The sequence below is a fragment of the Salvia splendens genome, chromosome 16, assembly GCF_004379255.2.
Source record: "Salvia splendens isolate huo1 chromosome 16, SspV2, whole genome shotgun sequence".
Classification (NCBI taxonomy): Eukaryota; Viridiplantae; Streptophyta; class Magnoliopsida; order Lamiales; family Lamiaceae; genus Salvia; species Salvia splendens.
The window spans coordinates 23,167,114-23,239,202 of NC_056047.1; the positions used below are offsets into that span (position 1 = coordinate 23,167,114).

At 36.9% G+C, this 72,089-nt stretch overlaps 3 protein-coding genes and 1 pseudogene across 3 annotated transcripts; 3 read left to right on the plus strand and 1 right to left on the minus strand.

Annotated features, from left to right (window-relative positions):
* Nucleotides 1-16,826: 16,826 nt before the first annotated feature.
* Nucleotides 16,827-20,042, plus strand: LOC121770647 (annotated as a pseudogene).
* A 732-nt stretch (nt 20,043-20,774) lies between these two features.
* On the minus strand, nt 20,775-23,527 carry LOC121772663. The gene is made up of 5 exons (XM_042169852.1): nt 22,712-23,527; nt 22,230-22,288; nt 21,980-22,108; nt 21,582-21,717; nt 20,775-21,417 (listed from the first exon to the last, which is right to left on the minus strand). Exons 1-5 carry the CDS (start codon nt 23,408-23,410, stop codon nt 21,052-21,054), a joined length of 1,389 nt encoding a protein of 462 aa, XP_042025786.1. The 5' UTR covers nt 23,411-23,527; the 3' UTR covers nt 20,775-21,051.
* Nucleotides 23,528-24,227: 700 nt separating this feature from the next.
* Nucleotides 24,228-25,515, plus strand: LOC121771337 (GDSL esterase/lipase At5g37690-like). The gene is made up of 5 exons (XM_042168120.1): nt 24,228-24,419; nt 24,563-24,690; nt 24,763-25,002; nt 25,087-25,325; nt 25,397-25,515. Exons 1-5 carry the CDS (start codon nt 24,359-24,361, stop codon nt 25,488-25,490), a joined length of 762 nt encoding a protein of 253 aa, XP_042024054.1. The 5' UTR covers nt 24,228-24,358; the 3' UTR covers nt 25,491-25,515.
* An 11,804-nt stretch (nt 25,516-37,319) lies between these two features.
* On the plus strand, nt 37,320-57,843 carry LOC121770381. The gene is made up of 5 exons (XM_042167118.1): nt 37,320-37,434; nt 38,997-39,227; nt 55,902-56,628; nt 56,978-57,157; nt 57,291-57,843. Exons 1-5 carry the CDS (start codon nt 37,320-37,322, stop codon nt 57,841-57,843), a joined length of 1,806 nt encoding a protein of 601 aa, XP_042023052.1.
* Nucleotides 57,844-72,089: the final 14,246 nt, after the last annotated feature.

Here is a 72,089-nt window from a genome sequence, read left to right on the forward strand (position 1 = left end):
AGACTGTACATAATGGAAAGTGCTAATATGCTAAGGGCTTGTTTTGTAGACTAGATAACCATGGAAAAGGTTTATTATCTGAGTTAATCCTCTATTTTGTAGCTTGGATTAATGCAAACCCAAAGCCCGAAAAAAAGGCGGCGGCCTGCAAGGCCCGCATGAATAGTGCTAATTTTCACTGTTGGGCTTAGTTAATTAATCCCATAAAATTTGTAGGTTTATGCACTGTTTCCACAGGTTTCCCCTCTTACCCCTTTCTCTTTCCTCAATTAGGTCTCCGCCATAGCTGCAACTTCCCCTTTCTCTTACCTCCTTTCTCTCTCAATTATGTTTTTCCGTCCCACTCCTCTCTGTGATTTCCAGCCCCTCTCGCCATGGCAGTCGTCCCCTCTCTCTCTCTAACGCGATCTGTTGTTCGTAATCTCCACGACTCCCCCACTGTCAACCACGCCATGGACGCCGTTGTTTGCGACATGGCGGTATTGGCGGCGACCGGTGAATTCGTTAAACATAAGTGACGATTCTCGGAGTGAGATTCGATCCCGCTCCATGGCCGTCATCGTTTTCGTAATTTTTTGTGTGGTTATGGATTGAGAATCAATTCTTCAATTTGCACAAATTTGAGGTTGCAAATCAATTCTGGGTTCTTCAATTATGATTTTTGAACTGAATTTCCTCTCATTTATGAGTGAATCTAATGATTTTGAAATTTCTGGATGAAATTTGGCTTCTGTTTTTGGTTAACCAAGGCTACAGCAGTTTCTTCAAATTCAAAAGAGATCTAAATGAGTGGGGTAATTATGTCATTTACATCCTGCTTGAACAATAATCCTCAAAACTTATTTTTTCTACAAAACAATATGATAAAATTCTTATCCATACACTATCCTACTTTTGGCCCGAAAATTTTATGCTATGTTAATACTCTTGCTATATCCCGCCACACTAAAAAACGGGTAAAGGTGCGCTTGTTATTGGTGTTAAACATGGATATGGATTATTATCCATCATTATCATAGCATTTGGTAGCTCAGTCAATAAACTAAATGGCCCGCCCCTGTTCACTCAATTTCACTATGATAATAAACGCGATTTCAACCACCGATACTCCTAACATGCTTTAGGAGTTGTGCCAATTAATTGGTAGGCTTGATCCATACCCCTCTTTGAAACCATTTTGAAATTCATTTTACATCTGAGAGAGGGATTTATCGAGGGAGAGGGCTTCAGCTGTTAAGAAAAGAGAAGATTCATCACAATGAAATCCCCACAAATTGGGAGCCAATCACCCAAATCAATCACCGTGTGAATATTTCTCTTAAAATAGGATTATTGACTTACCATGTATATTGTATTCCTACACCCTATTTAAAGGGAACATTATACAGTAAATAAATCATCCCATTCAACACAATACATTGCTTTCTATTGCTTTCTCTCCTAAAATGGTTCCTATACCGTTGAACATGGCATCAGAGCCAGTTTGGACTCAGAAACGGTATCATCATCGTCTTTGATACTTTTCTCGACCTTTTCCCATTTTTTTTTACCTTTTTGTTCTTTTCTTTGTACCTGTACCAATAAACCAACCATGTCAGACACCGACGAGAAAATCATCGTCCCATCCCAATCGGATGAGATTGCCCGGCAGATTGCCGAAATCATGAGCAAAAGTTTTGCCATGATGAAACCACCATCCCAATCAGAAAATAACCCACTAGAAATACCTGTGTCATACAAGATCGATACTCAACCTCTCCACATCGGAGGACACAAACTGAATGGTGACAATTACTCCATCTGCTCCGTGCTTATCAAGACGGCGATAAGCAGTCGGGGAATGCTCTCTCACGTGACCGGAGTGCCTCCTCCCCCACCGCGAACCGATCCAGCCTTCACGCAGTGGCAACAGGCCGATCACTGCGTGTTTACATGGTTGACTAAGAACATCGAATCTCGGCTAGTCAGCCGAGTTTCACAGCAACCGACAGCCAAGCACATCTGGGATGCGTTGGCTGTCACGTATGGGAACGGAGGTGATAAAATCCAGGTCTACGACCTTAACTTCAAAGCAAGCACCGTGAGACAGGGGAGCAGTTCATTAGAAGAGACATGGAGTATCCTACAAGAAATATGGACCTCAATTGATCAGAAACAGAAAAATCCAATGATATATACTGAAGATATTGAAATCCATGCCAAATTCATACAAGATCAAAGAGTAAGTCAACTCCTATATGCAATTGATAATAAGTATGAATCAATCAAGAAGGAGATCCTGAAGATTGAACCACTTCCCTCGGTTGACTATGCTTACAACATGGTTATGCGAGAGGAGACAAGGAGCCAAGTATTACAACCCGGAAACAACACTAGCGGGGCGTCCTCGGAGGGAATCGGAGCAGGGCTTGTAGTCCGCGGGCAGCAGGGTTTCTCCAGCAACTCTCGGGGCAGTAACCGTGGCAGCGGGAGCGAGAATCGGCGAAATAACAGCCACAGCGACGACGAGGATAAATCAAAGCTTGTGTGTTCCTATTGCAAGCGAAAGAAACATACAAAGGACTCATGCTTCGAGCTCATAGGTTACCCCGACTGGTGGGAAGAGAAACATGGAAAGCCACCACCGCCTCGGACTCCCTGGAACCGTGGAGGACATGCTGCCGCGGTGGTCGGAGACAATTCCAACAGAGGAGATGTCCGAGAATTTGGTCCAGCCTGGGGCAGCGACAAGGATTCGGTGGCTGGAGCTGTTCCGCCGGTCAACAAATCGGGGTCGGCGAATTTTGTTGCCGGCGGGAGGAGGAGCGTAATCACCGACTGGAGTGAGGAATTAATGGTGGAGGCGCCGCCAGATGCTAGGGTTCTAGGTAAAATGAGTTTTGGGGGGTCTTTTATTATAGGCCCCCATAACTCTCGGTATTCTAAAATTATACCCCATAGGTACATCCCTTTACAAAATATACCCCACCAGCCTAAGGATTTACAGAAACCACCACATATCTCTGATATTTTGCAAAATATTCCCCACCAAATTGATAAATCTCAATTAGCCCCAAATTTTTTAGCTAATTCAGTAAATTCCCAGTTTTTTGCAAAAATCGGTTTCAACCTCTCGAAAATTTTGGGGTTGCGTGTAAGGTGTCCAATGTTTTTGAGAATAATGATAAGTGGATATTTGATTGTGGGGCAACCGATACAGTTACATATGATGCCTCAGATCTCATCACACTTCAAAAACCTCAAAAATCCCACATTCCGACTGCCAATGGGGAATTTACAATGGTTGAGGGGACCGGGACTGTTAACATATCACCTACCCTGCAATTATCGAACTGTCTCTATATTCCTTCGATGTCCTATAAATTATTGTCCATTAGTCATGTCACTAAGGAGTTAAATTGTACGTTACTAATGCAGCCACATTTTTATCTGTTGCAGGATATCCAAACCGGGGAGATAATTGGACGTGGCACTGAACGCGCTGGGCTTTACTACGTGGATGAGATAGCTCAAAAATGGACTGCCATGCTAACTCACGGGTCAGCTGACCGGAAAGCTTGGCTTTGGCATCATCGCTTGGGTCATCCTTCTATCGGTTACTTAAAATTAGTATTTCCTAGTATTATTCCTAAGCATGATATGTACTGCGAAACTTGTTTTTTATCCAAAAATCATCGAAACACTTATCCTTTGAATAAAACTCGTGTTGAATCCTTATTTTCCTTGGTACACTGATGTTTGGGGGCCCGCACCAGTTATTGGGGGGTGGGGTCTTCGATATTACTTAGTTTTTGTAGATGACTGCACTCGTATGACTTGGGTTTATTTCATGAAACATAAATCTGAAGTTTTTACACATTTTACCCATTTTTATAACCTTATCCAAACTCAGTTTCACAAAACAATTCAAGTTCTTCGGTCAGATAATGGGGGGGAATCGTTAATTCCAATATGAAACAATTCTTCCAAGATAAAGGCCTTATACACCAAACCACCTGTGCTAATACCCCTGAACAAAACGGTGTGGCCGAAAGGAAAAACCGATCTCTCCTCGAAATGACTCGTTCTATGCTCATAGAGTCAAAAGCCCCAAAACACTTCTGACCCGAAGCCATTGCCACCTCAGCCTATCTCTTAAACCGATTGCCCACAAGTATTCTTAAACACAAAACTCCCCTACAAGTCCTATCCACCCTCACAACGAAACCTCCGCCCTTGACCCTCGAACCTCGCATCTTCGGTTGTATAGTCTTTGTCCATATTCCCAAACATGAAAGAACTAAATTGTCTCCATGTGCTATTAAATGTGTATTTGTAGGATATGGGGTTAATCAAAAAGGGTATAGGTGTTTTGATCCAAAGTCAAACCGCATGTTTGTTACAATGAACTGCAACTTTCTTGAAACTGAGTATTTCTTTACCCACCTTAGCAGTCAGGGGGAGAGTAATATTCGGAATAATAATGATATGGACCCGCTAAGTTGGATCTCAATGTCAATGCCAATGCCAAGCAATCCTGAGGCAGACCTAACAGCGAAAGCAGTAAGCAATTCCGCTGAGCAAGTCTCTGATGTAGTAGAGTCTATTGTGAATACAGTTAATTGTTTGGCTAACACTGTGAGTACAGAGGAAATAGAAAATTCAGTTGAGACTGTAGAGGGGGAATTCGAGGAGATCGAGGTAGAAGGAGTTGACCCTGACACTAGGTGATACATATTTCCACCCAGGTCAAACAGATGAGTTCCACCAAAGAGGTACACACAAGAAAAGATGGACAGGAAAACACGCTACTCCATTGTGAACCTGGCAAAAGGCCATTTATCAGAAATGGCTCAGGATTTCGAGAATGCACTATATGAAGAAGAAGAAATCCCACAGACATGGGAGGAAGCTATGAAACACAAACATTGGAGGGAAGCAATGAAGAAGGAGATAGATGCATTGATCCGAAACCATACATGGGATAAGTGCACTCTGCTAGGAGGAAAACGACCGGTAGGTTGTCGGTGGGTCTTCACCATCAAAAGAAGACCTGATGGCTCGATAGAAAGATACAAGGCACGGCTTGTCGTGAAAGGCTACACTCAGACATATGGAGTGGACTATTCAGAGACCTTCTCTCCGGTAGCCAAGATGAATACTGTTCGAGTACTGCTATCTGTTGCTGCTAATCGGGACTGGCCGTTGCACCAGTTCGATGTGACAAATGCCTTCCTTCATGGTGAGTTGAAGAAGGAAGATGGAGTTTATATGGAGGCACCCCCAGGTTTTGCAGCAGATTTTGAGACAGGCGAAGGGTGTCGATTGAGGAAGGCCTTATACGGATTGAAACAATCCCCAAGAGTGTGGTTTGGGAAGTTTGTCGGGGCAATGATTAGCTATGGTTATACGCAGAGCAATTCAGACCATACTATATTCTTTAAGAAGCGAGGGGATAAGATCACGTGCCTAATCATATACGTTGATGATATGATTATTACAGGTGACGACCTAGAAGAGATTGAAGACTTGAAGAATAATCTATTTAAGGAATTTGAGATGAAGAATGATAAGGCTCATTTCATGCATCGGTTTTGGGGGTAAAACATATACTACTTGATCGGTTTATCGCGCAAACAAGTGTTAAAATGTGCAGAAATGCTACTTGTCCAAGGCAGCAAGGCCGAACTGATAAAGCACATACAAAAGGCGAAAAAGGCCAAAAATCGGGGGAGTTGATCAAGGGGCGAGGTCAAGCAGTTAAAGTGGGGACCGCTGGTTTCTAGAAGGAAAACGTGAGGAAATGAGTTGGATGTGGCGCACCATTCTGTTACTCAGGACGACGTTCTAGAAGGGGACACGTGCCAGCTTGTGAAGACGCCAGGACGAACCGATCAGAAATTTGTTATCCAAAAGCATCGTTATTCTAGAAGAAAGAGCACGTAGCAATCAATGAGTCGCTCATCCTCTGTATGAGTGAATATTCCCTGTCAAGATCGTTATCCAGCTGGAGGCCGAATCGAGCTTATAAATAGAGGTTGCGCCACCACAAGAAAGTATCCGAGACTTTACTTTCCGCCTAGTTTAGCTTAGTTCAGCTCTCTAGCTTAGTTTAGCTTAGTTCTGCTAGCTTAGTTTAGTTCAGATCTCTAGTTTAGCTTAGATAGCGTAGTTAAAAGGGCCACCGAAGGGAGCGCTGCAGAATAACCATTTCTGTCGGCGTAACTTAAGTTTCCCGCTGAGATTCTTCCCAGTTTACCGCTTTCTTTATTTTCGAAGTGTTAGCTTAGTTTATTTTCACGCTGTAATTGTATCTTAGTTTAATCAAAGTTATTCTCTCTTTTAAATCGCGCATTTACTTTTCTGTTATTACCTGCAATTTACTTGACCCAGTGTTTAAATTTCCGTTGATCAAGCTAGCTAGTTTGAATTCTGCCTAGATAAAAACTGTAGTTAAAACTCCCAAGTTAAAGCGTGGCAGCAGCCAACCCCCCTGTTCACTACTCACACACTCGACACACCAACTTCTTTGTGGGATCGACCCCGAACTTGCAGCTTTACTGTTAAAGTAGTGCGAAATTGGGAGTTATAAATATTATCTTTGGCGCGTTTCGGTTCGAGGATTGATTCGATCAAGTGGCAATGACAATTTGCTAACTGGTCCAACCGATTCAGTTATCCTCCATATAACTTCATCCAATCTTAATCCGCGCGTTTCCGAGTCCGCCAAAGAACTTAGGTAATCTCAAGTATTTTCTGGGGATTGGGGTGCTAAGATCAACAAAATGATTTTTTTGCGACAAAGGAAGTATATCTTGGACATTCTAGCAGAAACTGGCCTACTGGAGTGTAAACCAGCAGACACTCCTATGGTAGTTAATCATGGGTTGCAAATCAGAGAAGAAGCTGAGTTAACCGATCGTAGTCGATATCAGCGATTAGTCGGAAAACTCATATATCTTTCTCACACTAGGCCTGATATTGCCTATGCAGTGGGGGTCGTGAGTCAGTTCATGCATAAGCCGCAGACGGATCACATGGAGGCAGCACTTAGGATCTGTCGATATTTGAAGGGAACTTCTGGTCATGGAGTGTTGTTTTCCAAGAATAGACACCTTGAGATTCATGGATATACAGATGCTGATTGGGCAGGAAATCCAAATGATAGAAAATCCACAGCATGCTACTTTACCTTTGTTGGAGGTAACTTAGTAACGTGGAGGAGCAAGAAGCAGAAGGTGGTGGTCCTCTCAAGTGCTGAAGCAGAATTTCGTGGGATCAAAAGTGGATTGACCGAGATATTGTGGCTAAGGAGGTTGATGAAAGAGATTAATTTCTCTCCTAGCAAGTGTTAGTTGTATTGTGATAACAAGGCCGCTATAAGCATCTCATAAAACCCAGTCCAACATGATCGAACTAAGCATGTGGAGGTAGACAGACACTTGATCAAAGAAAACATTGAGCAAGGTATTGTTGAGCTAACTTTTGTTCGCTCAGAAAATCAGCTTGCCGACATCCTGACTAAGGCAGTCAACTCAATAATTGTTGAGCTAATCATCCCATTCAACACAATACATTGCTTTCTATTGCTTTCTCTCCTAAAATGGTTCCTATACCGTTGAACATCAGCTGCATCTGTGAAATCAACAAATCGCTGGACGTCTCCGGTTTCGAAATTGCTTGGTCGTCGTGCGTGGCTACTGATACTATCACAACGTTTTCATCTTCGATTCCAGTTCGTAGCTACAGAGGTTAGTGGTAAATTGGATTGGTATACATTTTCTTGAAATTTACATGTGTTGTGTTTAATTAGACAAAAAGCTCTATGAAATTCGTAGAAATTGGATTAGTATTCTTTTTACTTGAAATGCACATGTGTTGTGTTCAAATTAGACAAAAAGCTCTACGACATTTGTAGAAAATTGAATTGGTATTTTGTTTATACTGTGAATTAGAGCATCCACCGTGGTGCAGATGTTCCGACGGACATTCCAAAAAACACCTCTTGCCACGTCATAAGGACTTCTCACTGCACTGCCACATCATAAGGACATCCCACTGCACAGTGGCGGACATCCCCAAGGACATTCCGACGGACTTCCCACAATAATAAAAAAAATAAATAATTGGGACGTCCGTGTAGTCAACGCAATGGCGGACGTCCGCAAGGACGTCGCGACGGACGTCCCGAGAATGCTGCAGAACTTCGGTGTTTGCAGCGGACGTCCGTATCCGCGTCACCGCTGCACAATGGCGGACGTCCCGCACGGAACTCCGGCACGCCAGTCGGGCGTCCGCCGAGACGGGCGCCATTGTGGATGCTATTAGAGGCTACTGTTGTTTTCTTTGTAATACGAATTTGGCTTGAATTGTTTATGTTTATTTGAACTAAATGTGTTTGGTATGTGTCAATGTTTGTAGATCTGAACTATTGAAAGGTTTTTAATAATGAGAAAATTTTATTTACTTGCTTGAATTTTTTGTGTTTTCGGTTCCTGCGATGTAGGTCTCTTCTATGTGAAACTCGCAACTGTTCTTCGGTTCAAGATTTAGCCTATATTTTTGTAGTATAAGCTAAAAACAATTTGGTGTTTTTGTTCTAGTTTGATGGCGCGAAATGTTTGCACAGCCACTGAAATAATCCTTGAGCTTGAAGACATACTCTCTCTTCTTCGTATTCAAACTATAATAGTCATCCACCTACATTTAAAAATGCGCCAGCTTGGTCGTCCCCAGCGTGGCCGTTTCACACGACCTTACTCTCTAGTTGATAAAATACCTGCCAAAGTTAAACATTTGAGTCGACTAGTAGGTGTTTGTGATGTTGATTGCTTTGATAATCTGCGAATGGATAGAAACACATTTGGTAAGTTGTGTAGACTCTTGAAGGAGTTGGGGGATGAGGGATGGAAGATTAGTGACAGTGGAGGAACAAGTAGCCATTTTTCTGGGAATACTTGGTCACCTCTCTTGGCTGGATTGCATTTTCTTCTACAATTGTAAATCCGAGAAATTTTGACTTTGGTGCTGAGAGAGAAAGTTGGGGTTTTGTGACTTTTGTCCCCAATGAGGATATAGATGGAAATATCACCAAACCCTAAGGATAACTTAGTCATTTTAAAAAAAAGATCCTGACTCCATGTAACTAAACACCAGATAATAAAAAAAGTAAGACATACTAAACACCCGTCCAAAAAGTTGTCATATGCAATTTTTTAATCTATTAACCTATGTTTGCACTAATCCATGATAAACCCAACATGGATACCGAACGAACCCTAAGGGTGCGGATGGTAGTACTGAATAGGCTTGAAACACCACTGTGCACATACCATTTACAGAGTTTGGTAGCTCCTGCACAAATCTAGTGACCCGGTAACAAGGAGCATACAATAATGGTCAAAACTTTTACTTATCAATATATGCGGATTTTTTCGCAATCTAATACTATGTTATATCTTGGGTAGTTTTCATTAGCATACAAGGAGAACTTGTATTGTTATTTTATAGAATAATGTGTTGACTTTGTCAAAGTTGATATTATCTCCAAAAAATGTTGTTCAAAGTTTATTTTGTGCAGAAACCTACTGGTTGGAATATGTTCTAGTATAATCTATAAGGTCATTTTAGGGCATCCACAGTGGGGTGGACGATAGTTTACCCGATGCACCGGGCGAACGACTGTAGCCATGCGGACGATGACACATCCATCGTCCGCGCCCTATGCTTCGTTCGTGGATGATAGGGCTTCGACCAGGCATCGTCTGCGGTATCGTCCGCCCCACTGCGGGTGAGGCGAATGATACCGCGAAAGATGCAACGCGTTTTCCTTTTTTTTTTTTTTTTTATTCTTCAAAATTTATATATATACACCACAACTTCACTCTTCCATTCACTCCACTCTTCCATACACTATAAAATGAATCTCGGTGATTACCCAAGTCCGAATAGTCCGATGTTCAGTGGTGGTGCACGGTGGCCGGGTACATACCCTGATGAATACTGGCCCTTTGACTCCAACACCCAGTACGATCCCGATTTTAGTACGGATTCGTACGGGCTGTCAGACATGGAGCCGTCTCCCACCCGAGCCGCAGCCCCACCCCACACCGCCGCGCCGCCGCCTCCTCGGGCTCCGCCACCAAGAAGAAGCGGAACAGGCAAAGGGCCCAGAAGTTGCCATCTCCGGAGAAGAATGAAGAGTTCGCCCCAGGGAGGACGAACTACAACCCAGATGAAACCATCGTCTTGACCCGGTGTTGGATTGATATTTTAGAGGACCCGGTGTTTGCCAACAACCAAAAGCAAATAGCGTACTGGGAGCGCATCACTGATCGCTACAACGAGGCCAAGCCGTCGGCCCGCCTACAAGCACCATAGGGAGCAGCTCCGCAAGCACTAGGATCAGGTGAAGAAGCAGGTCAATTTGTTCTCGTCGGAGTATGAGAAGGGCAGCGGCGAGAGTTTGACGGATGTGCGCGATAAAGCGCTTGCGTCGTACATTTCATTGTACGGCGATTTCAAGCATTACAACTCCTGGCTCCTCTTGAAGGACAAGCAGAAGTTCCAAGGAGGGATTCTGCCCCTATCGGCTGCGGCGAAGAGGGCGAAGAACACCGCCGCCGGTGATTATACGAGCAGCGACAGCGGCACACCTCCGATGGACCTCAACCAGCCGATGTACGAGGATGAGAGTTCCGGCACACCGATGTCCTTCCGGCGTCCCATTGGCAGCAAGACTGCCAAGAACAAGGGCAAGGCGAAGGCGACATCCTCACAGGCCACGGCCGCGGCCTCGACCCCGACCCTGACTTCGGCTGCGGGACATGCCTACGCGGAGTTGGTGGCGGCCGCCAACCGGAGGACGTTGTTGGACACACACCACGCCCTCATGCAGTGCGAGGACCCGGGCAAAGCCGAATACCTCAAGTGGATGATCGATGATCTGCGCCGCAAGCTGGGAATGAACTAGTAATGTAGGATTTAGTGAACTTGTTTTTTATTTCTAACTCTTGTAACTTTTTTAATTAGTAATGTAGGATTTGTCTTTAATCATAGTGTTTTTTTGTTTATAAATTTGCATGACATATTTGAAAACATAAAAAATTAATTAACAAAATAGTAGTGAAAACTATAAGGCAGACTTTAGGGCATCCCACTGCAGGTGGAAGGGTAGAAGGATAGAATGATGATGTGGTCATTCTTGTAAAAAAGAAAATAATTAATTATGTTGAGACTTGAGACAGCAACACACTTAGACAGCAACAAGCTCAAATAATTAATAAATAAAATATCTTAAACAAGAAAAATTAAATTAAATTAAAAGGAAGTCTCGATTATATAATCTGGATTTAGATAGTAAATCAATATTAATCATATGCTAGTGACACTAATTAATGTGTACTCCGTATCTATACATATATAAAGGGGGAGTTTTGGGGGTATTTATGGAATTATCATTTAAGCTTAAATATATAATTTAAATACTATAATCTAGATATTTAAGAATAAAACTATTATATAATATTTATCTAGATATATTAATAAAGACTTTGACTAATTTTTAAGAACATTATAATGAGTAGCCGTGCTGTTACAATTCTTTTAATGAAATAATGAGCATTTAACAAATTCTCAAGACCATTATGTTTGGTGTTATACTAGACGTTATATTCCCATTGATTATATGAAAAACATCAAGGGGAGTTTTGGAGAAATTTAGAAGAGTGTCATTTAAATTAAAAAATATTTATTAAATAAAATTATTTCTTCTTAATAGACAATAATTTGAAAGGTCAAGACATTTATCATCAATTTAATTTATGAAATGATACAGAAGAAGGCCAACAAGCATAATTCCAAGGGCTTCTAATATTCTATAAATTTGGCTTTATGGTGATGGTTTTGCAGAAACTTGGATATCTCGTGCTCAAGAAATTGATGACTAATGATGGTCATGCAACTATTTTTAAACTATTTCTCCTGTGTACTTTTATGGATATAGTTTAATTGTTGGAAGTTTTAGCTTTCTAACTATTGTTCTATGTTGATATATGATCTCTTTTATTCAACTTATATATCTACTTTGTGATGGTATAATAGGTTCCAGGTAAATGTTGGTGGATGTTTGGTATATATGGGTTGCCAGTTATTATCCAATTCTTTCTCATTCTTTTTTTTTTTGCAGTCACTCCATGCTGGCTTTATATATATGAAGGTGACAATTGGGAGAGTTGCTATTGGAATGACATGATTGAAGCTCCACCTTCAACCTCACAAAAATTATAGAAATATATATAGGAGCACGTGATGAAGACGAAGGAAGGAGGGGAAATATTTGATTAGAAATTCGGAAGAAAAATTATAAAGATGGAAGAGTTAAGAATTGAAAAATGGATTTGGAGAAGAGGAGGCACCCCTCTTTTGTAAACTTTGGAGTTTTTGTATACATTTTTTGGTGATTTTATCTTGAATTTGTATTTTTATAATTAATTCATATATTTAGTATTTATTTATTAGTTTAATTATACCAGCTCAGTGCATATTTATTCAGTTAACTTTTTTATTATATATCTTCAAATAAAATATTTATATGGTAAATTAATTGAAAATCTATATATACATATAAGTTTGGAAGAAATAACAATGTTATTGAGTTATTATAAAATTGTTTCATAAATTTTGTTTTTTAATGCATAATTTGAATTTTTGGTTTTTATTCTTCCATATTAGTTATGACATTGTCACCTCCGAATATCAAATTAATCACTAAATAATTATTGCAAACAAGTAAAAATCGTGTCAAGTACATTACCATTTTGAAAAGTTTTTAATGCTATTTATTACTATATTGAATTCACATTTTTTATAATAATTTTTGCGTATCTTTTAGCATGTAAAAGGTGTGTTTAACGTGTTTCGTGTAATGAAAAGTTTTTAATAGCTAACATAAATTTGATGTGTTTTTTTATTCTTATGATAATTAGAGTAAGGGACTTTAAAAGTTTTAAACATTAAAAATACTACTAATAATGTGGTCTTCACAATCCACTACTGTTAATTTTCAAAATGGGAGTTTTGGAGATATTTACAAAACTGCAATTTAAGATTTAAAAGTATATAATTTTGATAAAACTAATTTAAGAATAAAAACTACTCCATAATCTAGACATTTATGAATAAAAATCTAGACGTTGCCTTCCCATTTCTTAAATCATTTCACACCTTCCATTGAATATCATAAATACTGAAAAATGAAAAGAGTACTTATTTGTAGTACAATTGGTGGAAAATTGTAAAATAAAATTTAGCAGTTACGATTTTTATTTTATTTAATGCGGCAGTTTCCAAAATAGAGAGTTTCTTCTTTAGGCGTTTTTTTTTAAACCATAAGCACTAATTTCACTAAATAATCATTAATGATTATTCAATTAAAATGGAAGTTTTAGGGTCTCTAATTAAACAATTATTTATTTTAATTTTCATTATTAGCTAGATAAATTAGACCTTTTTATTTTGTGATGTACGATGGGTTTAGGGTTTAGAATAGCTTTTTTATGTTTTTTCCCTATAAATATCCATCATTTTCTAGCTTAAGGTTCACTTCCTCTTTAACTTCTCTCATTTTATCACAAATCCTCTGGAGAAAGAAGAGTTTTCTAAACCATGGAATTCATATTCCTTCGTGATCTAACGCTTAGGAATACCAAATCAGTTATCCGAGTCCGGTGTGTGCGTATTTTTTAAATGACTAAAAATGGTGACAAATCAAATGCCATTAACTTGGAATGTATTTTTCATGAACGTATGTATGATGCTGTTTCTAATCTTATTACGTTTTTTAGTTAATTTGTCTAAAACCATTATATGTTATCAAATGTAGATTGAAAAGGTTGTTGGATAGGCACTTTATGGTAAATTTTTAATAATATTATTATTACTACTATTATAATTATTATTATTTCTATTATTACTATTGTTATTAATATTATTTGCTTATTAACATTGTCTCGGTGTCTATTTTTGTAGATATAATTGGCGTTGTCGTCGACCTCTACAAGGTTATCTCACAATCTAATTCTCGGTTCATCGATATTAAAATTGTTGATTCACAATAAGTATTGAATCATCATTTTGTTTATATTTTTTGTTTAATATATTTTTTAAGTTACTTTGGTTGCAGGCATAATATAGTTTTAGTTGTCCACTATGAGAAAGTGTTATAGATTCATATCTTGAGAAAATGGAAAATATCGTAGGACAAATTCTTGTTGTATTAAAATAGTTTATGTATATTATTTTGCAGAATTTTAGAATATTGGTAATGCTTTACGTATAAGTTATTTTGGATATTATTAAATCAATAGTTAGAAAATTTAAATATTTTATAAAGTTAATACTTATTACATTTTAAAATTCGATAACATTTATGTAACACTTAGTTTTTAATTTTTGGGAAATTAAAAGGTTTTAAAAAATTTAATAATAGGTGAAGAAAGTGAAAAGTTTTGAGGAGTTATCTTCTATTTTTTGGACTATAAATATATGACATTTGGTGATTTATCCACTCACATATTTTTTTTCATCACGTTTTTCACTCCCTCCATATTTTCCAATACTCTTCATATTGTTTAACATGAAGTTGTGATATTCTTTTTATTTTTTCTATTATTTAAATTTGGCTCATTTGTTGGTCATGATGATTATATTTTAACGTTAAGGGTTTAGGATTTAGGTTTCAAGGTTTGGGTTTTTAGCGTATTAGGGTCACTATATTGCAATGTAAAGAAGCTCGACTATGATAAAGTATAGTAGTACTAATTTAAATGGATACAAAATACAAAAAAGATTACACACAATTTTGTGACAATATTATTCTGCGTCGGCGTTTTTATACTTCAAAATACAATTTTAAAACCGTTTTGAGGTTTGAAAAGCTATCGTCCAATTTTAAAACTTGCAATACTACCAATTTGTTTTCGGAATCAAGACTTGATCTTGTGTTAATCAATTAACAATTTAAAATCGTATGATAAAAAAATATTTCGTCGTGCATCGCACGTGGGTTAAAACTAGTTTCTTAAAAACTTTAACTTAATTGAGCTAATCTATACATATATAAAAGGGGAGTTTTGGAAAAATTTAAAAGAATGCCATTTTATTTAAAAAATTGTATTAATGTTAAAAAAACAATAAAAACTATGTTAAGGTTACAAACGTGTGATTAAAAAGGGCCTTTAAATTTTGCAGTTACATAAAAAAACGTGTGTGATTAAAGGGTTCTTAATTTTGCAATTACATCAGCAACGTGATATGAAAAAAATAAATTAAATATATCTTCATATTAACATTACCATGATTTGTAGTACTAAATAGAAGTCATGAGTTTTTTATTTCTTGTACTAATAACTAGGGAAAGTGAAAAGATTTAATACTACTATTAGAGAGTGAAAAGTGAAGATGGTCATGAAACTTTGTTTGGACTATAAAAATTTATTGCATTTAAGTACTCTAAATCCACTCACTCACATAAAATGTTTCATTCGATTTACAGCGAAACTATGTCTCCATTTTATGTAATTTTCTGTCTCTTCAAAATAATTGTTTTAACTTGTGGTTAAGGATTTTGTTCACAATAATTTAATATAACATACACATTTTTAAGGAAAATACAATGTACCGTGCATCGCACGGGTGTGATACTAGTTCAAAGTAAAAGCTTGAGCTATTATCGAAATAAAGGAAAAATTATTTTAAGATCCAGTAAGAGAAAAATCAAAGTTTGTATATTGATACATGGAATAATAATGGAAGATTTGATTTGCTAATAAACTTGAATGGGCCGTGATTTTCTTAAATATTTTAATATGGAAAAAGGAGATATATGGCTTGAGTACTACCGTATATATAGAATGACATATATAACCTTTTTCATTTTACTTGCTACTTTTGGTATAATTAAAATAATCCACATGGCTTAATTTAATCCCGTTAGATTGCCAAATCTAATAGTCAATAAAAATATACTATGCCCGACTGTGAACAAGAGTCTCATTTCTTTACGACATGAGTTTTAAAAAATGTTAAAAAAAGTGGGTGGAAAAAATTAATAGTATATGAGTCTCACTTGTATTTATTAATTGTAAATGAAATGTGTATAGAATGAGTTAGTGGAATGTGATGACTATTACCATTTATAGTAAAATTGAACCAGGACTCCTATTCGCGGACGGAGGGAGTATTACCTAAATTTAGTTATTATTTGTTCACATCGATATTTAATCTTTTCTATTTTATTTATCTATTTTTCAGTATATATTTATGATTTTGAAAAATATATGTACTGATATTGTTTCTCACTTTAGTTGATTAATAGGAGTCCCTTTGAGTTCGACACGAGTTTTAAGAAATACAAAGGAATGTAGGTGGAATAAGATAGTGGAATGTAGACCTATTTTTATATATTAATATTATAATAAAATATGAGGAGAATGAGTTAGTGAAAAATGAGGTCAACCTACCATTTATGATAAAATTGAACCAGAACTCCTATTGGCGGATGGAGGAAGTATATTGGTCAACCGGGACTCCTAATAATAGACAAAAAAAAGTAATATTATATGAGATAAACCACAATATAATGTATCTATTATCTAATAATATAAAATTGAGCCAATATACATTATCACGGATCTATTTGTTTTTATAAATACAATCAAACAACAAATAAAATTAATTATGACTGTAAACACACTAATCAAGGCCTAACGGAGATAATAAGAAATGAAAAGCCCAACTGCCCAATAAAGCCCATATATTCTTATAAAATTATATGTTGACGAAAAATTTCTATTGCGTCGTCCTATTTTATTTTCACCTCTGAAACCCTAGCTCCTCTTCATAAACTCTCCTAGATTCGTAAATTCACGACTCGCCCTCAGATCTCTCTCTATTTTTGTTCAATTGCGTGAGTTTTTTTCCTGAGGATCTTCTAATACCGATAGATCGAAGGATTTCTTTGCGTTCCTGCCTTCTGCAAGCCGATTCTAGGTATTTTTTTTATTTCGCGATTTACTCTATCGATATGATTTTATATGTTGCTATCAACCACTTGTGCTGATTTGACGTTGAGGTGTTGAAATATCAAATATTGAATCCCTTTAACCCATATTGGAATCGATTTTTACTCTAAATTTGCGTTTTAATTTGTGCAGTGTGTATTCTTCTCGTTTATGTCGAATTAATTTAACCAAAAAATCATTTCTTATTTCGTTGCCAATCGACGATATATTTGGATTTTATGCGTAATTCTTCGTGTGTTGACTTTGACTTAGTTAATTACTACTCCCTTCTTCCCCTAAAAATATGATTTTTTGAAATGGAATGAGTTTTAATGTAAAATTGGAAAAGTAAGAGATAGAAAGATTGAGTTAGTGGAAAATGGGTCCCACCTTGGGAAATAAATTTCATTAAATAGAAAGTTTTTATTTTAGGGGACGGAGGGTCTACTTTGTAGCTTGTTCTAGCTGATTATTACTTATATCAATTTATAGTTTTACGCGAGTTACTTTTTGTGTCTGGAAATCCTGCTGATTAATTGTGCTTTTGCCGTCTCTTGTTTTGCAGTTTTCATTACTTGAAATCTTTGTTGTCTATGGCCTCTTTGGATATGTCCTTGGACGATATGATAAAGGGTAGAAAAAATACTGTTAAAGGTGGCAGAGGGCAAGGCAGGCCGCGGCGCGGTCGAGGAGGGCCTGGAGGGTCATCCCGAGGCGGAAGGCCTCCATTTGGCGCTCCTCGCAGAAATCCCCTTGGAGTGAATGCTCGACCTTCAGCCTACACTATTGCTAAGGCAAGCTCGATGTCTTATGCATTACATAGACCAATCTGCTATGCTGTATTACCTCAATGAAGGTTCTCTAGTTTTATAAATTCAAATTTGAGAGGTTTTGGACATATTTTGATCGTGGGGAGATGCCCACAACTCTTCAGAAGGAAACAACAATCATATTCTAGAGAATGCTCTAAGTTCGTGATGGTTCTGTTCTTATGGGATTTTGTCAAGCAATCTGCAAGGATGTTTGTGAAAAGTGAGAGATTTGATGGAAGTCTACTTGTCATCTTATGTAGAGGAGCATCTTAGGTGATAACTTAAGATCTTTCGCAAAATTAAAATCCTAACATTTTGAGGCTTCAACTTTCTGCTATAACTGTTAAATCAAGATCTCTAGAGTTTGTATTGCCAATCATAAGAGGGGAATTTGTGAAGGATATCTGCTGTTCTGTGATGGATGCCATCATCATACTGTGGAATACTCGCTGGGCGAGATTTCTGTTGTATCTCAGTTCATAGAATCTTTCAAATGTGGTTTTCCTTTACCGAACTTGAGAACTGGAGCTCTCACCTTTGTATGGCACTGACATGGTGTGGGTCAAATCTTCATCCCCATATCGACCAATTTACATATCTCAATTTTCAATGGACTTAGATAACCAATCTTCTTTAAGATCTTGATGATATCTACTTTATCTACAAGAGCGATAAAATATAATTTTCTTGTCATATGCTGACAATCGCTTTTCCCAATTCGAATATGTTTTGGTTTGCTTGCATCAGTCATTCCGCAGAACCAAGAAATTGCCTTGGCAGAGTGGTCTGATTGAAGAAAGTCTTAAGGCAGCTGGGCTGTCAGGATTGGAAGCTGGTACAAGTTGTTTATTTCGAACTTGGACGCCGGGGTTTCCAATGAAGATATTAGGGTATAACTTTTGTGTGCCATTTGACAAATTTTTAATTTTGAGTGGTCTCTTTTGGAAAATTGCTGAAGAAGAGTTACACACAGGAGCTATTTTCTGAGATCGGAGAGTTGGTTCGGTATGCCATTCATTTCGACAAAAATGGGCGCCCAAGTGTAAGTTTATATTTTCTTTTGATATATTCTTCAATAGTTATGTGAATAATATATTCTATCGATCTTTTTAATGGCTACATAGGTTTATATCATCATTTATATCTGTTTCACCTAGCTTAGGATGCCATTTTGTACTGTATATGTATTTTATTTCTCTGAAATGTCGGGCTGAGTTGAAGTGTTTTGCAAACTGCTCTTAATCAGACTCTTTGGGATGCACTATTAGTTTGGCAGTGCTCTCTCTTTACTTGATTACAGGCGCTTTTCCTCCTAATTATTAATTCCATTAATTGTTAAGCAGGGTTCAGCTGAAGTTGTTTTTGCACGACGGAGTGATGCATTTCAAGCACTTAAACGTTACAACAATGTCCAATTGGATGGAAGGCCTATGAAGATAGAGATAGTTGGTTCCAATTCAGAGATCCCATTGTCGGCTCGTGTTAATGTAGTGGGAGGAGCAAATGGCAAGAAAAGGACAGTTGTCATGTCGTATGTGACCAAAATCTTTCAGAAAACATGTCCATTCTATGTTATCTTCCTTGAGAGTTTTTTTTAGTTTCCTAACCCGGTTCTTGCTGTGTTCTTAGGTCTGGACGTGGTCGTTCAAGAGGTGGTTTTGCACCGGCAAGTCGTGGTTCTGGGTAAGCTTCTATTTTCTTGGTTCTTGCATTATGAGATGTTTCCAGATGTGTTCTTCAGTTACCATTGCTGCAAAATTTCTAGCTGTTATGTGTCGAATAGAGGATTAATTTTGACTGAAATCTGAATGAATTCCAGACAAAGAGGTCGTGGAGGTTCTATTACTGGACGCAGAGGTGCAGGTCGTGGCAGTGGACGTGGTCGTGGTGGAGGCCGTGGTCGCGGAGGTGCACAATGGAGAAAGAAGGTTGAGAAATCTGCTGATGACCTTGACAAGGAACTCGACAGTTATCACGCGGAGGCAATGCAAACCTAGAGATGGGCTCGAGCTATTCACTTGTCGAGATGTTTAGCTGTACAATCTGGGTGTGCTTACAACTGCTGAAGTGTTCAATCTTTTCATAATGCTTTGGATGATATTTCTTTCAGTAGCTGGATGATGCAACTGTTATCTTAATAGTAAAGTTCTTTGCTTTTTATAAAATAAAATACAGTATGTTTATATGTTTATTCGGAAGCAGCCTCCAGAATGTGAAATATGCTGTATGCAAATTTGTGTCTGCAGTTTATTAATCGGAAGTTTTAAAGCAAGTTTTATGTTGATTTCTATGATACTGAAATCTCAGTTTGGAAATTATCAAATGTAGTTGGACTATTATTTTGTTGGACCGTGGTTAATATTGGATGTCAGAGATGCAAAAGTCAAAAAATTTCATACCATTGCTATCTTTAAAGCCTTAATTTTGACGTCTGTATTAAGTGTGGTTTAGGGGTGGCAAATTGTGTGTTGGGTCGTTATTGAGTCAACTTATTAACTACTCGACTCAATAAGGGTAAACACTATCATGACCTGTTAAGATAACTCCAAATCTGAACATGAATCCAATCACACGAACTTATTAATGATATGAACCATCTTGGGTCAACCTGATAAGTAATTTAAGTACTAACAAAATCAAACATCAAAAATCAAAATTCTCATTTCACTCACGCCGCGTACACCTAACTCAAATTTTAAAATAATAAATATTAATAATATTATAATATTATTTTTTAATGGGTAACCTGACACGAACAGCCCAACAAAAATCAAAATGTTCTTAACGAGTTAACCCAATAAGCATTGATCCAAACTCATTAATTTTGTACGAATTCGTGTCAGATTATCGTATATGCCAAAATTGTTAGCCCTAGTGTGGTCAATGGCTTAATGTTTGAGATCAAAGTGTCACGGACCAAAAGTAAAAATTGTGTTTTTGCATTGAATTATCTTCATGTTTGCTTACAGCTGAACAAACGAAAGTACAATACAACAATCAACAGTTCCCGATGAAGAAAGAATGCTATGAAATCTCAACAGCACGTTTGCAAAATTTACAGCTGAACAAACAAAAGGAAAAAAAATGCATACTTTGCAAGATTTACAGCTGAAAAAAGATAGTATAATACAACAATTCCTGTGCATGAAAGAATGGTAAGAAATATGTAGAGATTAAAGCGGCAACTATGCTTAATGTGATCACCTTTCTGTTGTTGATCCAGAGCCACTTGCCGAGGCAGAATTGTCCCTCTTGAGCAACAGCTTCCCGGACTCGCTTTTATGGAAGAGTTTCTCAACCGCTTCATTCCAATTGTCCCTAGCGTTCTTACAAAATGATTTATCTGTTTGTTCTTCCGGCCCAGTGTCATCTTCACGAGGCTCCTTGCCTGCTGAAGATCCCTCCTCTGGGGGTTCTTCTTCAGCAGACGTCACCGCGTGAGGTATATTTAGACTGACAGCTCGCTCTAATGCATCCTTATGTTCTTTCTCTAATGTTAGAATCCGCTCGAACTTCTGCACTTTGGGTGGGGTTGTTATGACCTCTGCATCTTGCTCCCTTAAATTCTGCAAATATAAGAATTTGGTGATATTTTTGGCAAATACTATCATCCATATTTCTTAATTCGTTGTGCTCGACAGCCTCCAGATGTTTCGAGATCGAGAGCACCCACATAATAGGAAACACAGAAGCAAAAAGGAAAGAGAATAATGGAACTAGGTTTACTTACACCCAAGGCCTTTTCTGCCTCTCGTTCTATCCAGATAATAGCATGATCGGATGTAGCATTGCACGACAAGACAATATGCTCAAATCTGCCATCAACAGGAATAGCGGTCCTGACCTCTGGTGGAAATCTCCCACACCTGTATCGAGCAGTGTTTTCACTTTCAGAGAGAAAAGCGAGAGAATGTAGGTTGATACCTCTTAACGAAAGCACTCAATCTGACCGCATAATGGTGAGGGAAAACCCCGGTAGATTATAAATCATAAAGCACAATTTTTTTCAGAAATCATTCTTCCTTTAAGCACATCAAAAAATGCAGAGCAGATTATGAGTACTACTGTAAACTGCATAGATGATTTGTGCTCCATTACTTAAAAGCAGGGCTAAATTTGCTAATATACCGGCAAAATTTCCTCTCGACGATGTGATATATACGGCCAGGAGCATATAGTCTTCTTGGATCCCTGAGTTTTCTACCTTCAGGTATGAATGTATCCCTCAGACAGACCAGAAACAATAAGCAGGGCAAACTGTCACAAAGCATCAACACCACGACGATTCATACGATATTTTGAATGTACGTATCATCTAAAAGGCAAACCCGAGACTGTAATTCTGTAAAGCAACACTTGTAATCTTTTCATAACTTACCAGAAAATAGACTTGAAGATATCCTCCAATGGTGTGGGTGTTCTGGGCAAGAAATCATCCTAAACAGCAAATAACATAGAAGCTCTTTTCAACAGTGAAAAATGATACTGAGAAGTTAATGAAGAAACACAAATCCAATAACAAGTTTTTCTCCATTTGAAGAAAAAACATTCCTATTTCCCACTCATTCATTCAATACAGCCTAAACTAAGCCCTAATTTAGGCAATTCAATCGGTTCATTCAATACAGCCTAAACTAAGCCCTAATTTAGGCAATTCAATCGGTTCATTCAATACAGCCTAAACTAAGCCCTAATTTAGGCAATTCAATCGGTTCATTCAATACAGCCTAAACTAAGCCCTAATTTAGGCAATTCAATCGGTTCATTCAATACAGCCTCAACTAAGCCCTAATTTAGGCAATTCAATACAGCCTAAACTGAGCCCTAATTTAGGCAATTCAATCAGAAATCGGCAATCACCTGCAAAATAACAGAGTTGATAACATCGGCATACTTGACGGCCAAATTGAGCGACATACACCTCGCCGGCGCCACCGCATAGCACTTGACCAAGCTCCTCGGAATCCCCCCCAACCGATCCCCGTGATTGACTACAATCACAGTCAACAAAGCGGCAACACCTGAGCCCAACGAATGCCCCGTGAAAACCATCTTATAGCACCTCCCGCTCTCCTCCCAGAGGCGCCGCAGCGTCTCCGACTCGGCGTTGAGCAGCCACGTGGCCGACTTGAGGAGGCCGTAGTGCACGTAACCGCCGTCGAACATCTGCTTCCCCAGCCGATTGTCGAGCAGGAGCTTGTAATCGCTCTCGCTGAGGAGATTGAGGCCGCGGATGGCCGTGACGATCTCGCGATTGTCGTGATCGGCGTAGATCAGGTAGGGCGGGGCGTGGCCGAGCGTGTGGTCGTAGGCGACGCGCTTGACGACCCAATCGGGGTTGAGGCGGTAGCCGCCGGCGGGGGCGTACTTGGGGGAGAGGATATCGGGCTCGTAGACGGCGAGGATGAGGCGGCAGAGGCGGGGGACGGCGTAGAACTCGTCGGGGGTGGCGGAGGGCCAGCTCTCGCTGTCGTAGGAGCCGATGTAGGTGCAGCGCTTCCATGCCCACCGGAGGCACCCCAAAACGACGACGCATTCGACGCCGCAAGCTACAGACATTTCAATTCATGGAAGAGTTTGTTTTAGAAGCTCAAGCGGTGAAGATAATTAGAGAGAGCGGAAGAAGCTTCCCGTTTGTGAAGCTGTAAACCTATTCACTCTTTCCTTCTATTTCTGATTAACTGATTAAACAATTTAATTAAATGCAGAAAATCTGGGATTCCATATTCTTTTTAAATGCAGAATGTAGAAAAAAAGGTTATTATAATAGGAAATTTAAGGTTATTTTTACTTGATTGGTAGTTTATTATACAAAATTAAATGATGAACTAAAAATGACCGAACGTTTCCTATTTTGTAGTTCTACTACCCCTATAATGTTAGTAATGAAAGTTAAATGTTAGTCAAATGTTAATAATGAGAGTCTTTACTAATTTATGGCAAATTCATTTAATAGAGATAAACTATTAACTATCATACCAGTTTTTAATAGAAATATGCGTATTGTTTATAAGGTTTGTGTACAAAATCTACTTATACTACTACTACTGTTACATCATTTATTAGTCACTAGTTGGTGTAATTGTACACGAAGATCTAGTAGTATAATATATTATCGACAATTTGTGACCAAATCTCTTGACCCAACGATACAATGTAAATTATGTAGTAATAGAAGTGAGTGTCGATAAGTTGGCCAACAATTTAATGAGAAATGAACTAGTCTTTTGATTTGGAACAACTTGGTTAAAATTGGGTAGGACTAGTTTTCTCCACTACTCGTTATAAATTTATGGCATGTGAGTGAAATTTCCAGCAAGCTAAGGATGGCGGCGGCGGCGATGATGGTTGGTGCAGCCATGGTGATGGCATTGGTAGCGTCGGTGGCAGGGGGGGCGCCGTTGGTGACGTTCGTGTTTGGGGACTCGTTGACGGAAGTAGGGAACAACAACTACTTGCAACTCTCCCTCGCCAAATCCGACTACCCTCACTACGGGATCGACTTTGATGCTGCCAAACCCACCGGAAGATTCACCAATGGAAGGACCATTGGTGACAGACATTATTTGTAAGCAATTTGATAGGATAGATAACTCATCTTATTCGAGTTTTATGAACAAAATAACTTAAAATTAACATGTGTTCTTATTATGTTTAGTTAATTTATCTTTCCTACCAAACCGTTCATTTTTTATGAAATTTGTATATTAGCTGCCAAGCTTGGGATTCCGCCACCACCTCCATATCTCTCCTTGTCGCCAACGGACGACACCATCTTCAGAGGCGTAAACTACGCCTCTGGTGGAGCTGGCATTCTCAACGACACCGGCCTCTACTTTGTACGCCATTGGCATTCTATTTCTTTTCTTCTCTTTTCATATTCACGTGCTGACCAACCAGTTTAACAACAGATAGAAAGGCTGTCGTTGGACGACCAGATAGAGAAATTTGAGAGGACGAAGCAGCGGATGAGGGCGAAAATAGGAGACGAGGCCGCCAACAAACTATGCAACGAAGCAGTCTACTTCATAGGAATAGGCAGCAACGACTACGTCAACAATTTTCTACAGCCATTCCTCGCAGACGGCCAGCAGTTCACTCATGACGAGTTTCTCGAGCTCCTCGTGTCAACCTTAGCCGAACAACTCATGGTAATTATAGCACATTCCAAATATCAACCTCAAATTATAAAAAATTATCATCCTTGATCACTCACCTATATCGAAACGTAACAGAGCCTTTACCAATTAGGCGCGAGGAAGATGATATTCCACGGACTAGGGCCACTCGGGTGCATCCCATCGCAGAGAATGAAATCCAGCCGCGGCCAATGCCTGAACCAAGTCAATCTATGGGTCCAGCGCTTCAACGCGAAAGTGAAGCAACTCATCACCTCTCTCAACGCGCACCTTCCTTCCTCCCAAATGATATTCGCGGATACTTATCAACCGGTGCTACAACTTATCGACATACGGTACCTAATTAATCTCGACCACTCATTTAGTTCATTTCGTTTCGTTTCACACTGTGATCGGATTGATTCAGGTTTCAAGGTATCAAACACATCATGCTGCAAAGTAGATCCCAAGCTAGGAGGGTTGTGTTTGCCAAACTCCAAACTATGCGAAAACCGAAATGACTACGTTTTCTGGGATGCATTTCACCCATCTGATGCAGCCAATGTCGTCCTAGCCAACCACTTCTTTAACATTATGTTTCCAAACTCTACTGCTCATTAACTAAACCACTTAACATTTATGTACTAATACTAATGGGACATGTATTTGGCTCTTCACATGTGAATCTCTCGAAATAGAGTTAAAACTTTTTCCTTCACGCTATCTTGTAGTTTACATATTCGTCTAACGCATAAGCATAGGTAGATAATGCAAAATTCATACAAAACGACTCCCTCCGTCCAAAAAAATAGTCTCATTTTGCCATTTTGGGGATGTCCACAAAAAATAGTGTAATTTCTAAAAATGGAATTTAAAGCGTCTTTCTCGTGCTGTACTCACTTTTCCCATTCTTTCACATACTTTACCTACTTTTTCTCCTTATTTCTTACTTTACCAATTTTTCATTAAAACATATGCCGTCCACAAATAAGATTATTTTTTGTGAGTGTAGAGAGTATGTTTCATAAATCACACTCCCTCACACATACTTTACCTACTTTTTCTTCTTATTTCTTACTACTTTACCAATTTTTCAATAAAACATATGCCGTCCACAAATAAGATTATTTTTTGTGAGTGGAGAGAGTATGTTTCATAAATCACACTCCCTCCATCCCCATTATGTCTTAATTTTCCATTTTAGTTTGTCTCCTATAAATTGTTTCATTTCACTTTTATTATTTTTGGTAATGGATCTCACATTCCACTCGCATATATTAAAAAACTAATGGAGTACATAAAAATAGAACCCACATACCATTAATTTTTTAATTCACTTTCCTTTGTATTTCTAAAAATTCATGTCAAATCAAAGTGAGACAGTGGACGGAGGAAGTATAAAACGTTTTATTCGTACTGCATTCCATCCTATTTACTTTTTGCTTACATTGCATACAAAACATGAAACTATGATTAATATCTTTTATGCTGATTTAAAATAATTACATAACTTTCTATACGTACCAACAAAACATAATTAGAGTCCATATAGACAAACATAATCAAATAATTATTTTATTCTTGATGAAAGTTTATCATTTTGCAGATTTTAGATTTCTGGTTTTAAGTTGTAAATTTCAAACTTGAGATTTCAGATAATTTTAATTAAATTTGATGTAATAATCCACAAGGTTTTTACGCATGGGACGGATATTATAGCCGGACTCGTCGGAGGACATTATTGGTTCAGTTCAAATAAAAAATGTGAAGTTGAGAAATGATAAATTAAAAAGCAATTACTAACAGCAGAAGAAATTAGAAAAAAAATAAAAAGTACATATCAATTTTAGTCCTAAACATAAGACCAAAATATAAATTTTGGAAAAGATTGGGCTTCAAATGGCAGCACAAAATCACAAATTTCAGCATTTCCAGTGGCCGGTCAACGGACCACTCACTTCAATTTAGCAGTCCGCTCACCGAACATTGACTGTGCAGTTTCTATAGAACGACTATAACTTTCTCTACCGGACTCTGACTAAGGCGTGAGGGATAACCATGTACAGATTTTCAAAAAGGAACCCAAAGGAGGTCTTGAAAGTGATTCCGATCATCAGTTTTAGCTTTTTTTCTTCAAAACTCAACATGCATGTCAAAATACCAAAATGTAGAAGTATATGCAAAACTCAACATGCATGTCAAAATACCAAAATGTAGAAGTATATGCAATAATGGACATAGTTCACGTGATATGCAATCTAACCGAGCTAAATCTAGGCCTTAAAAGCATGCAAATTCCGTGTTAATAAGATATTCATTGTAGACTTTCAATGTCACGACCGCGCTTGTTAAGGATAGCATAGTACGGGAACACGTGACTGAGGAGTATAAGGAGATGGAAAGAGAAGTAGGGGAAAATAAAGTCAGGTATTAATTGTATACTAGTGAGATTTAAAAGGGAAATACTCACAATAGGATACAGTCGATTGTGCATACTTGAGTGGATGCTATTAGGATTGGTATACTAAAAAGCATATTTCGAGCATGTTGCACGGATAGAATTGCTTGTATACAATAAACTCTACAATCCACTTTTAACCCAAGGCGAGAAAAGGTAATTTTATCGCATTGGTGTTTGCTTATGCATTTATAAGATGTTTCTCAAACATTTAAATATATAAGAAGCAAATAAGTCTAATTCTTCTGCATAGTAGACTGGTCGTGAACGACGTTCACAGAAGGTGATGCAGTCGGTCCTTCGTAGAAAAGAAATAGAATTTTACAACCTAAATAGGCTTTAACTACCAATTATGAAAGGTTGCAGTGTCAGTCCGCATGCTTCCTTACCTTAGGAAATAAATGACAATGGTATGGTATAGCACTGAAGGATTTAACAATTGAGATAAGCTTTTCTTGCTATTTACTGAAAGACTAGTTCTCCGTGATTGTTATTTCTTAATCATTGTTGATATAACATTGAGCATACGATATTGATTATGCACTACTTTGATTTATCAAATGGTGCGGATTTTTCGCAATCCAAAAATCCTGATATCTTGGGTGGCAATGCTAGTATTGTTATTACAATGAATCGTGTGCTGGGTGAGTCCAGTTTGATAATATCCTCAAGAGGTGTTCGAAAAATGTGTTATTATTCAGAAACCCGACCGGTTGGAATTTATTCTAGAATAATAAATAAAGATTTTGAACTAGACAACTCTTGGAAACAGATATTAATTAATTAAAGTCAAATAGCAAACTTAAATTTATTAATGGATATTTATATCTTAAACACGAAGAATAATAAATTAAAGAGTTAAAGCCCGGATTACTTGTAATTTAGGATTGGACGGGCAATCAATATTATTTTACTGTAGTGGTTGATAATAATATTTTGTTGGACTTGTATTAAATTGTGGCTGAATTTAATTAGTAAAAGTCCAACAGGTTTGGCCCAAGTCCAACCTCTATGGATTCCTAATCTGGCACATCATAACTCTGTATAAAGGAGATTAGACAGAAGATAAATTAATAATTTTTATTAAAATTTCGTTCCCCTCTCTCTCTGAGATTGAACGACACTTCTCAATTCTCACGGAACTGAAGTTTTGTCTTCGTTCTAATCAAGTCCTTTTGATTCTGACAAGCTTTGCCCACCCAAAGGTCACAATCTGAGTTCAGGATACAGATTAGAAGATTCGTGGTGAGTATGAAGAACATCACGTGGAGAAGGTGCAAGCAATTGATGATTCTTTGGAGAATCAAATCGGTAATTCTAAACCGTATAAATTCATGAATTTGGGTTTTGATTCCTTATTTGTGAATTATATGTGTTCTAGCATGCAATTGATTGTTTAATATGTAGTTAATTAATCACATAATCGGTCAAATAGATCTGTAGATCTGATTTATTTATTTATGCATAACTACCGTTGTGTAAGGGGAACCAAACCCCAACAGCTGCTCCTACAAATTCAACTTATTAAAGTCTTTAAACGAAATTAGCTTTAATCTTTTTAAATGGGACAACATCAATTGAAAGCGGATCCATGTACGATAAGATGAATCTCCAAGAATTTTATTCTTAGGCCGAATTAAATGTTTTCTCTTACCAATACTCACTTCACCATTTCATAGCTCAACCTACACATGTACATATACATGTATGACTGAGTATAAAGGTACATAGTGAAAACATTGCCAAAATATACTTTTGAAAATATTGTCAAGTCTTTGCAGTAACACTCATGATTTTTTAGTTAAAAGGTCTGAGCTAACTAAATTCCCAGTTCGACTGCAATCTAAGTTCATTCTATACTTTTCTATATCCAAAACTCTCGTGCCATGGAGATGGTCCAGAGTCACCCATGGATTTTTCATGTAGGGAAGGTGGTCACCTTCCACGGTCACAAGACACGCCATTTGGCCGTCAATCCTTTATGACTAGTTCAAGTAGGGGCACCAGCCACACATTCCTTGCTATGACTAGAGGTGCCCACGGTTTCGGAACCTCCAATTCCGATTTTGGAAATTGCAGAACCGCAATCGAACCGCGAGGGTGTTTCGCAGTTACACTAATGGTAAGTGATAAGAAGGATGAAGTTTATTAGCATGTAGATGTAGATTATACAAATGGTAAGTGATACAAAGTATATATCAAAATTGAATTTGTATATATATATATATATATATATATATATATATATATATATATATATATATATATATATATCTATATAGGGTTGCGTTAAAGATAGAACCATTCTTAAGTGTAGAACCTAGAACTCTACATATTTTATTCATTGGATGAGGAAAAAATGACGGTCAAGATTAAAAATCATACATATTAGACTATGTTTTCACGACATTCCGGACTCAACATGTGAAAAAACTCACATGTTGATGGAAGAATGAATGAAACGAAGAAGAGTCCATGCATGCTTTATTTTTTCACTTCTCTGCATTCACCCATTAATAATAGTTTTGGTTGTAATGGGAAGTTGCTGTGCAAATCAACACCATTGGATTAAAAGATCTAACGACCTCCGTTTGGCATTTGTTCTACGTTTAAGAATGGTTCTACGTTTAAGAATGGTTCTATCTTGATCACAATCCTATATATATATATATATATATATATATATATATATATATATATATATAGTTGTGATCATATGATAACCCCTAAATCATGTAATAACCCTATAACCAAATCTGAACCACACATATTTTCTAATCTTTTGGTTGAGATTCGAACTTAGATTTACTTCATAAAAAAAGCGCGGGGGTAAATACGTCATTTCCCTCATTTAATTTCTGAATTTCGCCAAATATCACGTAAAATGATAAAATGATATATGTTAGGTTTATTGCATAGAATGATAGTTTTGCCGGATAGAATGATACTCTGAGTTGATAAAATGATACTTTTGACTGACTGATAAAATTATATATGTTAGGTTTATTGCATAGAATGATAGTTTTGCCGGATATAATGATACTCTGAGTTGATAAAATGATACTTTTGACTGACTGATAAAATGATATATGTTAGGTTTATTGCATAGAATGATAGTTTTGCCGGATAGAATGATAATATGAGTTGATAAAATGATACATTTGACTGATAAAATGATAAAATGATATATGTTAGGTTTATTGCATAGAATGATAGTTTTGCCGGATAGAATGATACTCTAAGTTGATAAAATGATACTTTTGACTGACTGATAAAATGATACTCCCTCCGTTCCATAGTAGTAGAGTCATTTCATTTTGCGCACTTGTTTTGACAAAATAATTATAAATAGTTTAAGTGGAGAAAAAGTAAAGTAAGAGAGATAATATTGTAAAGAGGACTCTTCTCTACATTATTCTCTCTCTTACTTTACTTTCTCTCCACTTTAACTATTTATTATCATTTTTTCAAAACGAGTGCAGAAAATGAAATGACTCTATTACTGTGGAACGGAGGGAGTATATGTTAGGTTTATTGCATAGAATGATAGTTTTGCCGGATAGAATGATACTCTGAGTTGATAAAATGATACTTTTGACTGACTGATAAAATGATATATGTTAGGTTTATTGCATAGAATGATAGTTTTGCCGGATAGAATGATACTCTGAGTTGATAAAATGATACTTTTGACTGATAAAATGATATATGTTAGGTTTATTGCATAGAATGATAGTTTTGCCGGATAGAATGATACTCTGAGTTGATAAAATGATACTTTTGACTGACTGATAAAATGATAAAATGATATATGTTAGGTTTATTGCATAGAATGATAGTTTTGCCGGATAGAATGATACTCTGAGTTGATAAAATGATACTTTTGACTGATAAAATGATAAAATGATATATGTTAGGTTTATTGCATAGAATGATAGTTTTGCCGGATAGAATGATACTCTTAGTTGATAAAATGATACTTTTGACTGACTGATAAAATGATAAAATGATAAAATGATATATGTTAGGTTTATTGCATAGAATGATAGTTTTTCCGGATAGAATGATATTCTGAGTTGATAAAATGATACTTTTGACTGATAAAATGATACTGAAATAAGATTTTACGTATTTAAATGAGCGAAATTTATATATCATGGGAAATAAGATTTTACGTATAACTGAACCTCATACATACGTGTAACTGAACCTCATACATCTGTATATCATGGGAAATAAGATTTTACGTATTTAAATGAGAGAAATTTGGATACGTAAATTTTATCATGAGAGAAATTCAGAAATTAAATAAGCGAAATGACATATTTACCCTCTGCGCCTTTTTTATGAAGGAAAGCTAAGTTTGAATCTAGACCACGTGATTTTAAAAATGTGTGGTCCAGATTTAGTTATAGGGTTATTACGGAAATTAGGGTTATCATTATATTGCACCCCTATATATATATATATATATATATATATATATATATAGGTTAGTGATCAAGATATAACTAATATTAAGTGTATAACTAGAGAACAAATCTCAGCCACACAAATAAATGGAACAAATATTATTTATTTTAATAATGTAAAATAGGCCAAGGGTATTTTTGGAAATTACATTATGAAATTCAAAACCAATAGCTCGAAACCCCAACGCCACCTTTCTCGGCCTTCTCCTCCAGCGACTCGCTGTTCTTCACCGATGAAGGCGGCGACGATGTAGGTTTGTCTGATCGGTGTTCGGTTTTGACGTCAGAACGAGGCTGCTGCTGGGCGTGTTTACACGACTGAGAGCAGCGCCCAACGGCTGATCGTCGAGCAGTTGCAACATGCTGCTAGCCAAGTGTGTCACACGCACTACACACAACGTACGGAACGAAGGCTTTCTCCCACCATCAATGCAACGCTATCTCTGCTATACATAATTCCAATTCGAGATTTTATTGCCTTCCGTTTCCCTGTAAGTTTGCTCGCTTTTTTTTTTCTTATTTTGTGGCGTTTTCATTTGTAATTTATGTTTCTTACCTGAATTCTGTTTTTTCGTTTGGTTTATTGAGAGAATATAATGTGATTGATGGGTAACGGGTCGGTATTATTTTAGTTCCCCGATTTGACCATCTCGTTATAGCATAAACGGGTCGGATTGTTCTCGTGTTTAATTTCGGGTTATACAATTGGCCACAATGTTTTAAAAATCGGACCAGCAAGCGAACCGGCGACGTTACTGGTTCACGGTTCAACCGGTCCAACCGGTCGAACCACCAGTCTAACCGTTTTACTGTTGCAAATATATATTAAAATATATTAAATTCAGTAAATGATTTACAATTAATAATATATCACAAAACATTAAACCTTATAGATAATTAGTGATGTATAAATATAAATAATATTAAAATTTAGTAAATATATTCAGATATATATATTTAATATTAGTTAGTCTAGATAAAAATTTTAATATTTCATGTATTAAAATAGATAATGTTTATATTAATTTAAGAAAATTTATTTCATAAAATAATATATAATTAAATACGAATTAAGTACTTATTAATTAGTTTAGATAAGATTATTCATTAATGTCAATAGCTAGGGTATATAAATTAAGTATGTAATATAAAAAATTTATTTATAGTAAATAATGAATCTTATATGGTACTAATAATAATATAGGTGGTAAGTAGAGCATCATTAAAATATAAAGGATGATAACTATATATTATAATTAACAATTATATTAAAGAATAATAAAGTTAAAATGAATTATTAGTTTTTGTAGATAAAATTAATGGTTAATGTATAAAAATATTTAATGTTCAAATTGTTCAATGAGACCATGTGGTGGAGTGGTAGAGGTCTTCTTAAACTAGAACAGAGATCATGAGTTCAACCTCTACCAACAACAAATTTTAAAAAATTTTGAAAAAAAACAGAAAACCGGTTTCCGGTTCACGGTCCAACCGGTCCGACCGGCCGGTTCCACCGGTTCACGGCGGTTCAATGCAATGGTGGTTTAAAGGGGTGAACCGGACCGGACTACCTACCGGTTCGCGGTCCGACCAGTCGAACCGGTCGGTCCGGTCCGGTTTTTAAAACATTGATTGGCCATGTTATTATACACCACAGCATGTCTTGCCTCCAAAATCTCAATTTGAGCTGATTGTGTATAGTTTCTCAGATTTTGCAAGTGTTCCTTTTTCGTTATATAATTTGGATTTTGTTTGTTTCTTTTTATCTGTTATATGCGATGACTGATTTCAAAATGGATCCAAATGAATTGGTTTCTTTACTAGATTGATTATAAACTGGCTTTGTTTTATTTTTATCTGCCAATTTTTGAAGAAAGAAGTGTTTTTTTATCCAACGTATGACAAAGCACTAGTGGAAGAGATTTCTTTAGTGTTGTTTACAAAACGCATCACTATTAGCATGATTTTACTTCACTGTTGTTTACAAAGCACATCACTCTTAGCATTATTTCACTTCACTGTTGTTTACAAAGCACATCACTCTTAGCATGATTTTACTTCACTGTTGTTTACAAAACACATCACTCTTAGCATCATTTTACTTCACTGTTGTTTACAAAACACATCACTCTTAGCATCATTTTACTTCACTGTTGTTAACAAAACACATCACTATTAGCATGATTTTACTTCACTGTTGTTAACAAACACATCACTATTAGCATGATTTTACTTCACTGTTGTTAACAAAACACATCACTATTAGCATGATTTTACTTCACTGTTGTTAACAAAATACATCACTATACACATATATCACAGAAACCTCACTTAACAATCGAACACATCACCCTAAGCACGTTTGTATACCTTCAACTGTGTGTTTTGTGATGATGCTTTAGCTACATCTTCACAAAATTCATTTGTCTCCTACAAATAGGAAAGGGAATAACCAGTCACTGTATTGTGCATATACTTCACTATATAAGACATATAGTTCACTTGATGTTGTTAAAAGTGTTGGTGAATGGATGAGATATATCATTGTCGCACACTTACAAGGTCCGGATTGTAAACTATTAATCCGGTTGAAGGATTCTAGCTAGATACTTTCAATTCTGATTTAACGTAGTCATCATCAGCACCTAGCGCCATACACGCTTCTATTGCAGATGCAATTTGGTCCTCTACAATATCATCCTATTTTCATAATAAGAAATGAAAACACATCACTATTAGCATAATCTTACTTCACTGTTGTTTACAAAACACTTCGCTCTTGGTATGATTTTACTTCACTGTTGTTTACAAAACACATCACTCTTAGCATGATCTTACTTAACTGTTGTTTACAAAACACATCACTTTTAGCATGATCTTACTTCACGTTGAATTCAACTCAAAGATTTTATTGTCACAAACGTCCTGAATTTGAAAATTTGAATATTAAAATATAGTTTGAACTGAAGTTGAATGATCACAAGTCAATGGCCAATGAAGAAGTAAAATGAACTATCAGAAACTGTAAATTAAAAACAAGCTGCAATCTTGATTGAATTAAACATAACACACACAAACATAAACGGTAAGATAAAATCACTAGTAAACAAGAAGTAAAAGGTCAATATTGAACTTGTTTTGTCAGTCCACGGCCTCAGTTTTGCCGTCTTCGATCATTTCTTCACCGCAAGCTTGGAAACAAATGAAGAAGATGCATGATGCACAGTAAAATCCATCCTTTCCATGTGAATCCTCACCACAAACGTCGCAGTGGAGTTTTGTAGTGAGAAGTTGAAAGGTGAGAGGATGGCAGTGAGCTCCGGTGATCACACATTTTTTTACCAAACTTGATGTTTCTATACTCACCGGTTGTAGTTGGAAAGCATCTTGGATGGAAGGATATATCGCAGCTGCGGCAGTGATACATCCACATTGGGATTCATTTCATCCTCGTAATTATTGCAGTAGAAATCACAGGGACGGTTTACAGTGGCGTCGTGAGTCAAGAGCAGCGGGGGGTGAAGTAAATTTATGTGCAATGACCATTATACCCCCGCCTTGTTATAGTGAAGTAAATTTGTGATAAAAGTGAAATGATTCTCCTTTAAATTCCAAAATCACATGTATTAATACTAGCCCTTGATTTTCTTGATTTTGTGGCTGTGATTTTGATACGATCATATCCATATCCCAATTATTTAGTTGCATATTTGATTTACCATATCTTTTCCATATTTGTTTAGATATTTGTTTCTTGTTCATTAAGTTAGTAGCATTATAAATAGGAGTTATTGTTATCACTTTATTAAATCAATGAATTACATATTTTCCCTAAACTTGTCTTGAGCAACAAGAATATTATCGTTCCATATTTGCTGCCCAACGGAGAACGTCCGTGGAACCGCAAATCGTGGCCTTTCCTTCGAGCACGTCGAAGGTTCGATCACCTTATCTCTCCGAGAAGTTAGCCATCCGGCCTCGTTACGGAGAACGTCCGTAACAACTGGTGCTTTCATTCCCGTACTCATCCTCCATCTTCGTTCATCTATATTTCCCCAAAAAAAAAAAAAAAAAAAAAAAAAAAAATTCAGCCACAGCACTACCATCACAACCGCATCTAATCCACTCCACCGTACTCATGACGTCAACACACCATGGCCAATATACGTCGGAACTGCCGACGAGGGGGGCGACGCCGGCGCTGCAGATCTGCCCGCCGCGATACCCCAACACCGGCGACTATCGACCGGACCAAAGAGATCAATCCGGGAAGTCTTCTGTCGACCCAATCACTTTAGGGTTTGAAAAGTTGAATGCTCGCTTCGACAACTTGGATCGACGGTTGGACAATTTAGCACGGCAACCGTTCAACCGGGAGCCAAGGCAGACTCGTCGTCGCGACAACTGGGACCCACCATGGACCCGTCGGACCACTGCATATCAGCGTTCTTCATCCTACGAGCTAGATATGTACTCGCCATCACCGCCCAAGCGCCGACCTACCTGTTGGGACCCACCTGTCTATCGAGAGACACCAAGGCAACGCCCCTTCAACGAGGTCTCGGTGTATGATCAGCCGTTGGCCCATGTCCCTAACTCACGTCGGAATCAACCTTACACGGCGCGTGACACAGCGGCGCCGCTGTACACCTTTCCCAGAAGGTATTCCGTTAGAGGGCCCGCGTCTCGGCAGCCTCGTTCAGCAATCATAGCGGAGGAACCGATTAATGCAGAGTTAGATCACTTGTTGGACGTATGGGACAGGAAGGAAACTCATGTCGATGCCACAGATGACCGAGTGAGCAAATTCCGATCATTATCGCAGCCCGATGAGCCAGTTGTTTCTTCGTCGCACCGGACGCTAGAATACCCTCCATCGAGAAATACTATGGCTTCTCGTGGGCAGTCGGGTTTATACCCCAATGTCTCATTGGCTCCACCGCGACACAGCACCACCGAGTCTATAAATCTTAGGCCGGATTTCCAACCACCTCAGGGAAACCCATCGATCCAGCGACGGCCGCTCGTATTTCAGCAATCGGATCAACCTGCGACTCGCCAGCCTTCATGTTTGGAATCACCTCTGACAGCAACCATTTCGGCAGAGCAGCCCAACCAAAATTACCAACCGTCGCCGCCGCTGCCCCAATCAGATCGCCAGCTGCAGCGGCCGAGTCCTTTACCGCCTTTGGAGCTGCTACCCTACGCCGCTCCGGGACCTTTCCAGCCCTTGCACTCACTGCCCGTGACAACACCATTGGCGGTGTCTAATCTGCATCCACAAGCTGCTATCCCGAGCTCAATGAAGAAAAAATGGGTAACAAATATACAAGAAGGAGAAGAGATGATGGAGATTGAGAATATTATAGTTGAGTATAAGGCTTGCACTTGAGACAACAAAATCGGACCTTATAGTAGAAATGGATGAGCTGAGATTAAAGTCTAAAGAAGTGGGTAAGAAAGGAGATGGTTCTTACACGAGTTTGCCCGTAATGGCTTGTGTCTGTATGGATTGGAATGTAGGTGAGGTTACAAGTATGATTCATCGATCAACCTCGCTCGACACCGATGCAAGGTTGATCCCTCCGCGCAATGACACGCCATGTTCGAACATTCTTGGAGGCGTGAACAACCTTTTCGATTTGGCAAGGAATTTTTCCAAAAAAATCGGGTCTCCTTTGTTGATTTTTGACAAAGGTGATAAATGGAGATATTCAGTTGTTCGATATGTGTTTGATCCAGGAGGAGACGCCTCGCCAAAGCTTTGGCTTTCAACTCTCATAAGTGGTTCGTGGTTCCCACCTTGAGGACAAGGTGTATTTCAACCATGGGGGAGTTGATACGATCATATCCATATCCCAATTATTTAGTTGCATATTTGATTTACCATATCTTTTCCATATTTGTTTAGATATTTGTTTCTTGTTCATTAAGTTAGTAGCATTATAAATAGGAGTTATTGTTATCACTTTATTAAATCAATGAATTACATATTTTCCCTAAACTTGTCTTGAGCAACAAGAATATTATCGTTCCATATTTGCTGCCCAACGGAGAACGTCCGTGGAACCGCAATTCGTGAGCTTTCCTTCGAGCACGTCGAAGGTTCGATCACCTTATCTCTCCGAGAAGTTAGCCATCCGGCCTCGTTACGGAGAACGTCCGTAACAGATTTGTTCTCTAGCTATGTGCTTAATAAGCACTTGCCATATATCACTACTCTCTCTATATATATATATATATATATAGGATTGTATTCAAATCCTTTTCACCTATTTAATCCAATCTCCTTCTTAATCTCCACCGTGTATTTAAGCTGATCCAATGGACTAAATAATTTATTATAATTATCAAATTGCATGCTTTGTTAACGTGAGAAGGTTAAAATAGAGATTGTCTATTGTAGTTAGTTATGGAATGAGGCGTGATTTCCTCCGTCGAGGATTATTGCAGTTTCTCACCAAATTTGTTCTTGATTTAGTTTAATTCTTTCTCCTTAATCCCTTGTTTTATCAGCATACTGCAAATCGACGATTAATTGGTGTTTAACAGCTTTATTGTATCTAAATCATATGCATACGGTTCCTCCCTGGTATTTCGATTATCAATGTAAGAAGGTAATACTGCAATTGTCGCCTATGTGTATTGATTTGGTTGCTGTCAATTTTTATTTGTAATTCAGTCGAATGACCCAATCTTCGTAGATCAGCAAATTCGTGTTTCATGTTGGTGTGCTTCTGTATTGGTTTATTGAAACATTTTTGACGTTTAATGGTTTTGTTGTTGCTACAGTTCATTCACGCTTATAGGTTTTGTTATTTCATGTGACATAGGCTTTCAATCATTCCCCTAGGGCTGCCGATTTCTGGGCCCAGGAGTGTTGTATAATATGAGTTTCAAAACATGTACGTATGTCCGCGAATTGGAGCCATCCGTATAGTGTTTGGTTTAATATTGAATGAGTAGTTGGACGAAATTATACATTTAATGTAGAATTATGCTTATATAATGCACTCTTGTATGTTCTGTAATGTATAGTATATATCATATAATGCTACTATAGCTTAATATGTATATTGTTTCGTGTTTGTAAACAGTACGAGTTGTACCTGCATGTTCTGAGCAATTAAAGCCTTTAGTTGGTCAGAGGTTCGAATCATTAGAGTTTGCACTCGCGTTTTATGATGTGTATGCTAGGGCCGTTGGGTTTGACACGCGCGAACAAGGTGTGATGAAGGTGGATGAAGTTACAACGTGGTATTATGTCGTATGCAATAGGGAGGACCATAAGAAGTCCATCGACGATGACCAGCTGAATGCACGTTCCGGTTTCTCATTGAAGCGTCGACGCTTATTGAAGTCCATCGACAAAGGCACTCTTCGAGACCTTCTCTGCCTTCGGAACTGTGCTCTCTTGCAAGATCGCAGTCGATCACAACGAGAACTCGAGGGGCTATTGCAGTTCGACAAGGAGGAAGCCGCGCAAAATGTACACATAATGTACATATTGTATAGTATAATGCGTAGTTTAGTTTCTGTAATGCATTATTTGTGATATGTAATGAACATTTATACTGACGCGTTTAATTTAAGTTGTGTCGTGTTTCGATGTTTGGCGCACGTTTCTTGTTTTCCCTAAGGGTTTAACAAGCCTAGGGGCTAGGGTGTAGTATGCTCTAAGTCTAAATAACGTTGTGCAAATACACGAGCTGCAGTAATTCGTCTGGGGTTGCACATAATGTATATTTTGTATAGTATAATGCGTAGTTGAGATTCTATAATGCATTCTTTGTGATATGTAATGAACATTTATCCTGACCCGTTTAATTTAAGTTGTGCAGTGTGTCTTTGTTTGGCGAACGTTTCTTGTTTTCTCTAAGGGTTTGATAAGCCTAGGGGCTAGGATGTAGTATGTTCTAAGTCTAAAAAAAGCTTTCCAAATACACGAGCTGCAGTAATTCGTCTGGGGTTGCACATAATGTATATTTTGTATAGAATAATGCATAGTTTAGGTTCTTTAATGCATTCTTTGTGATATGTAATGAACATTTATCCTGACCTGTTTAATTTAAGTTGTGCCGTGTGTCGTTGTTTGGCAAACGTTTCTTGTTTTCCCTAAGGGTTTGATAAGCCTAGGGGCTAGGGTGTAGTATGTTCTATGTCTAAAAAACGTTGTCCAAATACACGAGCTGCAGTAATTCGTCTGGGGTTGCACATAATGTATATTTTGTATAGTATAATGCGTAGTTTAGGTTCTGTAATGCATTCTTTGTGATATGTAATGAACATTTATCCTGAACCGTTTAATTTAAGTTGTGCCGTGTGTCGTTGTTTGACGAACGTTTCTTATTTTCCCTAAGGGTTTGACAAACCTAGGGGCTAGGGTGTAGTATGTTTTAAGTCTAAAAAACGTTGTCCAAATACACGAGCTGGAGTAATTCGTCTGGGTTTCAACATGCATAACGCATAGGTATATTTTAAAACAGATATACATAATGTACATATTGTGTAGTATAATGCGTAGTTTAGTTTCTGTAATGCATTATTTGTGGTATTTAATGAACATTTATCCTTACCCGTTTAATTTAGGTTGTACCGTGTTTCGATGTTTTACGCACGTTTCTTGTTTTCCCTAAGGGTTTAACAAGCCTAGGGGATAGGGTGTAGTATGTTCTAAGTCTAAAAAACGTTGTCCAAATACACGAGCTGTAGTAATTCGTCTGGGGTTGCACATGCATAGCGCGTAGGCATTTTTTAAACATATATACATAATGTACATATTATGTAGTGTAATGCGCAGTTTTAGTTTATGTAATGCATTATTTGTGATATGTAATGAACATTTATCATGACCCGTTTAATTTAAGTTGTGTCGTGTTTCGATGTTTAGCGCACGTTTCTTGTTTTCTCTAAGGGTTTAACAAGCTTAGGGGCTAGGGTCTAATACGTACAACAACAATCACGTGATGCATAAAACAGGATAAATAATGCATTCAAATAGCCAAATAATGTACAGAATCACTCAAGTAATGAACATACAAAAATTGCATTCATTCTTAGACTCGTGTACAACAGCAGTCTAATGATGCATAAAACAGGATAAATAATGCATAGAAATAGGTAAATAATGTACAAATATTGCATTCACTCTTTGACTCATGTACAAGTTCCGTAAGGCTTCCTTCTGCCGTGGAGTTAAACTCTTTATACAATTCAGAAACTCTTCCGGAGTTGTACTAGTCCCGGCTCTGATAATCGTTCCCGGAATTTCTAGGCAATTCCTACTGGCAGTATATCATCGACCGCCTCGTTGATGTCCAATCTTAGCTGCTTTGATGTTGTACAACATACAGAATAATAACATACAATTAGTTACATAATGTTTAGACTGAATAAAATAATGTGGACAGTTAAACACTTATACACCCTTGTACAGAAACATCAAAATAATGCCTAAAAACTGATACATAATGCATTTTAATAATCAAATAATGTTCAGAATAAATCAACAAATGCACCATGAATATTGCAATTACCAATTGTCACATGTCCAACTACAATCACATAACACATAAAGTATGATAAATAATGCACTAAAATAACTAAATAATGTACAGATCCGGTCAAGTAATAAACATACAAATATTCCATTCACTCTTTGACACATGTACAACAGTCAATATAAGGAATACCAGATAGATATATATTATACAGATAATTGCAAATAATGAACATCAAAATTACAATAAAAACTTTACCAATGTCCAACAGCAGTCATAATGTATTCATATAGGTAAATACTGCAGTAATATATAGTTATAATACAAAGTTTATAACAATTAATGCACATAGACATTATCCTTTTACTCTTTGAGTATATAAAACAAAAGTAAACATAATTCATGCATATAGGCAAATAATGCAATCAAATATGCACGTAATGCAGAGATTATATGATGTAATGAACAAACAAATATTCCATGTGTTGTTTGACATTATAAAACAGAAATGACCATAATGCATGCACATAAGCAAATAATGTAGTCACATCGGCAAATAATGAAGCGATTATATCAAGTAATGAACAAACAAATATTCGATCTACTCCTTGACAATATAAAACAAGATTGACATGATGCATGATACATGATATATAATGAATAAAAATAGACAAATTAATGCACAGACTCATTTAATTAATGAGCAAACAACTTTTGCATTCGTTAATTCAACAATGACCAACGACAGTTTATTGAAGGGTTTACCTTTGAATATAATGTATTTAAATAGGCTTATAATGCATATATTATAACAAGTAATGCACATACACATATTCCATTTACTCTTCGACAATTAAAACACCAGTTATATGATGCATGATACAGGATATGTTGATGCATATAAATACTGATATGATGTGCAGATCCATTAGAGTAATGAACACACTAACATGACATTATTGTATACAATAATGTCCAGCAGCAGACAGATAATGGCTACATATGTTAAATTAATGCACACAATTAGGAAAATAACGTACAAACTCGATTAAAACATGTGGGCATAAAAAACCAAATATATCAAACACAGAAGCAGAGCAACAGTCCAGGTATTCAAAATGCAAATGAAAACAGGAGCTCACCCTCTTTCTGCGATTGTTGCGAATTTGACGGACATCCTCTTTTAGATATTTTGAAAACTGCACAAGACACCAAACAAATAAAGCCCTATAAAATTTCATCAACAAATTTGCGCGGATGATGGTAATCCGGTGAGTCGTGGTGTGGGTGATGTGTTACGTGCGAAAATTGGGGAAAAGGCTTGATGAAACTCGTTCAGTAATCCATTAAAATAACATTCGACAAAACCTAAATCCTCTGACGAATCTTGTGCAAAACCGGAACAGTTGTTGGACCCTAAATCAGACACCGACTGCAGTTCCGAGTAATCAGAGCAACCTTGCGAAGGGGGCGGCTAGGGTTTTGAAAGGGTTTGGAAATTGGGGAGACGAATTGGTAGAGATATTGTGAGTTAATAGGGTGGGTGATGAATGATGTGTAGACTAGATGGAAGAGCGTGGGAATATCACGCTAAAATTTCGCAATTGCTGTTTTCGGTGGTTATTGAGTGTACAAATTTACTACTTCACCCCCATGACGCACGAAAACCACCAAATAATGAACTACGGGATCATTATCTATGCATGTCATCTGGATCGTCCATCCTCCAGATCCAACGCTACAAATTGAGAAGGAACTTAAATCTAAGGGGAGAAAAGGAGTTTAACACTACCCTATATATATATATATATATATATATATAGGTATTTGATCAAAACAAGTATTGCTTAAACCAAGAAATGTAGACGGTTTTCTGTTCATTAGATTAGCCAATCTAATCTTAAGATTACATTAATTAACAGCTAGATTTATTGGGTAGATATTAATATTTTAATTACTTATAATCTTAAAAGGTTAATTATGTAAATTGCATTATGTCGTTAGTTATAGTATTTCCTATAATTTTGCTCCTTCATCTCTCCACTAACCGTTCTTCAGCGTAGGTTATCAGCCCATAATTTAATCTCCGTCAATTATTCGTTGAATTTTGATACGTTGTTCCATTTAATGTCGTTCTGCTAAGTGTTAACATTTTAAGATATGCTAAAATTCTCTATCGATTTAGTTATTGTGGTGTAGTCTTATTCCCTGTCAACATTTGAGTTTCCATTCCAAAATCTCGATACTACGTATTTCAGTTTAAATTTCTGTCTTCCATCCATTATTTGAATTTGTGGTTCTTGTTTCTCGGTCGAATATATACGGTGAGTTATTACAATATACTTCAGTAATTCATCTCATTTTTATTGTATGTGGGCATTTTTTATTTAGACGTATGAATTTAAATATCAGAAATTTCATTGATATTGTTTAATGTTTTGATAATAAGATTTGCAGGTTTATGTTATGATATAGACATCCGGGAATGGATTCTTGTCACGCCCGCATTTTCTAAGGATAGAAAACACGGTTGATCGCGACAAGGGGAGGATTAAAGAAGCGGGGAAGAAAGGGGGAAACAACACAACTCGACCATAGCTCGAAACAACTAGGAATAGCTCGAATAAAATCAGAGTATCTCAACAATCAATAACTCAAAAATGAATAATATCTCAACAATACACGAGCTCAAAAGAAAGACAACTACTTAGCGGAAGCATTTGAGAGAATGAATATGCCACGTGTGAAGACATGACACATTCTACACACTTAAATTTCTTCAACGGTCTTGCTCAACACCCACCGCATCCGTCACGCTCAACCTGCAATTTTTAAAAGAAAAGCAGGGCTGAGTACTTGATGCACTCAGTGGACTCATGCCGAAATCATTTTATAAAAAGTATTTATCATGCCACCATTGAGTGACCTTGGGGTTTTAACTTTAGAAATCGCCCAAGACACTAAAATCATTTCCATTGTAAAATTCGGTTGATCAACCATTTTCCCATAGCTATCTCCCATATCTGATCCATTGATGATAAGGAACGTGGCCACATTCCAAGTCACTAGACCGGCCGACCCAAAAGACGGCTCACGATCCCCATTGGTGTACACTAGCCTGAGTAGGGACTCACTCCCTAGTCAGACCCGAATTCGATTATCCATAGATGGCAAAAGCCACATCAGATAGGTTCCATAGAATAAAACAAAACACGGCATGACAAATATTCATATCATTTTCACATAAAAATATACTTAGGGCATTGCCATTATTTAAAAAGAAAGCCCACCTCGCTTGCTTATACCACACAATCACGACTTTACGCAACCTTTTACTCTTGGTACCCTCGTACGTGCAACAACCCTTGTCAATATCACCACACAATCAGGTTTTCCATTATTACAATTATCATGCATGTCCTATCATTCCTTTCATCGTTTTCTTAGATTGCCCATTCCCGAACGTTCATCAACATAAGGAAAAACATGCCATAATACTTCTCAACGTGTTACACATAATCATGCCATAGGATACCTTCTTAAATCATACATGCATCATATAATTCATTAAAACTTAGCAACAAGTGATATTTTCACCTAACAACAAAACTGGCAGAATTGCGCGGTTGGTTTGTAAAAATCATTTAAAATTCATCCGGTCTCCGTTGGGGCTGAAACTTTTCCACAATACAGTAGACACATAAAATATCATTCAATTAAAATTTCACATCAAAATAATCTTTTTAGGTCGGTCAAATCGAAAACGTAACTCCCTGGTCGAGAAAAATAATTTCTGGCAGAACTGCGCAGTCAACTTCACAAATTCACCAAAAATACATCTTTCGTCCAAATAGGTTGAAATTCACACACCACACAGAAGACACCTTAAGGTTTACTCAGAAAAAAGAATCGTATAAAAAGGAGTTCGTTTGTTCGGTCAAACATGCGTCGGAACCTACTGTCCGAATACTACAGATTTCATGCTCCAAAATTCGAGTTATCCTAAATGAATGCAAGGAAATCAAGGCTGGGAATTGATCGGTGATTACCTTCTTAGGCGGCAGAAAACTCTCTTCTCCAACTCGGTTCTTTCTCTAAATTTTAGTTCCTGGTTTTTCTTGGTATTGAATTTATGTGTAGAAAGATCGTGGGATTGATTGGATATATATAGGCAAAACTAATAGATATTGATGGATTTGGTGGTTGGAGAGATTTTAGGGAGTATAGATATGGGGAAATCGTTTGGTGATATGGTTTAGAGAAATATATTTGACCAAGTCAACTAGGAAAATATTTAATTAGATTTATTTGATTTTTTTTTTTACGGGTGTTACAATCTACCCATCTTAACAAAAATTTCGTCCCGAAATTTGCTTACGTCCTTCGAATACAGAATTTCTCCATCATCTTGTCTTCCAAGCAGCTTCCTCATGTCGCTTAATTAACATTGTAGTTGAAAGTCACATCGCTGCCACTTTTAATAAAATACGCGAGATTAGACTATATTAAATTAAATTGCGCACTTCGCATCATCCCTCCTTGTCTTGCACCATCTTTTGCATTTGAACTTCATTTCGTCTTCGCTATCTTCCACTTCTTGAAATCTTCTTCGTCTTCTTTTTGTTCTTGTCGTTCATGGAAAACGTAGGAAATAGTAAAATAGTTCACACATCAACCTTGGTCGAACGTTTCACGCAATTCCAAGAAAAAGTTTCATGGTCCACCGCCATCCATTCACACTCTCGATCTCCTTGCCTCGTTGTGCCTTGACAAATTAGGGGTTCTCCCCAAACTTTCAGATTTTCGTTCATTTTTGTCACTCGGGAAAGTGATAGATTATCTCAACTTAAACTACGGTTCGCGTGTATTCAATCTAGCCTACAACATAAGCACTCTATGTTCGCCACATACTTCATCATCTCACATCTCAACATCTACCACAATTAACGTCATTCATACCACAAGATAAACACACAACATTTTCACATCTCACTTTTAAAGTAAAAGTTTTGACTCAAAACTAAAACATACTTTCGCATCAACTTTCATCTCTCGTATAAAACACTCCATAGAATAACGCATCATACTTTGCACCTCATAACATAAATATCACCACACTTCCACAGCTCAATTTTCCAAACGAAAAAAGTTAAAACTAATTTTCTCGAAACTCAAAAATTTTCGAACAATTCATAAACACAGCATTTTCCATTGATCAAATCTTTTCATAAAAGACAAGTCACCCCATTGCATAACATATCGCGAAACACACACATATATTTTTTTATAACCATAGCTCCTCTATCCCATTGTAAAACATACTTTGTTCTCATAATCATAGCTCATTTATCACATTGTAAAATATAGTACTTTGTTTTCATAACCATCGCTCTTCTATCCCATTGTAAAACATACTGTATTTTAATAACCATAGATCTTCTATCCTATTGTAAAACATATTTTTTTTTTCATAACCATAGCTTCTCATCTCCTTTCCTGAAAACTTTCTCATAAAAATTTTTTCATAAAATAAATTACCTCTTTCTTGATTGAGCGTGGCGAAGCGGGATGTTAAGCCTTCAATGCATAATTATTATTATTATCATTATTATTATTATCACTATTATTTTAGTCTAGCGAAACAAGTCTAGACTAAGACTGAAAAAGACTCTCGGGTCCAGAGCGGAAAGAAAAATTGCTCTGATACCACTTTGTCACGCCCGCATTTTCTAAGGATAGAAAACACGGTTGATCGCGACAAGGGGAAGATTAAAGAAGCGGGGAAGAAAGGGGGAAACAACACAACTCGACCATAGCTCGAAACAACTAGGAATAGCTCGAATAAAATCAGAGTATCTCAACAATCAATAACTCAAAAATGAATAATATCTCAACAATACACGAGCTCAAAAGAAAGACAACTACTTAGCGGAAGCATTTGAGAGAATGAATATGCCACGTGTGAAGACATGACACATTCTACACACTTAAATTTCTTCAACGGTCTTGCTCAACACCCACCGCATCCGTCACGCTCAACCTGCAATTTTTAAAAGAAAAGCAGGGCTGAGTACTTGATGCACTCAGTGGACTCATGCCGAAATCATTTTATAAAAAGTATTTATCATGCCACCATTGAGTGACCTTGGGGTTTTAACTTTAGAAATCGCCCAAGACACTAAAATCATTTCCATTGTAAAATTCGGTTGATCAACCATTTTCCCATAGCTATCTCCCATATCAGATCCATTGATGACAAGGAATGTGGCCACATTCCAAGTCACTAGACCGGCCGACCCAAAAGACGGCTCACGATCCCCATTGGTGTACACTAGCCTGAGTAGGGACTCACTCCCTAGTCAGACCCGAATTCGATTATCCATAGATGGCAAAAGCCACATCAGATAGGTTCCATAGAATAAAACAAAACACGGCATGACAAATATTCATATCATTTTCACATAAAAATATACTTAGGGCATTGCCCTTATTTAAAAAGAAAGCCCACCTCGCTTGCTTATACCGCACAATCACGACTTTACGCAACCTTTTACTCTTGGTACCCTCGTACGTGCAACAACCCTTGTCAATATCACCACACAATCAGGTTTTCCATTATTACAATTATCATGCATGTCCTATCGTTCCTTTCATCGATTTCTTAGATTGCCCATTCCCGAACGTTCATCAACATAAGGAAAAACATGCCATAATACTTCTCAACGTGTTACACATAATCATGCCATAGGATACCTTCTTAAATCATACATGCATCATATAATTCATTAAAACTTAGCAACAAGTGATATTTTCACCTAACAACAAAACTGGCAGAATTGCGCGGTTGGTTTGTAAAAATCATTTAAAGTTCATCCGGTCTCCGTTGGGGCTGAAACTTTTCCACAATACAGTAGACACATAAAATATCATTCAATTAAAATTTCACATCAAAATAATCTTTTTAGGTCGGTCAAATCGAAAACGTAACTCCCTGGTCGAGAAAAATAATTTCTGGCAGAACTGCGCAGTCAACTTCACAAATTCACCAAAAATACATCTTTCGTCCAAATAGGTTGAAATTCACACACCACACAGAAGACACCTTAAGGTTTACTCAGAAAAAAGAATCGTATAAAAAGGAGTTCGTTTGTTCGGTCAAACATGCGTCGGAACCTACTGTCCGAATACTACAGATTTCATGCTCCAAAATTCGAGTTATCCTAAATGAATGCAAGGAAATCAAGGCTGGGAATTGATCGGTGATTACCTTCTTAGGCGGCAGAAAACTCTCTTCTCCAACTCGGTTCTTTCTCTAAATTTTAGTTCCTGGTTTTTCTTGGTATTGAATTTATGTGTAGAAAGATCGTGGGATTGATTGGATATATATAGGCAAAACTAATAGATATTGATGGATTTGGTGGTTGGAGAGATTTTAGGGAGTATAGATATGGGGAAATCGTTTGGTGATATGGTTTAGAGAAATATATTTGACCAAGTCAACTAGGAAAATATTTAATTAGATTTATTTGATTTTTTTTTTACGGGTGTTACAATCTACCCATCTTAACAAAAATTTCGTCCCGAAATTTGCTTACGTCCTTCGAATACAGAATTTCTCCATCATCTTGTCTTCCAAGCAGCTTCCTCATGTCGCTTAATTAACATTGTAGTTGAAAGTCACATCGCTGCCACTTTTAATAAAATACGCGAGATTAGACTATATTAAATTAAATTGCGCACTTCGCATCATCCCTCCTTGTCTTGCACCATCTTTTGCATTTGAACTTCATTTCGTCTTCGCTATCTTCCACTTCTTGAAATCTTCTTCGTCTTCTTTTTGTTCTTGTCGTTCATGGAAAACGTAGGAAATAGTAAAATAGTTCACACATCAACCTTGGTCGAACGTTTCACGCAATTCCAAGAAAAAGTTTCATGGTCCACCGCCATCCATTCACACTCTCGATCTCCTTGCCTCGTTGTGCCTTGACAAATTAGGGGTTCTCCCCAAACTTTCAGATTTTCGTTCATTTTTGTCACTCGGGAAAGTGATAGATTATCTCAACTTAAACTACGGTTCGCGTGTATTCAATCTAGCCTACAACATAAGCACTCTATGTTCGCCACATACTTCATCATCTCTCATCTCAACATCTACCACAATTAACGTCATTTATACCACAAGATAAACACACAACATTTTCACATCTCACTTTTAAAGTAAAAGTTTTGACTCAAAACTAAAACATACTTTCGCATCAACTTTCATCTCTCGTATAAAACACTCCATAGAATAACGCATCATACTTTGCACCTCATAACGTAAATATCATCGCACTTCCATAGCTCAATTTTCCAAACGAAAAAGTTAAAACTATTTTTCTCGAAACTCAAAAATTTTCGAACAATTCATAAACACAACATTTTCCATTGATCAAATCTTTTCATAACAGACAAGTCATCCCAGTACATAACAAATCGCAAAACACACCCATATATTTTTTTATAACTATAGCTCCTCTATCCCATTGTAAAACATACTTTGTTCTCATAACCATAGCTCATTTATCACATTGTAAAATATAGTACTTTGTTTTCATAACCATCGCTCTTCTATCCCATTGTAAAACATACTGTATTTTAATAACCATAGATCTTCTATCCCATTGTAAAACATATTTTTTTTTTCATAACCATAGCTTCTCATCTCCTTTCCTGAAAACTTTCTAATAAAAAATTTTTCATAAAATAAATTACCTCTTTCTTGATTGAGCGTGGCGAAGCGGGATGTTAAGCCTTCAATGCATAATTATTATTATCATTATTATTATTATCACTATTATTTTAGTCTAGCGAAACAAGTCTAGACTAAGACTGAAAAAGACTCTCGGGTCCAGAGCGGAAAGAAAAATTGCTCTGATACCACTTTGTCACGCCCGCATTTTCTAAGGATAGAAAACACGGTTGATCGCGACAAGGGGAGGATTAAAGAAGCGGGGAAGAAAGGGGGGAAACAACACAACTCGACCATAGCTCGAAACAACTAGGAATAGCTCGAATAAAATCAGAGTATCTCAACAATCAATAACTCAAAAATGAATAATATCTCAATAATACACGAGCTCAAAAGAAAGACAACTACTTAGCGGAAGCATTTGAGAGAATGAATATGCCACGTGTGAAGACATGACACATTCTACACACTTAAATTTCTTCAACGGTCTTGCTCAACACCCACCGCATCCGTCACGCTCAACCTGCAATTTTTAAAAGAAAAGCAGGGCTGAGTACTTGATGCACTCAGTGGACTCATGCCGAAATCATTTTATAAAAAGTATTTATCATGCCACCATTGAGTGACCTTGGGGTTTTAACTTTAGAAATCGCCCAAGACACTAAAATCATTTCCATTGTAAAATTCGGTTGATCAACCATTTTCCCATAGCTATCTCCCATATCAGATCCATTGATGACAAGGAATGTGGCCACATTCCAAGTCACTAGACCGGCCGACCCAAAAGACGGCTCACGATCCCCATTGGTGTACACTAGCCTGAGTAGGGACTCACTCCCTAGTCAGACCCGAATTCGATTATCCATAGATGGCAAAAGCCACATCAGATAGGTTCCATAGAATAAAACAAAACACGGCATGACAAATATTCATATCATTTTCACATAAAAATATACTTAGGGCATTGCCCTTATTTAAAAAGAAAGCCCACCTCGCTTGCTTATACCGCACAATCACGACTTTACGCAACCTTTTACTCTTGGTACCCTCGTACGTGCAACAACCCTTGTCAATATCACCACACAATCAGGTTTTCCATTATTACAATTATCATGCATGTCCTATCGTTCCTTTCATCGTTTTCTTAGATTGCCCATTCCCGAACGTTCATCAACATAAGGAAAAACATGCCATAATACTTCTCAACGTGTTACACATAATCATGCCATAGGATACCTTCTTAAATCATACATGCATCATATAATTCATTAAAACTTAGCAACAAGTGATATTTTCACCTAACAACAAAACTGGCAGAATTGCGCGGTTGGTTTGTAAAAATCATTTAAAATTCATCCGGTCTCCGTTGGGGCTGAAACTTTTCCACAATACAGTAGACACATAAAATATCATTCAATTAAAATTTCACATTAAAATAATCTTTTTAGGTCGGTCAAATCGAAAACGTAACTCCCTGGTCGAGAAAAATAATTTCTGGCAGAACTGCGCAGTCAACTTCACAAATTCACCAAAAATACATATTTCGTCCAAATAGGTTGAAATTCACACACCACACAGAAGACACCTTAAGGTTTACTCAGAAAAAAGAATCGTATAAAAAGGAGTTCGTTTGTTCGGTCAAACATGTGTCGGAACCTACTGTCCGAATACTACAGATTTCATGCTCCAAAATTCGAGTTATCCTAAATGAATGCAAGGAAATCAAGGCTGGGAATTGATCGGTGATTACCTTCTTAGGCGGCAGAAAACTCTCTTCTCCAACTCGGTTCTTTCTCTAAATTTTAGTTCCTGGTTTTTCTTGGTATTGAATTTATGTGTAGAAAGATCGTGGGATTGATTGGATATATATAGGCAAAACTAATAGATATTGATGGATTTGGTGGTTGGAGAGATTTTAGGGAGTATAGATATGGGGAAATCGTTTGGTGATATGGTTTAGAGAAATATATTTGACCAAGTCAACTAGGAAAATATTTAATTAGATTTATTTGATTTTTTTTTTTACGGGTGTTACAATCTACCCATCTTAACAAAAATTTCGTCCCGAAATTTGCTTACGTCCTTCGAATACAGAATTTCTCCATCATCTTGTCTTCCAAGCAGCTTCCTCATGTCGCTTAATTAACATTGTAGTTGAAAGTCACATCGCTGCCACTTTTAATAAAATACGCGAGATTAGACTATATTAAATTAAATTGCGCACTTCGCATCATCCCTCCTTGTCTTGCACCATCTTTTGCATTTGAACTTCATTTCGTCTTCGCTATCTTCCACTTCTTGAAATCTTCTTCGTCTTCTTTTTGTTCTTGTCGTTCATGGAAAACGTAGGAAATAGTAAAATAGTTCACACATCAACCTTGGTCGAACGTTTCACGCAATTCCAAGAAAAAGTTTCATGGTCCACCGCCATCCATTCACACTCTCGATCTCCTTGCCTCGTTGTGCCTTGACAAATTAGGGGTTCTCCCCAAACTTTCAGATTTTCGTTCATTTTTGTCACTCGGGAAAGTGATAGATTATCTCAACTTAAACTACGGTTCGCGTGTATTCAATCTAGCCTACAACATAAGCACTCTATGTTCGCCACATACTTCATCATCTCACATCTCAACATCTACCACAATTAACGTCATTTATACCACAAGATAAACACACAACATTTTCACATCTCACTTTTAAAGTAAAAGTTTTGACTCAAAACTAAAACATACTTTCGCATCAACTTTCATCTCTCGTATAAAACACTCCATAGAATAACGCATCATACTTTGCACCTCATAACATAAATATCACCACACTTCCACAGCTCAATTTTCCAAACGAAAAAAGTTAAAACTAATTTTCTCGAAACTCAAAAATTTTCGAACAATTCATAAACACAGCATTTTCCATTGATCAAATCTTTTCATAAAAGACAAGTCACCCCATTGCATAACATATCGCGAAACACACCCATATATTTTTTTTATAACCATAGCTCCTCTATCCCATTGTAAAACATACTTTGTTCTCATAATCATAGCTCATTTATCACATTGTAAAATATAGTACTTTGTTTTCATAACCATCGCTCTTCTATCCCATTGTAAAACATACTGTATTTTAATAACCATAGATCTTCTATCCCATTGTAAAACATATTTTTTTTTTCATAACCATAGCTTCTCATCTCCTTTCCTGAAAACTTTCTAATAAAAAATTTTTCATAAAATAAATTACCTCTTTCTTGATTGAGCGTGGCGAAGCGGGATGTTAAGCCTTCAATGCATAATTATTATTATCATTATTATTATTATCACTATTATTTTAGTCTAGCGAAACAAGTCTAGACTAAGACTGAAAAAGACTCTCGGGTCCAGAGCGGAAAGAAAAATTGCTCTGATACCACTTTGTCACGCCCGCATTTTCTAAGGATAGAAAACACGGTTGATCGCGACAAGGGGAGGATTAAAGAAGCGGGGAAGAAAGGGGGAAACAACACAACTCGACCATAGCTCGAAACAACTAGGAATAGCTCGAATAAAATCAGAGTATCTCAACAATCAATAACTCAAAAATGAATAATATCTCAACAATACACGAGCTCAAAAGAAAGACAACTACTTAGCGGAAGCATTTGAGAGAATGAATATGCCACGTGTGAAGACATGACACATTCTACACACTTAAATTTCTTCAACGGTCTTGCTCAACACCCACCGCATCCGTCACGCTCAACCTGCAATTTTTAAAAGAAAAGCAGGGCTGAGTACTTGATGCACTCAGTGGACTCATGCCGAAATCATTTTATAAAAAGTATTTATCATGCCACCATTGAGTGACCTTGGGGTTTTAACTTTAGAAATCGCCCAAGACACTAAAATCATTTCCATTGTAAAATTCGGTTGATCAACCATTTTCCCATAGCTATCTCCCATATCAGATCCATTGATGACAAGGAATGTGGCCACATTCCAAGTCACTAGACCGGCCGACCCAAAAGACGGCTCACGATCCCCATTGGTGTACACTAGCCTGAGTAGGGACTCACTCCCTAGTCAGACCCGAATTCGATTATCCATAGATGGCAAAAGCCACATCAGATAGGTTCCATAGAATAAAACAAAACACGGCATGACAAATATTCATATCATTTTCACATAAAAATATACTTAGGGCATTGCCCTTATTTAAAAAGAAAGCCCACCTCGCTTGCTTATACCGCACAATCACGACTTTACGCAACCTTTTACTCTTGGTACCCTCGTACGTGCAACAACCCTTGTCAATATCACCACACAATCAGGTTTTCCATTATTACAATTATCATGCATGTCCTATCGTTCCTTTCATCGTTTTCTTAGATTGCCCATTCCCGAACGTTCATCAACATAAGGAAAAACATGCCATAATACTTATCAACGTGTTACACATAATCATGCCATAGGATACCTTCTTAAATCATACATGCATCATATAATTCATTAAAACTTAGCAACAAGTGATATTTTCACCTAACAACAAAACTGGCAGAATTGCGCGGTTGGTTTGTAAAAATCATTTAAAATTCATCCGGTCTCCGTTGGGGCTGAAACTTTTCCACAATACAGTAGACACATAAAATATCATTCAATTAAAATTTCACATTAAAATAATCTTTTTAGGTCGGTCAAATCGAAAACGTAACTCCCTGGTCGAGAAAAATAATTTCTGGCAGAACTGCGCAGTCAACTTCACAAATTCACCAAAAATACATATTTCGTCCAAATAGGTTGAAATTCACACACCACACAGAAGACACCTTAAGGTTTACTCAGAAAAAAGAATCGTATAAAAAGGAGTTCGTTTGTTCGGTCAAACATGTGTCGGAACCTACTGTCCGAATACTACAGATTTCATGCTCCAAAATTCGAGTTATCCTAAATGAATGCAAGGAAATCAAGGCTGGGAATTGATCGGTGATTACCTTCTTAGGCGGCAGAAAACTCTCTTCTCCAACTCGGTTCTTTCTCTAAATTTTAGTTCCTGGTTTTTCTTGGTATTGAATTTATGTGTAGAAAGATCGTGGGATTGATTGGATATATATAGGCAAAACTAATAGATATTGATGGATTTGGTGGTTGGAGAGATTTTAGGGAGTATAGATATGGGGAAATCGTTTGGTGATATGGTTTAGAGAAATATATTTGACCAAGTCAACTAGGAAAATATTTAATTAGATTTATTTGATATTTTTTTTTACGGGTGTTACAATTCTGAAACGCCATCTACTTCGCATGTAGATAATCAGTCACCCGTAGATGACATTGTTGAGAATACAGGTTTTCATTTAAAACATCCTTCGATGAGTTATACTTATATAATCTTTTTTTTTACTCTTGCTTATGTATCAATATTAGTAACGATGTAAGTCTTACTTAGTTGGCGTGTGGCTATGACATTTTAGTGGAGTCTGTTAGTATTCAATTGGTATCAACGTTTTTGTGATATGCTTATATTTGTGTTTAGTATGACCCATATTTGTATAGGATAGTAGTATAACTTTTATGAAGCGATTTCATCCTATTATGACCTATAAGCATACTACTTCCAGCAGATGGAATATTGTTTTTAATTTATTATTTTTTTGATAGTGGTATCACTTATGAAGCGATTTCATCCTATTATTACCTATAAGCATACTACTTCCAGTAGATGGAATATTGTATTTAATTTATGGAATATTGTATTTAATTTTTTTTTGGGTGTTTTCTGATTTTGAATTATTTCAGATTTAAATATACCAGAATTCCCAATAGAACTTAAACCATTTGTTGGTCGTAGCTTCCCTACATTGGACAACGTAATTGAGTTTTACGAGAACTATGGGCGACGTGTCGGATTTGATACAAGGAAGAACGAGTCAAAGAAGGTTGATGATATCACCATATGGTTTTACATGGTGTGTAACAGAGAGGGTGAACAGAAGTTTAACGATCAACAACCCAAACGACGACGCAAATCCAAAAAATGTGGATGTAATGCTTCTATTGCTTTCAAATTTGATTCAGATCGTGGTTACGTAATTCAACACTTTAACAAAGAACACAACCATCCCATGGTTGCGGTACAACACCACAAGTTCATGAGGCTAAATCGTCAACTTGAACCAATTCATCAAAAATTTATTTCAGATTGTGCTGGTGCTAATATCGGGCCATCTCTAACTTTCAAGCTGCTGACTGGATTGATGGGCGGTTATGAGTCTGTTGGGTGTACTGTGTTGGACATTCGCAACTATACACGGGATATCAGAAGATACGCTGAAGGATGTGACGCCCAAATGATAATAGATGAGTTGAAGAAGAAGAAGGAAAATTGTGATGCCTTCACGTACGAGTATGAAGTTGATTCCCGGAGTCATTTGATTCATTTGTTTTGGTGTGATCCTATTGCCAAGATGAATTTCTTGCAATTTTGTGACATCGTTTCGTTCTATACTACGTACTCAACTAACAGGTAAAAGTTTTTTTTATTAAAATCGATGCATGTATCTGTTATGCTACTACTTTGGTTTATTATGACATATTATTTGATATATCAGTATGCACGTGTAAATCTTTTAATACAATATTTTTTTTCCTCGAAGGTACTCAATGATTTTCGCTCCGTTTACTGGTAAGGACAACCATGGCTGTGCAGTGTCCTTTGGAGCTTGTTTGCTTTGTAGTGAGAGCGCAGATTCGTTCTCTTAGCTTTTTAAGCAGTTTGTGAAATGCATGGGCATACATCCCAAGTTTATAATTATTGATCAAGACTTGGGCATGAAAGTAGCTGTTGAAAAAGTTCTTGTGAATACACGTCACAGATGGTGTATGTGGCACATTATGGCAAAGGTAGCTGAAAAGGTTCCTAAGTCACTTCTTGGAAATACTGATTTTAAAAAGGATTTAAATTTATGCATTTGGTCTGAGTTGATTGAACCCACTGAGTTTGAAGACAAGTGGAAGAATGTGATGGAGACTTTTGATCTTATTGGCTCTGAATGGTTCCAGCCTACTTTAGGGACTTTCCTAATAGTTCGTTGATAAAGACGACATCTATTTCGGAGTCGCAGAATAGTATTTTCAAGAGGTACACTCAGTCCAGGGCGAACCTTGTTGTTTTTTAATGAATTTCAGTAATGCAGTTGACGCCCAAAGAAACTACTCTGCAAAGCTGGATTATATGGATTATAATACCACTGCAAAGATGAAGACAAAATGGTCTATTGAGAAGCATGGATCCACAATATTTACTGATGGTGCGTTCAAGGAAATTCAAGAACAGATTATGGAGGCTTATAACCACTGCAGTCTGGTATCGATATCTAATGATTCAAGTCCAGAGGTTTACAAGGTTTTAGATCATTTTTCAAACACATGGTCGGTCACATTATCTGTGGAGGATTCTGTTTGTGTATGTGGTTGTAAGATGTTTTCGAGGACTGCTCTTGTATGCTGCCACATCTTCCTTGTGTTGAAGAAAAAAAAATTCCGATTAATTCCTGAGTATATGATTGGAGGTCGATGGTTGAAATCTTCTCTGCTTAAGGGTGTTCATGGCGTCCAAAACTCAGATGTAGCAACGCATGTTTATGTTGATGAGAAGAAGAAGGCTCAAGCAATTTTGTTGGGAGAGATGTGGGTCTTTACCAAGTGGTGTCTGTTGATATTGATCAAATCCATGAGCTGACATCGATAGTGCGTGAAGCTCGACAACTAATTTTTGCCGACGGGGTTGTAACGTCAACAGCACAGAAGAAGAAAATAATGGAGGAATTTTATGGGGTTGAGGCACCCCAGGAAGTGGATGTACAACCACCTAAAGTCGTCAGCACCAAGGGATGTGGTAGTAGACTCCCTTCAAGAGTCGAGAAGGCTTTGAAGCTTAAGAACAAGCCTATGCGTCGATGCAAGAAATGTCAGGAGTGGGGCCACCACGATTCAAGGAATTGCGACAAATTTAATGAGAAAGAAAAGATGCGGTCCAGAAGAAATTCTGATGTTTGATACAATTTTTTTAGTTTTTTAAAGTAATGTTCGTTTAATTCATTTATGGTGAACACTTCGTTTGCAAAGTTACGTATGTAGAAATTAATGAAGTTCAGTCTTCAATTAGTGTGGCTTTCTCTTTGGCAATAGGTATATGTTATGGATGCAATTTTGGATTATTCTGTCTAATGTTAATGTTATATGATCATGACCTATATTTTCATCTATTATGACATATTAGAATAAATTAAATTTTTGTGGTATAAAACATAATCCTTGTGTTATGACTTGAATGTAATTATATTTTGACCCTCTTTTACCATATTTTTTTATTATGACACATAACATTAATTAGTATGACCCAAAGATATGTCTATATTTTTTAATAATTTTTTTTGTCGTGCTTGAATTGTAAAGGCATTTTTAGTATGGTTATGCCACGAGTAAAAATGCAGTTTTTGTTTTTTGAATTTGTTAAACAACTAAAGATTTTGCGTCGAACGTAGTTCTTATCAGTTTGTTCGTTTGTGTCCCAATAGTGTTAGGTAATGCTTTCTGGTGTTGTATAACTTGACACATAGTATAGTAACAATTCTATGACCTACATATGCACTTTATTATGACACAATATACAGAGTACTGTTTACAGCATCAGTTTTCGTATAACACATCCAATAGGAAAGCAATCAGATGGCATTGCAATGAAATTTTTTCCTAAATTATAGATGAAACAATTTACGGTTGTGTTTGCTATCCATGAGCCGTGTAAAACGCAATTCAAAATCAAGGGTAACACTGTCACTAAAGAAACGAACAAAATGATCCACTTATTTAAACTACGCAATAAACATTTGGAGAGATCCATAGTTTGCTATCATGTGTTCTACGTTAGTCTTGGTTTTCTTGTTTTCCTTTGCATAATGTTTATATGCCGCCTCTTTATTCAGTAACGCGCAGTGATTATTTCTTGCCAATATCAACACACGGTTGTATTTAGCTCTTAAATACTGTAGCACACCTTTGTTTTTTGTCGTTAGTCCACAATTCCATTGTCCCTCTCTTTCACCCATGTAGACTTCAAGGTGTCTAAGCAAATAAACGCCACTGTCTTTTGCATTGTCTGTTGTTCTCCAACTCATCTTCATCCTCTGAATAGACTCGTTTATCACTGATTTGCATTGATTGTGACAACCAATCCTTGATAAATACTTACAAAAGAATGTCCTCTGTAATGCATGCAAAGTGTTAGTATCTACAATTATTTTGTAGTACTGTGAGTTCTAATGTTTAATTCATACCAATGCCTCTGGAATACAGCCGTAGGTGAATCGTAAGTCATTGTCTTCTCCATCTTTACATGCATCTATAATCACCACTGATCTTCGTTTGAAACAAAAGCACACCGTGTAGTACCTTTTTGAAATGCAAAATGCAAAGAATACCTATTTTGTGTAATAGGTTAGTGCTCAATGTTAGAATGAGTGATTGTTTTTATCATAGTAAATTTGTATTATGTTATTGATTATGCAGCAACATACCATATCTATGTCACCCCATGCGAAGTGTGGTATTTTGCTGACCTCTTTGTCAATGTTTGAGGCAAATTCATCTAGTTTGTCTGCATCATCATCCCGTCCATTACTCATAACAACCGTGTAAAGCTGCACATATTTATATCAGTAGAGTTAGTTCTCATGTTTAGGTTAACAAATAATTGAATAGGTTAACTCACAGCAGGGTAGGTTGTGAAAAATAGCCTTTTTGGAGAAGTGACAGATTTCAAAGCTTCCATATGGTTAAGTACAGAGCAGAAGACGCTAATTACTCCACTTGAAACCTCATGATGCGGCAGTAGTGAACAGAATTCCAAAAGCATGACCTCAACACTCGGTCATTGTAGATAATTTGTTCCTGTCATTATGACAATTTTTTATTTGTTTGATTTCAGTGCAAAAAAATTAAAATCTATGTTGATATGTGGATGATGTTTGTACCTTTTCTACACTCGTCCGATTTGATGTAACGCTACCACCGTTAAATGATGTACCAACTATGTTGTTGCGTTCCTGTTTATCACCCTAGATAAAAAAAATGTCAACAAATATATAGGTACTCAACAAACATTGCAGTACACATAGTGTTTTAATGACATTTTAAATCTTGATATTTACCTTTGATGCACACAATCGTGCTTCTTCAGATCCAACACTTATAACTAATTTTTCTGTATTCGAGCTTTGAATCATTCCTACAGCCGTGAAGCTACTAATCTCCGCCACAGACTATATTAAATATTAATATTAATGAATGTCTACGTATGTCAATGATGTACAGAAATATTTGTTACATATTATACGATATGGTCAGTTTAGAAACATATTTGTAGCAGTAATCAATAAAGCTAAATTTTTATTACAAAAGATTTACCTTGTTTACTCCATTCTGTGGTGTAACAACACAATTTTGAATTACATTTATGTTTGTAATTTCTCCTTGTTTCACACCGAGTCTTCTTGCGAGTTCACTCTGCAATTCACTATGGTTGTCGAATCGTATTCTTTATATAATGGTAAAAACCCGATAAGTAATAGATAATATATTTTACAGTTATATTCAAAGCTGGTCGTGGCTGCCAAGTATTAGCACGGTCGAAGATTTCTCTAACAGTTACACCTAATGTATTTTAAATATTTTGGGTCTTATTAATTGAATATGTAGGTCATGAATACATATGCTCATCTTGGGTATGCACATCATGCATTTGGGCCATACGTTTAAAGCGTACATTGATGATATTTAAATAATTAAATGAACACTTTAGGGTCATAATATACGCTAATCAATGTTATAATAACATATAGATAAGTTTGGTCATAATAAGCATTTAATACGTCATATGATTATAATATAAACATTTAAATGAACACTTCAGGGTCAAAATATGCGCTAATCGAAGTCATAATAACATATAGATAAGTTTGGTCATAATAAGCATTTAATTCGTCATACGCTTATAATATAAATATTTAAATGATCACTTTTGGGTCATAATATGCGCTAATCGAAGTCATAATAACATATACATAAGTTTGGTCATAACAAGCATTTAATTAGTAATGCGCTTATAATATACATACTTTAATCATTAAATACATACCAAGTATTGGGTTATGCTAGTAGAAGTTGCGCAAATCGATTATCATGTTTTTTTAGATAACAATAGGCAGTTCCTTGGTCTATTGAGTTCGAGTTCATAATAACAGTTAATCAAATAAAACAAACAAGAGTCTGGGTCATATTTATCAAATATTTGGTTCATGGATTAAAAAGGTTATACATTGTAACAATTAAGCTGGTCCTGGGGTCCACAGTGTCACTTCAGCATTACAAATCACATAGGTCTTGTGCACAAAAGTGTTCAAATATTTAATACAGACAAAATGGTTCACCATCAAAAAATTACTTCGGGTTTGAGTTAGCTTTTAACTTACATTCTTTTGTTCAAATGAAGGATGGATGTCAAACGGTGGCCCTTCCTCAGCAAGCTTTGTAAGCTGTGCTGTGACTTTGAACATGCTCTTCACAGCTTCTACAAGCTCGGGTGAATTGAAATTGTCCTTCGCCAAAGCTGCCTGCAGAGATGTCACCGTTTCTTCCTCATCCACCTCCACCTCAAGAATGACCCCAATCATATTGCATGCAGTTGCTCCAGCAATCTTAATAGCTTCAAAGTTCTGGATCATGTTTTTCACATCAGTCATACTTAGCAACAAATTTTGAAGCACCCTCACATCATCTTCACTTGCTGTCGCAAACCCCTCGATTGCAACTTCCCATTGGTCCTTTTCCGCTGTCTCTGTCTCTTAAAAAACAAGTATGCCCGATGGACGAGGCAGCTTGTCAGGGTCACCTCTTTCTACTAAGCTTCCCCTCCCGATAGTGTGTGACGATTCAAGCTCCATCTTCTCTCTTGTCCACCCAAAAACTGTTGGGAAAACGCGCGACACCAAAATTTTTTGGTGGAAAATCCGATCCACATAAAATGCCTGATATACATGTTTAAGAGATTAATAGCAATTGCGCATGACGAAACATTTGAAATCTAATACGTAATGCACGTATGTATATTTTAATGTTCATATTAACAAAATTCTTTAATAAGGGGTGATACATCGCTTACCACCAAGAATGATATGGGTCCTGTGAATGGTGTATTCTTTGTAGCCCTCCAGCTTTTTACTACAACAACTAGTGTCTCCAGCACATAAGCACACCAATTGTACTCTTTCACAACCGAAATATCTGTGAACAAATGGTCTATATGTGTCCTACACTTACCATCACCACAAGGATTAATGAGAACTGTGTCTACTATTAGAAGGAAAACCTTCCGAAACCATTCGCTACCCGATTTATACTTTAAGACTTCCTTAATCAGGTCTTTTGGCAGAATACGCTCGACATTTTTTCCAACCCGTCGAGCAACCTCATCAACGAATGGCTTTTTTTTTGTCTGCTTACGCGGTTGATCAAAGTTCCCCCGATAGGCAGCCCTACAGTCACGTACACATCTTCCGGGTAAATTGCCAGACGTTGGTTTTCCAGCTGTATAGTGCAGTCTACATTGTTGAATCCTTTCACCAGGTCATACGCCATTTTTGCAGGGACCTCTACTATTCCAAAATGCTGCAACTCACCAATTCCCATGTCAATCACTTCATTCAACTGCTCTTCGTTTAGTGATTGAAACAACTCGATTATTTTCCTTGGACTGGTTTTCAGCTTCAATGTTTCGTGCTTTATCTTTTCGTCATTTGTCTCTTCTTTTTTTACCCTCTCCCCTACCTTCTCCTTCCCTTTGTTAACCTTTTCTTTAGTAACCTTCTTTGATGCAGGGCCTTTTTTGGGTTCTTCAGCAGTCTGTTCTTCGACTTGTTTGTCTGCCTCTGGATCGTTTATACGCAAAACTGATTCTTTCAGGCGCTTTGAACCTGTAACAATAATAACAAATCAAATAATATTCTGCATATTTGGTTATATTAGTTTGTGTATAGTAGTGGCATACCTTTCGTCTTATCAGGTGTATCGTTAACATCATCACTCTCTTAGACCTGGGATGTATCAACATTCTCATTTCCAGTTGTTTCCAGATTCATTCTTTTTAGGCTTTCCTTTGCCCTGGCTCTTTTTCTTATAATCAGTTCATTTGCTTTGTTTAAGGACAGTCCAGTCCTTCCTACAGCCACACATTGTATTCCATTAACAAAAATATGATCAAATTATTTCAATTGTATTCACTAATCATAGCAAACATAGAAAGATATTTTAGAATATGAAATTGAGACATAATCATCATAACAAAACAAAAAATTATTACTCAAATCATTTCAAATACAACAAGACATCTTAAGTTTATTCATGTACACACCTTTTCCAGAATGTGAAACAGGTACAGCTGTGTCTGCATTAGGTTTATCCCATACCTCAACGTTTTTGGTTGGAGGCCTCGTATCTGAAAGTATATTCCAGATTAGTGCTACTTTTACATAAATATTTTACAAACATTAAATACAATGACATTTATATAAACTCATAGTATCCACCACTGATCACACCAATTTTTCCCACAAACTATTTATACTTTCTAAATATCAGACAGAGGTAAATATGACCTGCTCCAGGAGTAGTATACTAGTGATAAGTCATTATACGTGCATTACACATTGATGTTTAAACTGCATACATAGTTATTTGTTTTTTCATAAATGTCCAATGTCCAGTTTAGCCATAATAATTTATATTGAGACATATTGTTCACAACAAAACAATTGTCTAATACTTACATCATAACAAACACAGCAAGATATGCACAGTATATTCATGTACATACCTTTTCCAGCTGTTGAAATAGGTACAGTCGTGTCATTCTCTTTATCCCGTTTCTCAGCGTTTTTGGTTTGAGTCCTCGTATCTGAGTGCATATTTAAGCTTAGTTCTATTTTGAAGAAATTCTTTACAAACATTAAAGTCACTGACATTTATATACACACATAGATGCCACCACATATCACACCTTTTTTTCCTACAAACAATCACATCTTTCTAAATAGCAGAGAGAGGTTATAATGAGTTGTTCCATCTTAATCCCTAGGGGTTTAACATAACCAAATGTATTTACATATATCATCTCAAACATCACAATTAAGTACTAGTTGGGAGGATCATTTTGGTTGTGATGTTTGAGATGATATATGTGAATACATTTGGTTATGTTAAACCCCTAGAGATTAAGAAGGAACAACTCATTATAACCTCTCTCTGCTATTTAGAAAGATGTGATTGTTTGTAGGAAAAAAAGGTGTGATATGTGGTGGCATCTATGTGTATATATAAGTGTTAGTGACTTTAATGTTTGTAAAGAATTTCTTCAAAATAGAACTAAGCTTAAATATGCTCTCAGATATGAGGACACAAACCAAAAACGCTGAGAGACGGGATAAAGAGAAAGACACGGCTGTACCTATTTCAACAGCTGGAAAAGGTATGTACATGAATATACTGTGCATATCTTGCTGTGTTTATTATGATGTGAGTATAAGACAACTGTTTTGTTGTGAACAATATGTCTCAATATAAACTTGATTATTATGGCTAAACTGGACATTGGACATTTATGAAAAAACAAATAACTATGTATGCAGTTTAAACATCAATGTGTAATGCACGTATAATGACTTATCACTAGTATACTACTCCTGGAGCATGTCATAATTACCTCTATCTGATATTTAGAAAGTATGAATAGTTTGTGGGAAAAATTGGGGTGATCAGTGGTGGATACTATGAGTTTATATAAATGTCATTGTATTTAATGTTTGTAAAATATTTCTGTAAAAGTAGCACTAATCTGGAATATACATTCAGATACGAGGCCTCCAACCAAAAATGTTGAGGTAGGGGATAAACCTAATGCAGACACAGCTGTACCTGTTTCACATTCTGGAAATGGTGTGTACATGAATAAACTTAAGATGTCTTGCTCTATTTGAAATGATTTGAGTAATAATTTTTTGTTTTGTTATGATGATTATGCCTCAGTTTCATATTCTAAAATATATTTCTATGTTTGCTATGATTAGTGAATACAATTGAAATAATTTGATCATATTTTTGTTAATGGAATACAATGTGTGACTGTAGGAAGGACTGGACTATCCTTAAACAAAGCAAATGAACTGATTATAAGAAAAAGAGCCAGGGCTAAGGAAATCCTAAAAAGAATGAATCTGGAAACAACTGGAAATGAGAATGCTGATACATCCCATGTCCAAGAGAGTGATGTTGTTAACGATACACCTGATAAGACGAAAGGTATGCCACTACTATACACAAACTAATATAACCAAATATGCAGAATATTATTTGATTTGTTATTATTGTTACAGGTTCAAAGCGCATGAAAGAATCAGTTTTACGTATAAACGATCCAGAGGCAGACAAACAAGCCGAAGAACAGACTGCTGAAGAACCCAAAAAAGGCCCTGCATCAAAGAAGGTTACTAAAGAAAAGGTTAACAAAGGGAAGGAGAAGGTAGGGGAGAGGGTAGAAAAAGAAGAGACAGATGACGAAAAGATAAGGCACAAAACATTGAAGCTGAAAACTAGTCCAAGGAAATAATCGAGTTGTTTCAATCACTAAACGAAGAGCAGTTGAATGAAGTGATTGACATGGGATTTGGTGAGTTGCAGCATTTTGGAATAGCAGAGGTCCTTGGAAAAATGGCGTATGACCTGGTGAAAGGATTCAACAATGTAGACTGCACTATACAGCTGGAAAACCAACGTCTGGCAATTTACCCGGAAGATGTGTACGTGACTTTAGAGCTGCCTATCGGGGGAACTTTGATCAACCGCATAAGCAGACAAAAAAAGAATCCTTTCGTTGATGAGGTTGCTCGACGGGTTGGAAAAAATGTCGAGCGTATTCTACCAGAAGACCTGATTAAGGAAGTCTTAAAGTATAAATCGGGTGGCGAATGGTTTCGGAAGGTTTTCCTTCTAATAGTAGACACAGTTCTCATTAATCCTTGTGGTGATGGTAAGTGTAGGACACATATAGACCATTTGTTCACAGATATTTCGGTTGTGAAAGAGTACAATTGGTGTGCTTATGTGCTGGAGACACTAGCTGTTGCAGTAAAAAGCTGGAGGGCTACAAAGAATGCACCATTCACAGGACCCATATCATTCTTGGTGGTAAGCGCTGTATCACCCCTTATTGAAGCATTTTGTTAATATGAACATTAAAATATACATACGTGCATTACATATTAGATTTCAAATGTTTCGTCATACGCAATTACTATTAATCTCTTAAACATGTATATCAGGCATTTTATGTGGATCGGATTATCCACCAAAAATTTTTGGTGTCGCGCGTTTTCCCAACAGTTTTTGGGTGGACAAGCGAGAAGCTAATGCTAAGAGAGAAGATGGAGCTTGAATCGTCACACACTATCGGGAGGGGAAGCTTATTAGAAAGAGGTGACCCTGACAAGCTGCCTCGTCCATCGGGTATACTTGTTTTTTGAAGAGACAGCGGAAAAGGACCAGTGGGAAGTTGCAATCGAAGGGTTTGCGACTGCAAGTGAAGATGCTGTGAGGGTGCTTCAAAATTTGTTGCTAAGTATGACTTATGTAAAAAACATGATCCAGAACTTTGAAGCTATGAAGATTGCTGGAGCAACTGCATGCAATATGATTGGGGTCATTCCTGAGGTGGAGGTGAATGAGGAAGAAACGGTGACATCTCTGCAGGCAGCTTTGGCGAAGGACAATTTTAATTCACCCGAGCTTGTAGAAGCTGTGAAGAGCATGTTCAAAGTCACAGCACAGCTTACAAAGCTTGCTGAGGAAGGGCCACCGTTTGACATCCATCCTTCATTTGAACAAAAGAATGTAAGTTAAAAGCTAACTCAAACCCGAAGTAATTTTTTGATGGTGAACCATTTTGTCTGTACTAAATATTTGAACACTTTTGTGCACAAGACCTATGTGATTTTAATGCTGAAGTGGCACTGTGGACCCCAGGACTAACTTAATTGTTACAATGTATAACCTTTTTAATCCATGAGCCAAATATTTGATAAATATGACCCAGACTCTTGTTTGTTTTATTTGATTAACTGTTATTATGAACTCGAACTCAATAGACCTAGGAACTGCCTATTGTTATCTAAAGAAACATGATAATCGATTTGCGCAACTTCTGCTAGCATAACCCAATACTTGGTATGTATTTAATAGTTAAAGTATGTATATTATAAGCGTATTACTAATTAAATGCTTGTTATGACCAAACTTATGTATATGTTATTATGACTTCGATTAGCGCATATTATGACCCAAAAGTGATCATTTAAATATTTATATTATAAGCGTATGACGAATTAAATGCTTATTATGACCAAACTTATCTATATGTTATTATGACTTCGATTAGCGCATATTTTGACCTTGAAGTGTTCATTTAAATGTTTATATATATAATCATATGACGTATTAAATGTTTATTATGACCAAACTTATCTATATGTTATTATAACGTTGATTAGCATATATTATGACCCTAAAGTGTTCATTTAATTATTTAAATATCATCAATGTACGCTTTAAACGTATGACCCAAATGCATGATGTGCATACCCAAGATGAGCATATGTATTCATGACCTACATATTCAATTAATAAGACCCAAAATATTTAAAATACATTAGGTGTAATTGTTAGAGAAATCTTCGACCGTGCTAATACTTGGCAGCCACGACCAGCTTTGAATATAACTGTGAAATACGTTATCTATTACTTATCTGGTTTTTACCATTATATAAAGAATACGATTCGACAACCATAGTGAATTGCAGAGTGAACTCGCAAGAAGACTCGGAGTGAAACAAGGAGAAATTACAAACATAAATGTAATTCAAAATTGTGTTGTTACACCACATAATGGAGTAAACAGGGTAATTCTTTTGTAATAAAAATTTAGCTTTATTGATTACTGCTACAAATATGTTTCTAAACTGACCATATCATATAATATGTAACAAATATTTCTGTATATCATTGACATACGTAGACATTCATTAATATTAACATTTAATGTAGTCTGTGGCAGAGATTAGTAGCTTCACGGCTGTAGGAATGATTCAAAGCTCGAATACAGAAAAATCAGTTATAAGTGTTGGATCTGAAGAAGCACGATTGTGTGCATCAAAGGTAAATATCAAAATTTAAAATGTCATTAAAACACTATGTGTACTGCAATGTTTATTGAGTACCTATATATTTGTTGACATTTTTTTGATCCAGAGTGATAAACAGGAACGCAACAACATAGTTGGTACATCATTTAACGGTGGTAGCGTTGCATCAAATCAGACGGGTATAGAAAAGGTACAAACTACGGGGATACATATTCTTGTATGGACCCATTATTAACCATATATCAGGCATAACAACATCATCCACATATTATCACACTGCCTAATACGCACTGATATATAAACAGGAAGGAACTATCAATGTGGAAGAGATTGTAAAATCAGCCATGGCTGACTACATGGATGGCGGTGGTGATGACGCTGCTGATGAATTTTATTCGGAGGCTTCAGGAACGAAACGAAAACAAGTTTGGATAATCAGCTTAGAAGCAATGATGAAACTAATGTATGTGGCTATCCATACTTACGATATCAAAAAATACTTCATATTTATTATGACGTCTTATGTACGATTTTGTTAAAATCAACATGTAGGGTGAGGAACTCGATGTGGAAGCCATAGTAAAATCTGCATTGGAAGCGTACATGGAATGTGATGAGGTTGATGAGGATTTTGTCACACCTTTCACTAATAAATCAGAACCAAAACTGGGCAAAGCTTTGGTCATCTATGCAAACAAACAAGTAAGATTTGTTGTGTAATTAGTTATGTAGACGTATGTAGTAGGGCGTGTACTTCCTAAACCAACCAAATAATATATATCTACATCATATACCACTGATCAATACCTTCTACTTCTATCCACATGACACGCAACAAACATTTAAGATGAATGTTCGCACCAAGACAAACATGAGATGTTCTAATGCACTGCGGTCACCATTTCTTGAGAGAGCAGTCACTGTGTCACGCAAGCTTACTCCAGATGAACGAGTAATGTATTACTGGTTGATGACCACTCACCACGGAAATGAGTAAGTGTTTTGATATCAACATAGATTTGAATTTTTTGCACTGAAATCAAACAAATAAAAAATTGTCGTAATGACAGGGAACAAATTATCTACAATGACCGAGTAGTTGAGGTCATGCTTTTGGAATTCTGTTCACTACTGCCGCATCATGAGGTTTCAAGTGGAGTAATTAGCGCCTTTTGCTCTGTACTTAACCATATGGAAGCTTTGAAATCTGTCACTTCTCCAAAAAGGCTATTTTTCACAACCTACCCTGCTGTGAGTTAACCTATTCAATTATTTGTTAACCTAAACATGAGAACTAACTCTACTGATATAAATATGTGCAGCTTTACACGGTTGTTATGAGTAATGGAGGGGATGATGATGCAGACAAACTATATGAATTTTCCTCAAACATTGACAAAGAGGTCAGCGAAATACCACACTTCGCATGGGACGACATAGATATGGTATGTTGCTGCATAATCAATAACATAATACAAATTTACTATGATAAAAACAACACTCATTCTAACATTGAGAACTAACCTATTACACAAAATAGGTATTCTTTGCATTCTGCGTTTCAAAAAGGTACTACACTGTGTGCTTTTGTTTCAAACGAAGATCAGTGGTGATTATAGATGCTTGTAAAGATGGAGAAGACAATGACTTGCGATTCACCTACGGCTGTATTCCAGAGGCATTGGTATGAATTAAACATTAGAACTCACAGTACTACAAAATAATTGTTGATACTAACACTTTGCATGCATTACAGAGGACATTCTTTTGTAAGTATTTATCAAGGATTGGTTGTCACAATCAATGTAAATCAGTGATAAACGTGCCTATTCAGAGGATGAAGATGAGTTGGAGAACAACAAACAATGCAGAAGACAGTGGCGTTTATTTGCTTAGACACCTTGAAGTCTACATGGGTGAGAGAGAGGGACAATGGAATTGTGGACTAACGACAAAATACAAAGGTGTGCTACAGTATTTAAGAGCTAAATACAACCGTGTGTTGATGTTGGTATGAAATAATCACAGCGCGTTACTGAATAAAGAGGCGGCATATAAACATTATGCAAAGGAAAACAAGAAAACCAAGATCAACGTAGAACACATGATAGCAAACTATGGATCTCTCCAAATGTTTATTGCGTAGTTTAAATAAGTGGATCATTTTTTTCGTTTCTTTAGTGACAGTGTTACCCTTGATTTTGAATTGCGTTTACACGGCTCATGGATAGCAAACACAACCGTAAACGGTTTCATGTATAATTTAGGAAAAAATGTCATTGCAATGCCATCTGATTGCTTTCCTATTGGATGTGTTATACGAAAACTGATGCTGTAAACAATACTCTGTATATTGTGTCATAATAAAGTGCATATGTAGGTCATAGAATTGTTAGTATATGATAAGGCTCATTTCATGCATCGGTTTTGGGGGTAAAACATATACTACTTGATCGGTTGATCGCGCAAACAAGTGTTAAAATGTGCAGAAATGCTACTTGTCCAAGGCAGCTAGGCCGAACTGATCAAGCACGTACAAAAGGCGAAAAAGGCCAAAAATCGGGGGAGTTGATCAAGGGGCGAGGTCAAGTAGTTAAAGTGGGGACCGCTGGTTTCTAGAAGGAAAACGTGAGGAAATGAGCTGGATGCGGCGCACCATTCTGTTACCCAGGACGACGTTCTAGAAGGGAACACGTGCCAGCTTGTAAAGACGCCAGGACGAACCGATCAGAAATTTGTTATCCAAAAGCGTCGTTAATCTAGAAGAAAGAGCACGTAGCAATCAATGAGTCGCTCATCCTCTGCATGAGCGAATATTCCCTGTCAAGATCGTTATCCAACTGGAGGCTGAATCGAGCTTATAAATAGAGGCTGCGCCACCACAAGAAAGTATCCGAGACTTTACTTTCCGCCTAGTTTAGCTTAGTTTAGCTTAGTTCAGCTCTCTAGCTTAGTTTAGCTTAGTTCTGCTCTTTAGCTTAGTTTAGTTCAGATCTCTAGTTTAGCTTAGATAGCGTAGTTAAAAGGGCGACCGAAGGGAGCGCTGCAGAATAACCATTTCTGTCGGCGTAACTTAAGTTTCCCGCTGAGATTCTTCTCAGTTTACCGCTTTCTTTATTTTTGAAGTGTTAGCTTAGTTTATTTTCACGATGTAATCGTATCTTAGTTTAATCAAAGTTATTCTCTCTTTTAAATCGCGCATTTACTTTTCTGTTATTACCTGCAATTTACTTGACCCAGTGTTTAAATTTCCGTTGATCAAGCTAGCTAGTTTGAATTCTGCCTAGATAAAAACTGTAGTTAAAACTCCCAAGTTAAAGCGTGGCAGCAGCCAACCCCCCTGTTCACTACTCACACACTCGACACACCAACTTCTCTGTGGGATCGACCCCGAACTTGCCGCTTTACTGTTAAAGTAGTGCGAAATCGGGAGTTATAAATATTATCTTTGGCGCGTTTCGGTTCGAGGATTGATTCGATCAAGTGGCAATGACAATTTGCTAACTGGTCCAACCGATTCAGTTATCCTCCATATAACTTGATCCAATCTTAATCCGCGCGTTTCCGAGTCCGCCAAAGAACTTAGGTAATCTCAAGTATTTTCTGGGGATTGAGGTGCTAAGATCAACAAAATGATTTTTTTGCGACAAAGGAAGTATATCTTGGACATTCTAGCAGAAAC

Excerpts from the sequence above, each read along its gene's own strand:
- LOC121772663 (XM_042169852.1), bottom strand. The coding sequence starts at position 23,410 with ATGTCTGTAGCTTGCGGCGTCGAATGCGTCGTCGTTTTGGGGTGCCTC. Across the intron at positions 22,109-22,229 it reads ATCTTCAAGTCTATTTTCTG|TTTGCCCTGCTTATTGTTTC; the intron begins GTAAGTTATGAA and ends GCTTTGTGACAG. Across the intron at positions 21,718-21,979 it reads GTCGAGAGGAAATTTTGCCG|GTGTGGGAGATTTCCACCAG; the intron begins GTATATTAGCAA and ends TGCTCGATACAG.
- LOC121771337 (XM_042168120.1), top strand. The coding sequence starts at position 24,359 with ATGCTGCCAAACCCACCGGAAGATTCACCAATGGAAGGACCATTGGTG. Across the intron at positions 24,420-24,562 it reads ATTGGTGACAGACATTATTT|CTGCCAAGCTTGGGATTCCG; the intron begins GTAAGCAATTTG and ends TTTGTATATTAG. Across the intron at positions 25,326-25,396 it reads CTACAACTTATCGACATACG|GTTTCAAGGTATCAAACACA; the intron begins GTACCTAATTAA and ends GGATTGATTCAG.
- LOC121770381 (XM_042167118.1), top strand. The coding sequence starts at position 37,320 with ATGGATGAGCTGAGATTAAAGTCTAAAGAAGTGGGTAAGAAAGGAGAT. Across the intron at positions 39,228-55,901 it reads CCAGCTGAATGCACGTTCCG|ATTTAAATATACCAGAATTC; the intron begins GTTTCTCATTGA and ends GAATTATTTCAG. Across the intron at positions 56,629-56,977 it reads ACTACGTACTCAACTAACAG|ATGGTGTATGTGGCACATTA; the intron begins GTAAAAGTTTTT and ends TACACGTCACAG.